The 72,089-nt window shown below is 34.9% G+C and overlaps 4 protein-coding genes and 1 long non-coding RNA gene across 7 annotated transcripts; 4 read left to right on the top strand and 1 right to left on the bottom strand.

Moving 5' to 3' along the window:
- The first annotated feature begins 7,557 nt into the window (after positions 1 to 7,557).
- LOC104903842 (expansin-like A2) lies at positions 7,558 to 10,448 on the top strand. The gene is made up of 5 exons (XM_010691968.4): positions 7,558 to 7,762; positions 7,932 to 8,041; positions 8,147 to 8,328; positions 9,824 to 9,956; positions 10,047 to 10,448. Exons 1-5 carry the CDS (start codon positions 7,654 to 7,656, stop codon positions 10,293 to 10,295), a joined length of 783 nt encoding a protein of 260 aa, XP_010690270.2. The 5' UTR covers positions 7,558 to 7,653; the 3' UTR covers positions 10,296 to 10,448.
- A 12,690-nt stretch (positions 10,449 to 23,138) lies between these two features.
- Positions 23,139 to 32,753, top strand: LOC104903841 (expansin-like A2). Its single transcript, XM_010691967.4, has 5 exons — positions 23,139 to 23,455; positions 23,898 to 24,007; positions 24,245 to 24,423; positions 31,531 to 31,663; positions 32,318 to 32,753. The coding sequence occupies exons 1-5, from the start codon at positions 23,338 to 23,340 to the stop codon at positions 32,561 to 32,563; spliced, it is 786 nt and encodes a 261-aa protein (XP_010690269.2). The 5' UTR covers positions 23,139 to 23,337; the 3' UTR covers positions 32,564 to 32,753.
- A 4,111-nt stretch (positions 32,754 to 36,864) lies between these two features.
- On the top strand, positions 36,865 to 39,380 carry LOC104904175 (amino acid transporter AVT1I). Its single transcript, XM_019251689.3, has 2 exons — positions 36,865 to 37,410; positions 38,095 to 39,380. Exons 1-2 carry the CDS (start codon positions 37,317 to 37,319, stop codon positions 39,240 to 39,242), a joined length of 1,242 nt encoding a protein of 413 aa, XP_019107234.2. The 5' UTR covers positions 36,865 to 37,316; the 3' UTR covers positions 39,243 to 39,380.
- Positions 39,381 to 43,756: 4,376 nt separating this feature from the next.
- On the top strand, positions 43,757 to 44,816 carry LOC104885748 (uncharacterized). Of its 3 annotated transcripts, none has more exons than XR_008967560.1 (4): positions 43,757 to 44,078; positions 44,151 to 44,338; positions 44,425 to 44,499; positions 44,611 to 44,816. It is a non-coding gene; the product is annotated as an uncharacterized LOC104885748 (long non-coding RNA). The 3 variants fall into 3 exon arrangements; XR_007269997.2 differs by having other exon boundaries at positions 43,758 to 44,078; positions 44,418 to 44,499; XR_008967561.1 differs by lacking the exon at positions 44,425 to 44,499 and having other exon boundaries at positions 43,759 to 44,078; positions 44,565 to 44,816.
- Positions 44,817 to 49,455: 4,639 nt separating this feature from the next.
- On the bottom strand, positions 49,456 to 53,302 carry LOC125493477 (uncharacterized). Its single transcript, XM_048636869.2, has 2 exons — positions 52,340 to 53,302; positions 49,456 to 49,852 (listed from the first exon to the last, which is right to left on the bottom strand). The coding sequence occupies exons 1-2, from the start codon at positions 53,022 to 53,024 to the stop codon at positions 49,821 to 49,823; spliced, it is 717 nt and encodes a 238-aa protein (XP_048492826.1). The 5' UTR covers positions 53,025 to 53,302; the 3' UTR covers positions 49,456 to 49,820.
- Between the last annotated feature and the right edge of the window lie 18,787 nt (positions 53,303 to 72,089).

Genomic DNA, 72,089 nt, shown 5'->3' with positions numbered 1-72,089 from the left:
GGATTGTGAGCAATATGTAGAGCATACTGACTGTCACAAAAAAGAGGGATGTCCTTATGATGGTGCACCCCACTAGTAGAATAATTGCTTATTGTTGCGGTTTTACCCATACGCAACAATATATAATGTAAAAAAAAAGAAAAAAATGTAAAACAACCATATTGCTACGCTTTCGGCCGAGAACCGCATAAATATGATTTCAACGAATTTTTTTTGAAATTTTTTGACTATTTGACCAAAAATATTGCTGCGATTTCTGGCAAAAATCGCAGCAATATATTAAAATAATATAAAAAAAATTATTTGAACCTATTGCTGCGGTTCCTTCAAAATTCCGCAGCAATAGGCTTTTAAAATTAATAATAAAAGGGTCCATATCAAGGGTTTCACTTTCTCACCCTCTCTCCTCCTCTCATCAGTTGCACGCCTCTCCTGCCCCTTAAAATATTATAGTGACATTACAAGGTATGAGGTCACATGTTTGAGACCTTTTATGCAGATTTTTTCTACATTTTCGCAGGGAATGCCACGTTAGCGTATGCATGATGTGTTGGAGACAAATTGGTCCCATGTCATCGTATGAATACCATGTTGGAGAAAAAGTGGCAACACATCATTGTATAAGGTAAGGTGGCACTTGGCGACATGCAATCTTTAATAATATACTAGTTATTATGTCCAAGCTATACCCTGAGTAAGAAAAAATTTTATTTATTAATATAATACTTTATGATAATAACACTAAATACAACTTAGCCTAATGATTAGAACTTTAGTATATGTACTTGAGGTCTCGGGATCAAACCCTATACTATGCAATTTCTTAATTTTTTTAGTGTACATGGATTACATGAACTAAACTCCCTAGGGAGAGAGACACGTGGCACAATTTCTTGTTTTCGCACGCCTTTTAATATATTTGTATAGATATGGAATTTATCTCTTTCGTTTAAAAACTCTTTATATGGGCTTGATCTTAGCTTATTAAAAAAAAAAAAACTCTTTATATGAATTTATGGCTCTAGTTAATTTATTTGAGTTTATTTTAACGTACCCACTTATTAGTGAATTTGGACTTATCATGTGACAAGACTAATGGCTGCTTAATTTAAAATATTTTCTCTTCACCCACCTACAATAGATGGGTTACCTACTCAAACCCAAATTTAAATCACGATCGTAAAACATTTTCTCTTCCTTTGAGAATACATGAATGAGCATTTGTTGATCTATTGCAAATGCTACAACAAAGAATAAAGTTTGTTTCTTATACATCAATTATTTTTGCAACAAACAAAGAATAAAAGTTTGTTTCTCATACATCAATTTTTTTTTTGCACCAAACAAAGAATAAAAGTTTGTTTCTCATACATCAACTTTTTTTTGCACCAAACCAAAGAATAGTTAGATCACTCCATAGTTTCATGTAGGTCCTGATGAGCGATGATGCTTGCAAAGTTGCAACCTATCTCTTTAGTAGGCAATGCTGAAAACTCTTAAGCAGAAAGCCAAAGAACAAGGAAGTTAGTTGAAGATATATAGTACTACTAGTCACTACTAGACTTTGGCTTTATATGCTTTAGCTTCAAGGAGTACGTATTACACTAGACTTTTGTCCACTCTCTCTCCTATAATTTGCTGCGTCACCAAACTTATCAACTTTAAGAAAAGATAATATTGAGTTAACCTTCTATCACAACCACAAGTCCACAACCACAACCAAGTAAACCAACCGTGCATACAATTGGTATATTATGAAGGCCCAAAAGGTTATCACCTAATTATTCTTCGTAACTTTGCTTAATTGGCACCACTTATGATATTGGTTTTAAACGAAAATAAGGTGACCAACTCCTATTAAAGATTAAAGTTCTCTAATTCTTCAAATGAGTTGGTAGTATGACATTTATGTTGCCACAAATTTGTTGCGCCTAAATCATTCTCCTAATAATAAGTGATGGATAAAAACATCATTTTTAATTATATAATAAATGAACTAAAACAAAATATAAGGCTATGATTGCATAAGATAGGCATAAGAAATATGAGAATTTCACAATAGTTGAATTAATTTGTAGTTAGATCCTAGTAATAGCTTTAGATATCAAATTTATCCATCTTGAAATATGTATGGTTTATCTACAAGGTAATTAGATGCTTGCCTGTTGTTTCAGTTTGGGTATTGAATTTTAAAAAGTTTCAGTTTGGGTACTCAAAACCAACGGACTTTAATTTTGTAGTGAACTTTGATAACTTACCGTTATCAGCAGAAAAAAGAAAGAAAATATGTGACATGGTAAACTTTTTTCTCTGTCCTCTAGTTCCTCGACCATCTATTCTCTCTCTTCCCTTGCTTCAACTCCTCTGCTCATTCCCCTACCTTCCCGCCAACCGCCACAAAGCACGCGAAACATTTCACCGGACGATGAGAATGTAATGTCTGGTTCCGATTCTCTCTCCTCCACTTCCAACTTATATCTATCTCCATCTTCATCATGTTTCATCAATTTCAGTTTCTCTCTCCTCTCCTCTTTGGAAATTCGATTTTTCTTTCTCTTTTGGGTTTAATTTGTTCCTCTTCATCATATGGGTTTGAGATTGTTGGATGATGAAATTTTGTGGGTTCTCCTTAAACCTGTGCTTCAGTCGCGCGTCCTCAGTCCCCTCCTTCACGGCGGTTCACACGGTTTCCTAGCGTTGTGGTTGGTTGTGTTGTTCGAGTGCCATCATTTTTAACAACATGTGCCAACGTCTTTTGCATCAAACTCTTTTGTTTTTAATACGTAGTTTCAGTAGCATAATAAACAAGGATAATAGACGAAGTAATTTTAAATCATATGAAAGATTGAGTTTGATGTTCGATCAAGCAATGTTTGGTACAATATACAAATACAATAGCGAGAATTGAAGAAAGAACATGCTTAACAAATTGAGAGGAAAGGGAAATAGACAGTATGCTTGTTTAATAGAAAACTGCCATTGTGCTTCTACAATTATAGAGTAAGGTGTGGCTTTCTTTCTTTGTTTTTCGTGGTTCTCTCTCAATAATCTGAAACTCAATCCCTGGTGTTAGCCGCAAATACTGTAAATGATGCTCTTATTTTAATGACAAAAAGCTTATCCCGGCCCCCTCCATTATCAATGTTTTCTTATCTGTGCTTTGATTCAACTAGTGTGACAGTTTTTTTTTTTTTTGACATCGAGAAAATTTGCATTAGCTAAAAGTGAAAGTACAACCTAATACTAGTACAACTAAAAAGAAGACAAAGCCAAGGAAACTAGAAGAGCTTCATTGGTTCTTACAGACTCGATGAAATACAAACAAACTATTACATATTCAGACCAACTTAGACTAATCTCGAGCAATGGTAAGAGGATGTGGGACAAAGGTCTTGATGCAACGGACCTCGAATGAGAGGAAACCTGTTGAAGGACAACACCAAAACGATCTTCAAAAGTAGATTGCCGCAACTCAACTAGTAGCTCCCACTATGGGAAAAAAAAGGAAGGGCTGCGCAGGAAGGGCTGCGTTTTCTCTAAAAGCGCAGCCCTACATAGCAGAAGGGCTGCACTTTTGAAAAAGTGCAGCCCTTCACTTAGTAGGGCTGCGCTTTTGGAAAAAGCGCATACCTTCTGTATGTAAGAAGGGCTCCACTTTTTCCAAAAGCGCAACCCTTCTGTTATGAAAAGCGCAGCCCTTCTTTAAAAAATTTGAAATAAAAAACTCGCGGGCTTCAAATATTAAGCAGGCTTCGTCAAATATATTATCCCTCATTCTCTCTCCTCTCTCACGTCCCTCCTCCATTTTCCTACTTCTCTCACGTCCCTCCTCCCTTTCCTCCTCCTTTCTTCTCTCTCAAAAACTCCTAGAAAAGTTGCGACAAAAGCATGAAATAATTTGCACGAATCATGCCGACGGAGTCCGATATCGTCAACCATTGCAAATATGTTAGTGATCTTCGAAATGTATGTAACTTTTAGGTTTCCAATTGTTGTTTGTTGCATTTCGGGAACGAAAATGTCATTTCCGGCCTATTTTGGCCTTTTCGCTCCCAAAATCTAGTTATGAAGTGATTTAACCCCAAATTCTCTGTGAACATGATTATATGAGGCATAATATAAGTAGTATGTAGATTCTTAGGCTTGCATATGTTGTTTGTTGCATTTCGGGAACGAAAAGGCCATTTTCGGCCTATTTTGCCCTTTTCGCTCCCAAAATGTACTTATCAAGTGATTTAACCCCAAATTTTTTTTGAACATGATTATATGAGGCATAATATAACTAGTATGTAGATTCTTAGGCTTGCATATGTTGTAGGTTGCATTTCGGGAACGAAAAGGCCATTTCCGGCCTATTTTGGCCTATTTTGGCCTTTTCGCTCCCAAAATATACTTATGAAGTGATTTAACCCCAATCTCTTTGAACATGATTATATGAGGCATAATATAACTAGTATGTAGATTCTTAGGCTTGCATTTGTTGTTGGTTGCATTTCGGGAACGAAAAGGCCATTTCCGGCCTATTTTGGCCTTTTCGCTCCCAAAATGTACTTATCAAGTCATTTAACCCCAAATTTTTCTTGAACATGATTATATGAGATATATTATAACTAGTGTGTAGACTTTTAGGCTTGCATTTGATTTTGATTGAATTTCGAGAAGGTATATGTCATTTTTAGAAGTACTAACTACGGTAAAATGATTGAATTCTTATATATGTGTTTATTCCTTGGTTGTTTTGCAAAGTTTATGCGAATTCCACACCACGTTTGAGGAACTTCACCAAAGAAGAAATAGATGAAGTTCGGGATAAGTTGGCGTCCCACATTACCGATGATTGCATAAGATGACATTTTAGCTCTAATGTACTAGTTTCTATCAATTCTATGTACACTTTTTACATTATTAAAATATATTTGAAGTTAATTATTACCTTTCTCCACTTGTCATATATTATCGTATTGCAATTTGCAATTTATTTTTTTGTCCAAGGGAGGTTTTGGGTGGGGGAGGGGGTGGGGTGGTGGGGGCTGCTGGGTGGGCTGGGGATTTGGGGTGCAGGGCTGGTGTGCAGCAGGGGGTGGTGTGGCTGGGGTGTGGCAGAGGTGTGGGCAGGGGCTGTAAGGGTGGGTGCAGTGGGGCAGTGGGGGTGGGTGCTGGGGGGGAGTGGGGGGTAGGAGGGTGGGCAGTGGCAGAGGGTGGGCTGCTGTGTACAGGAGCAGGGGCAAGAAAAGCTGTATTAATTTTACAAAAAAAAAAAAAAAAATTTAGTAAAGGGCTGCGCTAATTTTCAAAAAGTGCATCCTTTCTTCTTAGCAGGGTTGTGCTTTTTGAACTAGCGCAACCCTTCTAAGAAGAAGGGTTGCGCTAGTTGCTGCGCTAGTTTCAACTAGCACAACCCTTCATAGTAGCAGGGCTCCTGGAGCCAGCAGCCCTTCAAGCTTAGAAGGGTTGCACTTTGCTAGTAAAGAAGGCGCAGCCCTTCTAAGCTTGAAGGGCTGCGCTTTTTACTAAAAAGCGCAAAAGCGCAACCCTACTTGAAAAATGAAGGGCTGCTATTGAAAGGGTTGCTGTCAAAAAGCGCAGCCCTATAGGCCATTTTCAGCGCATCCCTTCTTCATTTTTCCACTAGTGCAAAGTCTACTAGCCACAAAATCCCAAGGTTCTTGAACATAAACACCTTCCTCGGATTCGACTGATGAAAGTAACCAAGAAATCACCTCCTTTGGTGACTTATGACCCTTGTACAAGGGTAACCAGAGTTTAGTCTCGCAAGACTGAAACTCGAAATGCGTGGAGGACATAACTTGCTCCAAATTAAATTGGAGGGCCTCCCACAAGATGCATTTTTGAGGTGTGATGACTCCAAAGGTCATCACAGGAAATTTGGGTGACTTATGTTGAAGAAAATCACCCAATCAACGGATCCGAAGATCCGTCCTCGCAATCTCAACCCTAGAAGATCTAACCACAACAGGAATTAAAGGATCATCACCTCTCATCTTACCCAATACTACAACCCCTATAGATGCATAACTAAACCTGTATAACCCTAAATTAAAATAGAAAGAAAGAACATAAACAAGATACAAATAGAACAACAACCAATACATTATGCCACACCAAAACCAGCATCATGCATAGAAACGGCAGAAACTGCATGATATCTTCACGGGCCACCGATGGAGTCCTGAACGAACCAACAAACTGACAACTAACACTAGAGGGTAACGGGGAAGGGAACACTAATACTAATGCTCAAAACAGAGCAGGGGAACGGAGAGGGGAACCTAGAACTAACAACTTTTGAAAAACGAACAGGGGATCGGGGAAGGGGAAACCTAATCCTAACTTCAATCACTGAGAACTAGGGGAATGGGGAGGGGGAGCTGACCCTAAACCTATGACAACGCAGGGAGGACTCACGGCCTATAGGATACCTTGGTGGGCAACTCGACGCAGAGAAGGGAAAATCTATTCGACGCAGTGACGGGGAAACTTGACGACAAAGCGGGAGAGGGAGGGGGCGGCGACGGGGAATAGGGGTAGGGGAGGGCCACAATTGACTCGAAAAAAAGGGAGGGGACGTGAAGGGGGGACGATGGCGGAGGGGAACACGGTGAAGGGGAGACGGCTGGACGCGAACTGACGACGGGGCAGGGAAAGGAAACCAGCGAATGGACAAGACAACAAACCGAAAAACCTTTAAACTGAAAAACTAAAGACTAGCCGTCGGAAAGTGGTGGAAGCAGGCTCGCCGGCGGCTAAGAGAGCGGCGCGCGCTTAGCCAGCCACCAGCGAGGCGGCGGGGAGAGGTAGGGTTTTTGTTGTTTTAGGTTTCGGGGTATTCTAGAGAGAGAGAGAAAATTTTTTCTCCACATAAACTGTTTGACAGTTTGAAATTGCGGAAATAGTAAGGAAAAACTCTTTCCTAAAATTAATTTAGTGAAGATCGAACCTCCAACTTTAAAATTGAAAATTTTCCCCTTCTATTACTAAGCCAAACTTAACTTGCTACTTCATCCGTTTTATAATACTCGCTACATTTTTCATTGTGGGAAGTTTCACATAACAACATTTCTTTTTTGGGCAATGAATTCTCTTTATCTCTCTCGTCTCACATGGATCCCTTCTCTTTTTACTCTTTACCTCTTTTTTGCCAAAAATTAATCTGTGATATAAGAAGTGTAGTGTGTAAAATGAAACGGATACAAGTGTGGAAAGGAAATCATCCTTTTTCTCGAATTAAAATACTCTTTGCTGTCAGAATTCATATTCTGATAGATTTGCACATCCACATGTCAAAGAGTCAAATGCCATACTGTATGTGTAAATTTCTTAGTCATTAGTCATTACCACTTTGGTTTCTCCAAACCGCCAAATTAAACCGCAGAGGTCGGTGACTCCAATTTCACCCTCTCCTTTTTCTTTCCCCTTTTTTAAATACTTTTTCCGCGTTTACTGAATTACCTGTCTGTTCTTCGATCCTTCCTATTTGCTGTACTGCAATAAAATAAGTTAAATCAAAATACAATAAATAATTTTCTCCCTCTATAAATACCAGAGCACATCACTTTCTCCTACTCCATCACTTTCTCACTTCAAGTAATAATCAAATAGAACTAGAAAAATTAAAACTCTGCCCAGAAAAAAATGGCAATTTTCATTTACTCAATGTTCTTCCTTTTCTCATATGCAACTGCTTGTGATCAGTGTGTTCTATCAAAGGCAGCTGTTTTCTCTAGTGCTTCTACTCTTTCATGTAAGTTATCCTAACTTTTAATTTAACCTTGTTTTTTTCATTCATTTTCATGGAGGTTTTTTAAGACCCATATGATTTATGATTAATATTAGCTCAAATTAACAGTAACCCAGATAATATTTTAGCATAAAATCAAGTGGGTAATTTTTAATTTTTTGATATGATGCAGCTGGATCATGTGGGTATGGCTCCTTTGCTCTGAAATTCAATGGTGGAAATGTGGCAGCTGGTGTTCCTTCACTTTACAAAGATGGGGCTGGTTGTGGTGCTTGCTTTCAGGTAACTTACTCTTCACAATATTTTTATGGTTAATTGATTGATGAACAAAAGTTATGAATTGATTAATGGAGGATTAATAATATATTTTTACTGTATAATGAGCAGATAAGATGCAAGAACAGTGCAATTTGTAGTAAAGCAGGGACTAAAGTGATAATGACTGATGTTAATAAGAGTAACAACCGCACTGACTTTGTGCTAAGTAGCCGTGCTTTTAAGGCGATGGCCTTACCTGGCAAGGACCTACAAGTTCTTAAGCTTGGACTTGTTGATGTTGAGTATAAGAGGTAACATTATATTATAACACTAAACTATCTTATGTTAATTTGTTATTCCTTCTTAGTACCAAGATACTTGTCATCTTTGCCAAAACTATAAAAACTAAAAAGTTTGGTTAAGTTACAAAAAGTTCTTAAGCTTGAGTATAAGAGGTAACTTTATATTATAACACTAAAATATCTTATGTTAATTTTTTATTCCTTCTTAGTCCTAAAATACTTGTCATCTTTGCAATCCACTACTCAGTGTTTTGAAACCGGGCTAATTATTAGGCCCGAGTTATGCTTCAGGTGAGAAAAAAAATTTATTTTTTAATATAGTATTTTATGATAATAACACTAAATACAATTTAGCCGGGTGATTAAGACTTTAGTATATATACTTGAAGTCTCGGATCAAACTTTATAATACGCAATTTCTAAATTTTTTTATTGACATGGATTAAATAAACTAAAACCTCCTAAAAAAAGCGTCACATAACACAATTTCTTATTTTTGCATACTTTTTAATATATTTGTATAAATTCCATTTATATCAATAGTCTAGTATCTTTGTGTATGCCCTTTCTTTATGGGGAACCAAATGGTTTAACTCGATTGGCAATCATTTGCAACCGATGACTTTGGCCTAATAATTTGCTAGATATTCAAATTTTTCCTGCGGATATTTGGAGACTTTTGTCATGGTATGGACCAATAAGCTTTATGCTTATTTATTTGACAGCCAATGTATAAAATATTATGGGTTGTAGCCAACCAAATATGTCCTTGTCCCTCTTCTATGGTCCAACTGTGAAAAATCCGAGTTACAACTAGCACATTCAATGCTAAACCTGACTGTCTTGTCTTCCATTTTAATGCACATGTTGCATGATGCTCAAATGTCTGTGGAGCAAAAGTTAACGTTAGAGCAACTTCAATGGTAAGCAAAATAGAGTTTGGCTTAAAGTGCCACCTAGATTTATCTAGCTAAACTATACTTTAAGCCAAAACATCTCCAATGGTTTAGCCAAACTCCATTTAGCTTGAGTAGGTCCCACTTGTCATTTATCTTTTATATTTTATTTTTGACACAATACTCACTCTCCACAATATCAACATGGCCCCACATTTTTTGCTTGGGCAAATTAGCTAACTTCAGCCAAGTTGCTAAGCAAAAAAAATTTCAGCAACCTACTCCAATGGTTAAGCTAGTTGCTCCATATTTTTTTTTATTGCTAGCAAGTCCTTCATCCCAACCATTGGAGTTGCTCTTACTCCGTGCTTTATTGCTTTAGTTATTGTAGGGTTAGTGTTTTATAAAACAATTTTGAAAAAAAGTCAAATGTTGTAACACCATCTAAAATATTGTTAAATTTGTGTCAATAAGTGTAATATTAATGAAAAAGGATATGAGTCAAAGATCGTAAAAAAGGCAAATATTGCAATTAATATGAAACACATGAATTATACAAGTAATATCGTACTTGATCTATATCTTACTTGTAATGTAACATGGATCAGGGTCGCTTGCGATTATAAGAATAAAAACTTGTCAATCCGTGTCGAGGAAAGGAGCAAAAATCCTGGCTATTTGGCAATCAAAATTCTCTACCAAGGTGGTCAAACAGAGATTGTTGCAGTTGATATAGCTAAGGTAAATAAGTCATTAACATTACTCTTCATACTAACCGAAAAATATCTCTTGCTTTCTCTAATCGTTGTTGCTTCTCAAACTCATTTCTAGGTTGGGTCATCAAATTGGACTTTCATGAGCCGGAAGTATGGGGCAGTATGGGAAACAAACAAGTACCCAGGCCCTGGCCCATTACAGTTCAGATTCGTCGTGACGTCGGGCTTTGATGGCAAAACAATTTGGGCTGAAAATGTTCTACCTGGAAACTGGAAGCCCGGAGTCATATATGATTCTAAGGTTCAAATTGATGACATTGCATTACAGGGTTGCACCCCTTGTACTGATAGCCACTGGAATTAATTTCTCCTTAGTTAACTCTACCCTCTGTATAGGACATAAAAGTTAAAAAAAAAAAAAAAAAGATATTTTTGGCCCAATAGCAGAGTAGGAATTATACTTTCCTGTATTAGTTTCTTACCAAGTAATAAAATTAATTATTATTTGCTTCAATAATTTCCTTAGTCACACTTCAAAAAAAGTTCCTTGATCAAATTCTCTCTTGTTGGTGCATCAAACATATAATATCTGTGGGAATTGGGATAATTATAGAAGGCTACGATTGACCAATTACATATCATGATAGATCAAAGATATGATCAGGAGATATTGTCTGATTATTGTCTTTTATATTGTCATGATGGAACAAAATTATTACGACTTAATTACCTGGATAGATAAAGAAAAGGCTAAAAAAATTTTGTCATCTAGAGAAAATATTTATATGAATATTTTTTTTGACACTGATTAAATAACAAATACAAGTACAAGATTCTTTTCTATAATATACGTATTACGTATACAAGAAATCGACTCCTACCCTTCCTATATTTTATTGCTACATTATGTATATCTTTTGCATAGTTTTTCTGTCTTTTTAGTTTCTACATATGAACATAGTGATGACGAAAATTTTTATATCCTCAACTAAACCCTTGGCTACTAGAGAAACGGCTCCTTGTAGCGCTTGAATAACAGCGCACTATAAATTGCGTTGGGAGCAACAACTGGATTAAGGGAATTGAAGCGCTTAATAAAAGTGTTGCATAATTGCGTCGTATAAGATACAGACACGGGATAAAAAATGAATTTTCTGAAATAAGCGCTGGATCTCTCTAAAAAATTGTATACCTAAAGTCACCACTATCAAGCCGCACGTCTCTCTCTAACTTCCAACTCTTAAACCCACATTTTCTCTCCCCAATGTTCTTTATCTCTCTCCTCAACCTTCAAGCTTCAGCCATGGCGATAGAGAAAAAAACCAGCAAACCAGTCCTCACTCACGTTCCATGGAGACGACGGCTCCACGTCATTTGACAACGTCCGAGGATGGTTCCAGAAAGATGATTGGAGACAGATATCCTTAATTTGGCTGATTTGATTCATTAATTTCCATGGCTAATTATTACTCCATCCGTCCCAATTTATTTGCTACATTTTTTGTCATTTAGGTGTGTTCCAATATATTTGCTACATTTGCAAACATTTCCATATATAGTACATAGGTGCCACACTTTATTTACAAATTTACCATTACTCCCTCGGTTTTTGTAAATATTTTCATATATAGTACATAGGTCCCACAATTTACGCTTTTTCGTTAATTCCTATTATGGCAGTGGTCCCCACTCCTTCCTTGGTCTTTGTGATAAAGCAAATGTAGCAAATAATTTGGAACAGAGGGAGTACTTATATAGATTTTAATTGATTTCTTTTTTCCACTTTGTTTCAATTTGAATTTCCCTGCCTATACATCTTTTGTGAATTATATCTAATTGTTTTAAGATTTCAGTTTATAATTTCTATGTCAATCTTATGGTATATATGAATTTCGTTATTCTATATGTATTCAGACACGAATTGATATGTGGACGACAACAATTAGATTTATGCGATGCAAATGCAAAAGGGGATAAGAGAGGAATGACACAAAGAGCTGTTGACACAGTAAAACCCCAATGAAGGTGGGTAAAAAACTGCGGGTGGATATGAGTCTACCAATCCACTATATGCAACTGATGTACCTAGAATGATGGAACCAGAGGACCTCCTCAAAGCAACGATGGATTCTCGTCTGTAGATGTTGTCGCCTTTGACGAAAGTTGGCAGGATGATTTCTCTTACAACCTACTGTGCATCGCCGCTGAAGCCGACTAGAACTGTAGATTTCTTCATACTGTCCCTGTCACAAAGACTCATACCTTCGAGAGCATTCTTGAAGAGAATGTTGGTTGAGCTTTCGCCATCGACCAACACTCGTCGCATGGTAGGCAGTTGCTAACGGTCAAGGATATGACCAGTCCATGATCCTCGTCGCACACGTCGTCGTAGTCGAAGCTAAGGTAATGGACATCGCCTCCATTTTCGTCCGCAAAACATAGGAACTTTGGACAGGGGGGGTCCATCTCTTTCTAGACGCTTGGCTACTGAATATGTTAGTCCGCAAACGTCTGGTCCACCAGAAATAACATTTATTACCTTAACATGAGCGAGGGACGCGGGCGAATTTGTCTTGGGATGATTTATATTGAAGGACGCCTTCCCTTTGTTGATGAAAAGATCTTGGAGATGCCCTTTGTTTAGCATGAACATGACCTTGCTTCGAAGCATAATGCATCCTTCTGTTTGTGGCCATGATCGTGGTGGAATTGACACCACTTGGTATAATCCTTTTGAGCGTCTGGGCGGTCGCTTTTCCTCGGCCAACGGACAGGCGCTCCAATCTTGGTTGGAGCGTAGACAACGTCTTCGACGTCGACGAAGAAGCCATATGACTCGATCTCAGGGTAAGCAGCAAATCAATTTTGTCTTTTGTACCTGCATATTCCGACACATCGTTAACGTTATGTACCTGGTTGGGCCTACCATATGGATGAGGCCTCCAGTTGTGCTTCTTGGGCGTGAATGCCTTGTGGTCGCTAGAGCCTTCCGACATGTGACACGTAGATATAGTATTGACGATGGCATCGTCTTCTTGTAAACGAATCTGAGCCAACACCTTGTACTTCACCTTTTCGAATGTGGTGCACAGATACTTTGTCAGACGATTGAACAACTTCGATCAAAAGATAAGACCTCTCCCGAAACATTTAAAAGTTGTTTTAGTGTCTAGGTCTTTCAATACTAATCATCTTTTTATTGAAGCGATTATAATAATCGCGAACAGATTCTCCTGGTCCTTGAACAACACCATAGAGGTCGCTTATCTATTTCTCCAGACTATGGCTGCCTTCGAATTTATCATAGAACTTAGTGACCAAGGTCGAGAAATTGCTGATGCTTTTGGGCTTGAGGGAATCGAGCCATTTGAGAGTTGGACCGGTCAAGGTAGCCCCAAAGGATTTGCACATGCATGCTTCGACGAGATGCCACGGGATGAACGCTTGTCACATTCTTTGCTTATACTGAGCGACGTGTTGGGTAGGGTTGGTTGATTCGTCATATACGGCAGTTAGGATAGAGAGGTTGAGCTTCTTCGGCAGTGACACTTTGGAAACCTTCTCGACGAACGATGATGCTATGTACCCACCTCGATGCTCGATAACAGTGGGCGAAGGTGCCCTAGGGGGCTGAGACAAGAGTTTCATCATGCGCTGATTCTGCTTTTCGATTTTGGTCATCCGTTTCCCCATGGGATCTTCCTCATTCACAGGGATATTTTCAAGATTTCCTCCGTCTTGATCGTTCGAGGGGTCTCCGTCTAGGAAACCTTCATCATCGTCTGACTCGGTGCTCTCGGAGTCAGTGAGGGTGTGCATGTCAGGGATGTCGTTTGCACAGAAACGAGGCCGGTTCTTGGATACCTTCGTCGAGGCCCATTCTTTTAATAACTTTTGGATCTTTTCTTGTGAAGAAGAGAAATCAGAGGACAATTGCTCGTCAGCCTTTTTCATTTTGGCCATATCTGCTTTCATTTAATCATAGAGCTTCTGCATTTCGTCAGTGTTCATTGGTTCGGCTATTTCGATGGAGTTCGGAGAAAGTAACTGATCTAGCTATGGCCCCATGGTAGGCACCAAACTGTTTATGCTGATTTTCGCCTAAACGACACGAATTGATATGGGGACGACATCAACCATATTTATACGATGCAAACAAAAGAGAATAAGGGGGGAATGACACAAAGAACTATTGACGCAGAAAAACCCCAATGAAGATGGGTAAAAAAAACTGCGGGTGGATATGAGTACACCAATCCACTATATGCAACTAACGTTCATAGTGAATGATAACATATCGGCCACACTTCCTTATTCATCGGATAGTTATTAGGTCCTTGACTTGGCCATAACGTCGGTGTAGTATCTAATCATATCAACGCCTTTATTTCACTGCGTCCATGCAACGTGAAAATTTAGCTATAACTGTTCTCTAAAATGTTAATTCGTATTGCTGTTGACATTCTATTCAATTTTGTTTCTCTTTTTTTTTTCAGTTTGAAATTTGAATCGCTACTTACACATGTACATGATTTGCTTTGTGAATTTTATATGATATGTTATGATATTAGTTGGTAATCTGTCTTACTCGTAAAGTTCAATTTTCTTTATCTACATCAACATCTACATGTTATTTGTGTTGGAGTACAAGGTGACTCTCAAGAAGGGGGAGTTGAATTGAGTGACAAAATCTATTCATTTTACGCAAAAACTTTGTTATAGCACTTGTATAATCTAATTGAGTGACAACATGATCACGCAAAAAGTGATATATTATTTCTATATGTTTAGTGCATGAATGTTGAACAAGATTCTTTGAGATGTTTATAGCACTTGTATTATCACACATAATTGGCACATTATCAATCATAACTCCGAAATCTTAAAGTTGTTGTCTTACCCACAATACTTATGCACAACATGAAACAACTGCAATGTATTCAGCCTCGGCAGTTGAGAGAGCCACATAATTTTGTTTCTTCGAAGCCCATGAGATTAAGCAAGGGCCAAAGAAAGTAGTTGTACCAAAAGTGCTCTTTCTATCTACCAGAAATCCTGCATAATCTGCATCAGAAAAACCAATCAAGTCAAAAGTTCCTCCTTTAGGATACCATAGATACAAGTTATTAGTGTCTCTTAAATATCTAAGTATGCGTTTCCTCAATTTTTACAAATAGTTGTTCTCGTGCAAGCCTCAGAAGCAGTAGGGACTCTCTACGCTCCTAGACAGGGGGGAAGAAGTTGACTGAGCATCATTTGAATATTTTGCAAGATCCTTACACTAGAGAAGATGTGAAGAGGGTGATTTTTAGCATCCCGGATGATAAAGCAACAGGTGCTAATGGCTTCAACAACAAGTTCTACAAACATTGCTGGGAAGTGGTTGGAGAAGAGGTAACTAATGTTGTATTGAATTTTTTTCAAATTGACAGATTGTGTAAGGTGGTGAATGTGACTACTCTTACTTTAATCCCCAAAGTTATCTGCCCTAAATATGCTTCTAACTTTAGGCTTATTGCTTGTGGTAATATTTTATATAAATGTCTCACTTAACTCATTAGTGAACGTTTAAATAGAATTTTTGTTGATGCGATTTCTGAAAGCCAAGGTGCTTTCATAGCTGGCAGGAGCATCCTCCATAATGTGTTAATTTTCCAAGACCTTGTGAATATGTATAAAAGGAAAGCTACTAGATCTAGTTGCATGATGAAACTAGATTTAAGGAAAGTGTATGATACTGTTCTGGAGTTTTGTGAGACAAATGTTGGAGGGGTTAGGGTTTCTCCAATTTTTCATTGAAATGATAATAACTAGTATTCTACACCTAAGTTCTCCCTAATGATAAATGGGTCACTTAGTGGTTGTTTTAGGACCCAAAGAGGGCTTATGCATGGAGACTCGATGTCTCCACTGCTTTCTTTGCTCTTTGTATGGACTATCTGGGAAGAACCTTATCCTATGTAAGTGAGTAGGAGGGGTTTAAATATCATGTGAAATGCAAAGACCTGAAGCTTACACACTTTTGCTTTGTGGATGATCTGCTCCTATTTTGTAATGAGGACTTCAGAGCCACATACATAATGCTTCAAGGTATGCAAATGTTCTCAAATGTCTCTAGCTTGGAGATGAATAAGCATAAGTCTAAGGTTTACTTTGCTGGTATGAGTGAGGAAGTGACTCAGAGAGTAACTGATGTGAGTGGCTTCAGTATGGGGCCCCTGCCTTTCAAGTATATTGGGTAGTTATTTCAACAATGAAACTAAAGAAGAGTGATTGCCAGATTCTCATTAACAAGATGATTAAAAGAATTAACACCTGGAGTTCAAGGAACCTTTTGTTTGCTGTTAGAAGTCAGTTGGTCAATAGTGTCTTGATCAGTATGCATATTTACTGGAGGAAGATTTTTCTTCTCCCTAAAAGTGTTTTGAAGGAGGTGAACGGTATATGCAGATGCTTCTTATGGACTAATACTTTCAATGACAATAAGCCAGAGGCCATTGCTTGGGATCATCTTTGCAAGTCTGAGAGCATAGGAGGACTGGGTTTTAGGGATGCTCTCGCTTGGAATATTATTACAATATATAAGCTAGTCTTGAGTATAGCTTAGCAGAAGGATAACTTATGAGTGAAGTGGGTTAACTGCATCTATATCAAAGATGCAAGTTGGAGCACTTATGAAGCTCCAAATCAAGCTGGTTGGGCGTTGAAATATGTTTGTAATGCAAAAAATGAAATGATCAGAGGAACTCAAGAAACTCAATGGATGACATGTAATACCTTTAGTATTAAAAGGTATTATCAACAGCTTGTTGAAGGATCTCAGCAGATGCAATGGAGTAATAGGGTGTGGAATAGGTACATCATGCCTAAACACATGTTTATATTATGGCTTGCTGTCCAGGACAGATTGAAGACAAGAAGTAGGTTGATGCAATTAAATCTGAGTGACTCTGATGCTTGCTTGATATGCCAACAGAACACTGAAAATGCTACTCATCTATTCATTGAGTTTATGTAGAACAACAGGTGTACGCAAGCTACCATGGAATGGCTGAGAGTGAAGTGGAGTGGCAGATCTTTGGTGCAAATCTGTAGATGGATAAGAAGCAGATCCACTAGTTCCATATTTAAGAAAAATGTAGCTTTTGCTACGTTGGCTGTTGTGGTGTACATGGTTTGGAAGAATAGAAATAGTGCTTTTTGGGATAGTGTTATACATACGATCGAGTATATAGTAAAGGAAGTCAAGTATATAGTTAAACAGGATTAGGCAGATTAGTTGTCCTAATGTTAAAGATGTTGACAGAAGATGGTTTGGAGAGTTGTGAATTGTAATTCACTGGGCATGTCCAATATTATATTGTGGTGGGTTTAATTACTTGCCTGACTTATAGGTGTATTGTCTGTTTTGGTTTATGCTATTCACTTAATCACCAAAAAAAATTATTAAGTTTTGGTTAGGCTATATTGGGCCATAACAATATGATGTGAGGTTCGTATTAGGTTGGGTTAGCATTGGGTCGATTCATATATAGGTTTGTTTAACCAAGGTTTGGGTCTCTAATAGGTCGAGTCAATCATAGGTTAGGTCGTCATAGAATTTAGTAGGTTATGGGTTAGGTCTAATTCAGGTCAGGTTTATATGGAGTCCTGTTATAACATGTCGGATCTAGATGGGCTAATGTCAATCCTTGGTGGGTTCGAGTGTGTACAGACCGCGTCTAGGTCACATATTATTTGGCCTAATAACTGAGCTCAGGTTGTTATAGATCGAGTCTGATTCTAATTTTGTCATCTAACTTGATTTGGGTTGACTTTAGGCTTGAAGGAATCGAATTTTAGAACTTAGATTTTTGGATCAGATCATGTTGGGTGAGGATTCATCCGTAGGTCATATATTTTATTGATCGCTCTAAATCCATGTAAAAAAAAAATCCGTCTGAAACTAAGCAAACCTAAAACGGCTAATTTATTCAAACAAAAGCTCAACTTGACTCATGATCACCTGAGCAGATCATCAAGAAGTTCTTAGGAGACAAATAAAGCTAAAAAAATGACTTCACTATCGCTTAGCTTGCAAGTTAAAGCAGCAAATTCTTTAAATATTTATGATTTACCATCATGACATCATGTACTCTAGGAGTATAATGAAGGGCAAAAATTGACAGCGAAAAATGACAGCGATGAATGAGTAATAACACAAAAAAAAGATGCTCACTTTTTTTCCTATATGGATTGTAAAAAGAACTTGACACTAGTGTTATCCAACAAACATTCGCGTTCCACTTAAGATCAAAATCGATCATGTTTTTGAGATCTTACAAGATTTGGATTGGGATTCTAACAACCATGAAAATCTATAATTTTGTACTAGATGAAAATAATTAAATATTCGCCCTTAACTTATACTTCCTCCGTTTCTAAATAAGTGCAACATTTCTTGTTTTCACGTTTGCCAATGCATTATTTTAATCATTAATATCTTCAATTATCAATAAGTAAAAATTATAAAAAGTTGATATTAAAAAAATTCACATTCAGACGAATCTAACAAGATCCCACATGACTATGTTTTTCCTAAAATGTAAATCACCAAAGCTAATTAAAGTTTAAACTGTGAATAGTAAACACTATGCAAATGTTGCACTTATTTAGAAACGGATGAAGTATATTATTAGAATTTTTTGCACGCGATGCGTGCTTGAATTATTACGAAACAAAAACTCGATTTTCTTTGGCATAAAAGTAAAAATTTGAACATTAGACATATGAAGTATAATTGTTTTTAGTTGCAAAATTTGATTGGTTTAGTTTCTGTCACTTAAGTCTTTCACCATTATTTTTGTCTTTTTTTTTTTTTTACTTTTCAAAGTTAAATTCTACGAACAAAATAGAAATTTTATTGAATTTATTTATAATTTCTAATATTATAATTTTTTAGCTGATTTTTGAATTAAGTACAGTACTAACTTCTAAATTCTAAACACTATAAAAAAGTAAATAATTTTTTTCCTTGTCTAACTTCTAAATTCTGATTTCACTACAAATACACCTCTATTTTTTATCATGACCCATCATTAATTGTGAATGGTTCTTGAGAATAGTGATTTGTAAGTAATTTTTTTGTAAATGTTTTTGTATGTATTGACATTCTAGGTTATTAGTTTTAGTTTGTATGTTAATTTTAAGTTTTAATAAAGTTTTCCGATTATTTGAGTGATTTGCGTGATTTTTTATAACGTGATTTTCTCAATTGTATGAGTGATTTGTAAAGTTTCTTCTTTTAAGTGATTTGTGAGTGAGTGTTGTAAATTAATTTTCGATAGTTTTCTTTGAGTGCCGATATTGATTTTGACATTTCTTTTGTAATTTAGAAAGAAAAGGGGGGCAAAATAGGCATTTCAAAAGAGGATACCATTGCTCCCCCCTTCCCTTATATAATAGAGATAATCTTGTTATAACTTATTTAAACTTATAGTTGTGCAATAAACGTGAAAGACAAGAATACAACACACATCAGGAAGCATTGATCTCTTCTCTTCAAATAAGGCGAGTTTCAGAAGATGTCTCTTAAAAGATAGAACTCTCCAAATTATCATAAAAAAAAGATAGAACTCTCCTTACTAAGTTATTTCAATCCGTAGATTATACACCAAGGTGTAGGATGAGCATCCTACACCTTGTCCAAAACTACGTAGTTTTGATGGTTTTAGGGGAGCCAAAAGTTGGCAGACTTTTGGTAGTATTTATGAAAGTGGGCCAGCTCTTTTCTCTCATCACTCACTCATTCCCTCCCTTTCTCTCTCATTTATTTTTCAAGAACCATTTCAATTCTCTCTCTTCATTTATTTTGTTCTTCATTTATTTCTCCCTTATTTTCATTCATTTGTATTATAAATTTCCAAATGTTGATATTTGATTTTATTTTATGTTTTGCATTTTTAAAACTTTTTTTGATGTACAAATGCATATGGTTTGATGTACAATAATATACGAGTGTACATTTGGGGATTTTCAGTGATCAAAGTAATGACCATCAGTGTACATTGTGATTTATCCTTATTTACGTTGGTTGCGGTACCTTTTTTATTATTATTAGCTCCACCTACAGTTGCATGTACATGCACGTACCTAGCATGTACACTTTGTTGACATTCATGTACATTAACTGGGTTAACGTTACAATCATGTTGTTATGTGTTGACCTTTTGTTTTAATACTCGTATTGAGTTTTTTTTTGTTTTGGATGTCTATTATTGTTCATTGTGTGTTATTGACGATTTTATGGGGGGATGTCATTGTACATTTTGATTTTGTTAATGAACAACCACGAAGCCAAGAATGTACAAAGAAACATAATAGAATAAAAGTAACCCAATTCCTAAAGCTGATGTCAAGTGAGTAATTTGCAATCTTTGTACACTGGTGTGTTGATGTTTGTTCGCTAATGAAATTCAATATGTACAATTACAGTCCTATACCTCATAGTGCTCCAGGTGCCACAAAAAAAACTCAATATGGGTATTAAAACAAAAGGTCAATACATAACAACATGATTGTAACCCAGTTAATGTACATGAATGTCAACAAAGTGTACATGCAAGGTACGTGCATGTACATGCAACTGTATGTGGAGCTATAATAAAAAAAAGGTACCGCAACCAACGTAAATAAGGATAAATCACAATGTACACTGATGGTCATTACTTTGATCACTGAAAATAAGGATACATTATTGTTTGATTGAATGTTCACTGGATATGACTCAATGTACAATTATTCTAGCAAGATTGTTCAATTATTAAGCCTGAATGTACAATGTTGTTATGACTGAATGTTCAAGTTATTTTATAGAGCTGACTTTGTTCTGTGTACATTAAATTGCGTTAATGATCATTGTGTATGACTAAATATACATTAGCTTCACTAACATGCATGCATAACATATTCTATAGACACAAACAAAACAAAAAAAAACTCAATATGGGTACTAGATTAAAAGGTCAACACATAACAACATGATTGTAACCCACTTAATGTACATGAATGTCAACAAAGTGTACATGCAATGTACGTGCATGTACATGCAACTGTAGGTGGAGCTAATAATAAAAAAAGGTTCCGCAACCAACGTAAATAAGGATAAATCACAATGTACACTGATGGTCAATACTTTGATCACTGAAAATCCCCAAATGTACACTCGTATATTATTGTACATCAAACCATATGCATTTGTACATTAAAAAAAGTTTTAAAAATGCAAAACAGAATATAAAATCAAATATATCAACATTTGGAAATTTAAAATAGAAATGAATGAAAATAAGGGAGAAATAAATGAAGAACAAAATAAATGAGAGAGATAATTGAAATGGTTCTTGAAAAATAAATGAGAGAGAAAAAGAGGGAATAGTGAGTGATGAGAGAGAAAGAGCTGGCCCACCTAAAAATTCTGCCAAAAGCCTGCCAAATTTTGGCCCTCCTAAAAGCATCAAAACTACGTAGTTTTGGCCAAGGTGTAGGTTCCTCATCCTACACCCTGGTGCAGGATCTAAATTGCCAAGTTATTTAACAACTCAAAAGAAAGTTTATTTGTACTAAAAGTTACGATGTATCCCTCGTTATACTCTTATCTTAACTTATTTTTCCTAAAATAAAAAAAAAACCCTATGAACTGTACAAGTGTGGGAATAATTGTGTGTTAACCTGTTGTAGGTTAACCTGACATTCAATATATATAGTGTTTACATTACAGACCTATGACTATGAAAGTACCATTCTACCATTTACATATAATATTATCCCTTTACATATAATATTATCCAATACACCCCCTCAATCTTTACGAGGTGAAACAACGGATAGATTGGTACGATGCTTATTAAATAAGTCAGTAGATAGGCCTTTAGTAAAAATGTTTGCAACCTGAGACTGAGTAGGAACATGTCGAACAATAAGACCTCCATTGGCAACCATTTCTCTAACAAAGTGATAGTCAACATCGATATGTTTACTACGATCATAATGAACTGGATTAGCAGTGAGATAAGTAGCAGAGACATTATCGCAATAGACAATCACAGGACGACGGAGAAAATGGCCAATGTCAGCAAGAAGTTTTCCACAATACCAAGGAAAAATAGAAACAGTTCCTTCAACCATACCAAGTAACTGATGAGACATAAGCAAGCAAGTAATCTGAGTTTTCCATAATAAATAATCCTCAGGAGAGGAGAGAGTTATGGTTACCAAAGTAGTGAGATTGGGCATCGATAATTGTGGAAGGTTGAAGGAATAAACCAGATTGAAAGAAGCTGCCTGGGACGTGGAGGAGATATGAGGCGACGAGGAAGGCAGCGAGACAGGAAGGCTGGAGAACCGGGCCGGTTGTGCGCCAGGGTGGGAGGCGACCAGAGAGGTGGCTGCGAAACCGGGCGGGAAACGCGGGTAGCCGCGCGTCACAGAGGCGGGAGAGGAGACGCCTGGGTTCACGGTGGAGAAACCCACTGACCATGGCTGGGCGAAGAAACTGCCAGCAGAGTGGTCGGTATACGCAGCAGCGGCAGAGGGAACGTGCGGCGTGTGCGTCGAAAACGCTGCGGTCAGCGCCGGCGAGGAGAAAGGGACGCCGGAGGTGAGCGGGGCAGCGGTGGATGCCTGGATGATGCGGCGGAAGCAAGCACATAATCCATGATAAAAGAAAACGAACGTGAGGTGGAGGAAAAAAAAATTTAGGGTTTTTTTTTCTGTTCTTTTAGAAAAACCTAGGCTGTGATACCATGTACAAGTGTGGGAATAATTGTGTGTTAACCTGTTGTAGGTTAACATGACATTCAATATATATAGTGTTTACATTACAGACCTATGACTATGAAAGTACCATTCTACCCTTACATATAATATTATCCCTTTACATATAATATTATCCAATATGAACATATTCGGTCTATAAATTTATATCTCATCAAATGTGATTATATATACATCACGAATCCTTTATTAATCACTAAACTTAAATGATATCCATTTACCCTTCAAATAAAGCAATGAGTAATTGTGAAGCTAGACAACACAATAGTGATTAGTTAGTGAATACCAGCAAAAGCCAGAAGTGGCTTGAGTAAGATAGTCACTTGATCACTTCATCCTTCCTATATTTTTCCTTTTTCCGCCGCTATTACTCCGCGTTTGCGCAATTTTGGACTGTCTTTATCTTTCATCCCCACAAGAAACTTATACTACAAAATTCATAATGGAGATGCCTACCAAAATTTACACTCATTCTGCTTACCTGTATACCATTTTCTGTTTTCAATTCTGATCTTCTACTTCTTACATTTTCTATATATATACCAAAATTATATCCTTTTCTTGTATAGTACAAAATACAGTTAAATTCAAATATGGCTCTTTTTGTCAACTTCATTTCCATCATTCTTCTTTTCTCATTTGCTACAGCTTGTGATCGCTGTGTTCATCAATCAAAGGCTGCTTACTTCTACAATGATTCCCCACTTTCATGTAAATTTTAATTTATAGCGTGTTTGGTTTGGAGGAAAATGTTTCCCTAGAAGTCTGTCTTTTTTTTTTTCCATTTTCCTCTGTTTGGTCTTTAACGTGTGAAAAGTAATTTTTTTTTCTAAATAATTTAGAATTGCGTTTTACAATTGAAATCTTTTGACATATATCAAAAAAGCCTAAAAAATGTCCCCTGTTTCATTGCTACTATATCTTTATGTAATTGTACCAAGGATATCTTGGCCTAGTGGTTAAGATTGAGGTGCTGTGAACGATAGGTCACAAGTTCGAATCCTCCCTGTCCTTTTTTGTACTTTGTACCGCCTTCGTGGCTCATATGGATAAAAAAAAAATATCTTTATGTAATTGTACATTGAATAATTTAAGAATGACCCGTATAAGGGGCAGTCATTAATTAATATGTTGATGTGATGTTTTAATGCAGCTGGAGCTTGTGGGTATGGTTCTTTGGCTTTAAACTTTAGTGGAGGATTTATTGCAGCGGGTGTTTCTTCGTTGTACAAAAATGGTGCTGGTTGTGGTGCTTGTTTTCAGGTATTCTTAATTTCTTAGACCCCCTAAATTCCTACATCTCAATTTAGTTGTCACGTTAATAGTGTAATATATGGATTATAATATGACAACTAAATTTAGTTGGACGTAACATACTAATACGTGTTTTTAGTTTTTGCTATAGTTGTTTCAGTTTAATTGTTACGTTTCCAACTTAAAACTTTAATTATTAATGTTAAAGTTGGTACTAATGTCGATATAATTTTCTAATTATGGCAGATAAGATGCAAAAACAATGGTGTTTGTAGTAAATCGGGGACTAAAGTGATATTGACTGATCTGAATACAAATAACAAGAATGATTTCGTGTTAAGCTACAGAGCTTTTAAAGCCATGGCCAAAGCTGGAAAGGATCAAGATGTTCTAAAGCTAGGTATCGCTGACGTGGAATATAAAAGGTATACATTATCCAACAACTTATTACTTAATTAGTATAAGATTGTTTATAGGTTCATGAATGTGACATGATACACTCATACACTGAAGACATTTATATAACATAACCTGAAAATGATTAGTATTTTAGAGCCAAAATTTTTTAGTTTATTGATATTTTTACCTTGATGCTTATACACCATTTTGTTAGGGTTGTAAGTGCGTAGCGGAAGCAAATTAAGGTGTAGAAATTGAGAAAGATAAATGGAGTTGGAATATGTGTCAAGATAAGTAGTAAAAAAGATGGACACACAATATTTAACGTGGAAAATTTCCTCAAATAGATGCAAAAAATCAAAACTCATGAACGACGAGTATCCAGAATCCACTATATGAAAATAAGAGAGTACAAGAACCCTAAATATTATTAGGGCGAGTAATACGATAACACTCTCACTATACAATAAACTTACTAAAGAGTATTACAAATAAGAATAGTGGATTAATTATACAAGGTGGGTTATAAACAAAGGAGGGATTAATTTGGAAGCCTTATATATGACTTCTTGTATTTGTGGAGGTTGGTTGATGATTTTTGGTTGACCTCCTCCAATGTTTGCCCAAGCCCCCTTTTTTAGTATAGAGCATGGCGGTGAATAATGTCCAGTGACAGAGTCAGGATTCTTAATCAGGAGTAGCATAAAAAAGGTACCAAATAGCAGTGATAATACTGCAACATAATTCACGTTAAATATTTATAACCCTTTTTTTAAATACGATATGATATTAGTATAAGAAATTATTTTCATTGACCATTTATTTTTTTCAATTGTACTTGGAAGTTTGGGCTACTCAAAAGGGGTTATGTGGTGCTATTTTTCTCTATTCATAGCAATTATATAATTTTATATATTAATTCAGTTGTATTCAGTTGTATTCAATTGGTATAGAAAGTGGTGCAATCTATACTACTGATGGTAAGAAAATGGTGATATTATGTTACTAACTTCTAAAAAATATCAACTTTTAAAAAATACTTACTAGTTTATTTTTAGATATATTGATAGGTAAAATTTTGTATTAACAAATGTGAAAAGTTTTTTTAATAAAGTCGAATTTTCCTTAAATAATTTCCTCCATAAATTCCCTTATTTTTATAGTAGTAAAGGGATTTTTCCTTAAAATAAAATTTTGATAAGGGATAAAAAAGGAGAAAAGGAAAAAAAAAGAGAGGAGAAAAGCGGTAAGAATTATGTGGTGCTATTTTTCTCTATTCATAATAATTATATAATTTTTTATATTAATTCAGTTGTATTCAATTGGTATAGAAAGTGGTGCAATCTATACTACTGATGGTAAGAAAATGAGATATTATGTTACTAACTTTTAAAAAATATCAACTTTTAAAAAATACTTACTAGTTTATTTTTAGATGTATTGATAGGTAAAATTGTGTATTGACAAATGTGAACATTATTTTAATAAGTGGAATTTCCCTTAAACAATTTCCTCCATAAATTCCCTTATTTTTATAGTAGTAAAGGGATTTTTCCTTGAACTAAAATTTGGATAAGGGAGAAAAAAGGAGAAAAGGAAAAAGAAGGAGAAAAGCGGTAAGAATTTTGCGACGGGGGAGTCGAACCTGGGATGTTGCGAGCCTTTGAGATCATAAATGCATGCTGGAACCAACCACTGCGACACGCCTATTATAATAGCATATAATGCTGGTTTATTTTATATTTACTGTTCTCAATTCTTAGCTTTTTCTCAGCTAAATTTTTTAAATTGTTTTTTAGAGGTAGCATATGCTACCCCTTGTTACTTAATAGATCCGCCCCTGATAATGTAGGCAAAATGAAGATTTTTCTAGTTCCATTGTCTAGATTGATGTATCCCTTAGCCAATGCTCTAGAAAAATCATGATCACCGTCATTCTTAGAGATTTCTAGAAAAATCTTTCTTGATTTCTTCCTAATCACCAACATATACTGGTGAGATATTTACCAACTTGGGCCATAATAGAATTCGGGCCACAACCCAACAATCTCCACCTTGGACCAAACTCTATACGTACTCGTCGTATGAACCCCGAACGGTATTAGGTAGATATGTCACCCTGTCCCAATCGTATATTGGGTTTAGATAAATCTGACATTCTAGAACCCGATTTATGATGATATTGATGTCGAATCGAAGTTGTGTAGGAAGAAGCCATGATTGAAGACCCTTGTAATACATAGAGATTATTATGTCTGATGACTTTCAGAAGTTCATGAGCACATTTGGAGACTTTAAGTACTCCACCTTGAGCTGAAATCTTGCACCCTTTAGAATCAAGAGTGCCCAAAGAAATGATGTTCTACTTCAGATCAGGAAGATATTGAACATTGGACAGAGTCCCGGTCTTACCATCATTTGTCTTGATCCGAATAGAGCCGATACCACGAAATTTGCAATGGGAACCGTTGCCCATAGAGACAGATATATTCTTCACCGATTTATAATCGATAAGATTATCCTTTTGAGAACAAATATGGATGATGCAACCGGAATCAAGCACCCAATTAGAAGTTCTACTTCTTTCAGGAGAAGTAGCCAAAAGAATATCATAGAATTCTATTTGACCAAAATTGGCTTGTGTAGTTTCCGTTGCGTTTTTTTCTCATTTTCTTCTTTTTCGAGTTTTTTCTTTAATTTTGTGAAATCGGAAACATCGTGCCTATCTTACAATATTTGTACAAATTCTTAGATTTAAGCCCATTAGATATGGCCCCATTTTTAGTACTTATTTTTCTGTGTGATTTCCCTCCTATATTTTATCCTTTGGCATTATCATTGGAATGCACTTCAAGGTCAATTTTTTTCTTTTGAAAATAAATGTGATTTAACATCCTCAAAAGATAAAGTATCATTGTTAACATATAACATGATTTCCTTGAAGTGCTTGTACGAAGGAGATAGGGAGACAATTAATAACACGACTTTAAACTCATCTTCAATCTTGACATCCAAATTTTCAAGATTAATAATAATAGAATTAAATTCATTAAGATGAGATTGGATAGAAGTAGCTTCGGTCATTCGAAAGCCTTTCCTTGAGACGGAGCTTGTTAGCAAGACTTTTAGTCATGTAAAGGGACGCCTCGTGAATGACCTCGCGTAGTAACTCCTTAGTTAGATATAGTTGGATCGTAGATAATGCTTTTTCATCCAACACTTGACATTGCTCGTCGGTCATAGTAGATGGCTTTTTCTGCTTGCCGTCAAGTGTCCTTTTGAATTTGCTCTGAGTTAGAACGGCATTCATCTGGACTTTCCAGATGTTGAAACTAATCTTGCCATCAAAGTTCTCAATCTCGAACTTCTTTATCGAAGACATCTGTGATATAGTAACTCTCTAAACAACCTTTGACTCTGATACCACTTGTTATGGTTGTGAGTGCGTAGCGGAAGCAAATTAAAGATGTGGAGATTGAGAAAAATAAATGGAGTTGGAATATGTGTCAAGAAAAGTAGTAAAAGAGATGGATACACAATATTTAACGTGGGAAAAATCGTCAAATAAAGGCAAAAAAACCCACGAACGACGAGTATCCAAAATCAACTATATGAAAATAGGAGAGTAACCCTAAATATTGTTAGGGTGAGTACTAAAATAACACTCTCACTATACACTAAACTCACTAAAGAGTATTACAAATAAGAATAGTGGATAAATTATACAAGGTGGGTTATAAACATGAAGGGAGTCATTTGTAAAGCTTATATATGACTTCTTGTATTTGTGGAGGTTGGTTGATGATTTTTGATTCACCTCTCATGTTTGCCCAAGCTCCCTTTTATAGTATAGTATAGAGCATGGCGGTGAATAATGTTTCAAAATGAAGATTTTTCTAGCTCCACTGTCTAGAATGATGCATCCCTTAATTAATACTCTAGAAAACTTGTGATCACCGTCATTCTTGGAGATTTCTAGAGAAATCATTCTTGATTTCTTTCTAATCATAATACATTTTTTTTTGAAACAAAGGAGCAATACTATTAAATTACGTTAACGTTTAGTACATCCGATGAAGTAGCTAAAGCATTTAGTCTATCATGTTCATAAAATTTAATACAATATGGGGGAGGAGTGCTCAAAATACACAAAGTGTTAAAGCCATCTGATTTCCCTTTTGCATCTTTTGCAATACTATCTGTAAGCTTGTTGGCTCCTCGTCCATTGTAGGTGAGTCTAAAGCCTTCTTGCCCGTGGAGCAACTCCCTGCACAAACATAATACATTGAATTCGTGACTGTTAATGGTATTTTCGTTTAAGATAGCCATCTTGGCTCGAAGACAGTCCGTCTCCACTATTACTTCAACCCAATTTCTTTCTTTTGCCCACTTTAAAGCTATGTAGATGGCTTTTATTTCAACCTCAAATGCATTATGTGTGTAAGTAGATAATTGGAAACCTTCAATCCAAAGCCCATTGTTATCACGACATGTAACCCCAAGAAAAGCTTGTTTAGTAGATAAAAGAAACGCAGCATCAATGTTAATTTTAAGATAGGGGTGCAGAGGGGGGTCCAAAGAGTGGTGGTTGGGAGCTTTACCCACTTTAGGTTGGTTCTGCGTAAAGAACCACTCAGTGGCGGCCCAATATGATGTTTTTAGAAGGACACTAGATGGAGTATTTTCTTTTCTAAAAAGTCAAGCATTACGACGTAACCAAATTTGCCAACAAAGAAAGACAACAAGCACATTACGAGGTATGGCATAGTTTTGGTGGGAAATAACGGTAGTGATAAGATCTTTGAACCAGGATTTAAATTGGGTACCAATGCTAATATCAATTCCAACCAAATTCCAGACCTCTTGGGCATGAGGACAGATTCGCAGGACATGGTCCCTAGTTTCTAAGGTCATCGGGCAAAAAATACAATTAAGAGAGTGCTCTTGAATCCTATAATTAATGTTAGAATTAGTAGGCATACGATCCCACCAAATTTGCCAAATAAAGAATTGATGTTTTGGATGCCCTGGACTCGCCCAAACCCACTCCCAGTCCCCCACCTCAAGGTGATTACTAGTCATAATTTCAGCAGTAGCAAGCTTTGAGTCGAACTTATTGTTTTTTGTCCACAAAGAGTAAGTTTTATCTTTCTTATTATTTAGTTGTATGGAACTTACTCTATCATTAATATAGGGAGGGAAGTTAAAAGAGAAGGTTTGAGTAAGGTCTTTGTTTTGGAGCTCATTTAGTGTGATTTTTGATTCCAATTACGTTGGTGGGCCAATTACCAAGGAGTTAAGATTATCTCTATTTAGCCACCTATCATACCAAATATTAATGTACTCACCATTTCCTATTTTCCAAGCTAAGCCTTTGCAATATTCATACCATCCTACCCCCACACCTCTCCAAAGATAAGAGCCTTTATTAAAGCTTGCAGGATGATTTTTATTGTTGACATACTTTTCATGCAGAAAGTTAGCAGCCCAAGTAGTATGGTTTTGTGAGATATTTTCCAACTTGGGCCATAATAGAATTTGGGCCACAACCCAACATGATGCAATATATCTTCAGTTATTTTATGTCCTATTCTCAAAAATAATACAATTTACTATACAACACAACGATGAAATTTTACCTATTAGAATGTTTGGACTTAGGAATATACAACAACATACTCCCTCCGTCCCAAAATATAGTTCTCATTTTCCTTTTTTCATGGTAATTTATGCAAATAGAATTTAAGAGGGATAGTAAAGATTTTTTGTTTATTTAAATAAATGTTGTGTGAAAAAAGATGATTTTAGGAGAGAGAATGGAAAATAATTGGTGAAAGAACATTAATTGTAACTTTTTGGTTGAATAAATAAAGGAAAAAACAAAATTCAAGAAGCAAATAAATGATGGGACACGGTTTTTCTAGACAAATTACGGAAAAATATGAAATTAAATATGAAAATGAAAACTATATTTTAGAACACTCAAAAAAGAAATGGAAACTATATTTTAGAACACTCAAAAAAGAAATGGAAACTATATTTTGTGACGGAGGGAGTAATAAATATCTCCCATTTCACTTTCATGTGTCTCGGGCCCTCGGCTTGTGGCCTACCGTCTCTTATTCTGCCACAATGATTTACATATATGAGCATTTATTACTGTTCAAGATTAAAGCACACAACACCAATTGAAACTTTTAGTGTTGCTTCTCTTTTATGGTTTAAAAAAAGACTATGGTATCTAATAATGAAAAGTACAAAATTTACTATTGCGATTGGATCCTCTATTATGCATGAGTTTCACAAATTGTCTATTAAGGTATATAGAGTATCAGAAGGTAAAGAAGTTGCTTGATTTGTAATTTTCCACCCCTATTTTGTGGGTTTGCTTGATTTATAGAGCTAGAAAATGGGTTGTATTATGCTAAATTTGTGCTCATGCGAATGCTAAATATATCGCGAAAGAGTTTGACACTAACCTAACTCATTTATAAATAAACGATTCAAAAGGCTTATCATTAACCTGACTAGATTTATTAGTTGATGATTAAAAAATGAAATTTTTTTATAGTGATTTTGTTCCTCGTGGAATCGAATGTATCACTTCATAATGTTGCTCCATTAGTGTTCCCCTCTAATAATTGTTTATTGGAGGTAGCAATAATATGATACTAATCGCTATTCTCCCAAACTTCCCAACTTAACTGAATCTACGTGGCCCATATAGCTTAGTGGTAATGTCTTATTTGTTCCACAAAGCGATGCCTATTACCTTAAGGATGAATGAATTAGTTGACTTAAGTACCACCGATAGTATTTTAAAACGTTACACTTACACCAGATTATTGTATGATTAAATACATCGCACTATAGATGTTTCTAGACACTCTCCAAAAAGGAAATGAACTTTTCTATAAAACTTGACTACTAAATTGAGTTCCATTAATCAATACTATAACAATTTAATCCAACTCTTGTTAAAATATACTTCATATAAGACTTAGATAGCTACATAGCCTACATTGATGAATGGTGACAATTGACAAGTACCAAAAAAACATGCATTATTTAACTGTAGTCCATTTTCATATCTGAGTTAGATGTTGGTGCTAATCATAAATCATTTGTAACAGAATACCATGTGATTTTAAAGGTCAAAATTTGGCTGTTCGAGTTGAAGAGTCGAGCAACAATTCTGGTTACTTGGCAATCAAAGTTCTCTACCAAGGTGGTCAAACAGAAATTGTTGCAATGGATGTTGCTCAGGTAAAGAAATCATATGGTTGATTACTCAAAACTACTCCTACTAAGAATTACGTATTATGTTAGATTTGGAAATTCTAAAAATAAGTCGGAAATTACCACTGACAAATTAAATAATCCAATTGAATACGCTTTTTGAAGACGTGAAAAATGGATAAAAGGATCACCACTTTCAAAAAACTCATAGTAAGATTGTTGGGTTTGATATCTTAACTTAAAGATCGTTATAAATATATCTTATCATTTAGACTACATAAACTCCATAGATATCAAACAAGACATACGCACCTTGAATATGTTAGAGCTAATCATGGACCGAGTTGTGCTAGCTAGCCCAACTCTGTTTAGGGCATTGGAGTGGCCGGGCCACTGGGTCGAAAAAGCAGCACAAACTCAAAGAAATTGCGTCCAGCGGATCGGGCTTAAGACCAAATCATATAAGATTAAATTGATGTTTAATTAGATGTGTTCAGCCAAAACACCTTAAATGAACCATGGAGAAGAAATTTCTGAAAAGTTGTTGATCAATCGAAAAATAGAAAAAATATGAAAAACATTGGTCCTTAGTTCCCCACATACTTCTATAGAAGAATATTTGTTTGATAATGGATGATACGTATTTCCATTCATAAATGTTATTTTTCTGTAATATTATAGGTTGGTGCACCAAATTGGAATTTCATGAGTCGGAATTACGGGGCAGTGTGGGACACAAGCAGGGTACCAAGTGGGCCATTGCAGTTCAGATTTGTTGTGACATCGGGCTACGATGGCAAGTACATTTGGGCCAAAAATGTCTTACCAGCAGACTGGAAGCCCGGTTTCATTTATGACACTATAGTTCAAATCACTGATATTGCTCAAGAGGCATGCTCTCCTTGTGATGATACTCAATGGAAATAGATATATTGTGCATCTATATCTCAGCTTTAAACTGCTGTGTTTTCTTGTTTAAATTATCATACGTGGTTTACGCATACATACGTATATTATATACAGATAAATACGTATATAGGTGTAATAAATTGGTATTAAACTAAACAATGCTTTCTACTTTTTGAGAAGGAAGAATAGTTAACTATTGCCTTTTTAATAGTACGATTTATTACTTTGTTAATCTTATAAGGAGAAGTGTCATTTCAGCTTAGATATTTGCAAGAGTTAATCCGACCCAAGTACCTAGTTATACAGATTGATTATCTAGGAGTAGATGGAAGCTTTTTAGGAACTTTTTTTTTCGTGAAAAAACGGCTTAAATAGATTAAGAGTTTGTGGCTAAATGCCTACTATGTAATCATTCCACATGTTTAAAAAAACAGTAGGAAAGGATGCAATAAATTCTAGTTCTATTTGCTACTACATCGTCTAGTCTTCCCTTCTTAGCAAGCTTTTCAGGACATTGACTTGTCACACAAGTTTGAATGTCATATTTTCGTATCCGAAAAGAAATATAGATATTTACATACAGAAGATGCTCACTAATGAATAGGGATCAAAGTTTGGTGTACGATTTAGATTTAGGTCTATTTTAATCCAATCCGAACAAAATTTGGGTTTTAATTTTTCGATCTAAATCCAACAAATTAGAGTTCGAGTTCAAACAATCCAATCGGAATTTCCAGACACTAGATTGCATCCGAACCAAATTATCCAACTTTTTTAAACTCTAGTTTTTCGAAGAGATAAATTTGACACGAGCATCAAAACAAAGTGTTCGATAATAGAAGTAATTCATACGGTTCCATAAAAGTTCATTAATAAACTAACAACAACTAATAATTCATTATAAACTCATAATTCATTAATACAAAAGGTTCAACAATAGCATAACATATTCAACTACACAGCTAGGGGTCGGGTGTACACCAATTTAGGAACAGGCGAGATCGGAACCAGCTGGACCAGTGGATCGAAATCTGGGATTTTTTGGACTGCGACTGGACAAAAATTTTCCGGTTTGGTCCCATTTTGGACATGTTGGACCGAAATCTATATTGTTCCAAAAATAAAATCTATTTTTATGTGATTTTAACATTTTTCTAAATTGGATACATTAAAATTTAATAATTTTTTTTTTTGGAAATTAAGTAAGGTTTATAGCTCAATCCACAAAAGCAACCTAAAGCTAGCTAGATAAGCCAGCAAACACAACTAAAGTTGGACATGCCCAACATTACAACTCATTAATCCAACTCCTATCATTATCTTTAACCTTAGCACTGATAATCTGAATGATTCTCTGCTTTACATTCATTTTGATATCCTGCACAGCCTTGCTAACTGTCATTACAACCTGATCCCAGTGGGTAGAATTCCTATTTCTCCATATTACATAAACAGTAGCTGCAATTGCAGCTAGCAGGACCATTTTCCTTGTCCTATTACCTTTATACCTATTCATAGTCCACCTGCAAAGCTGGATTAGGTTCCTTTGTCTCCATGGGATACCTAGTCATTGCAGCACTTCAGACAGGCACAGTTCACTGAACTTACAATCAAACAACAGGTGATTGATAGTTTCAGGGTGCTGATGGCAAAGCAAACATTGGTCATTCACACACACATTCATTAGCTTTAGCCTTTGTCTTGTTTTCAGTCTATCCTGAATAGCCAGCCACATAATCAGTCGATGTTTAGGTATAGTATACTTGTTCCAGACATATCTAGCCCACACCACTTGCCTGTTGCCCCTCATCAAGAGCTGGTAGTATTATTTAATGCTAAACTGGCCATTCATAAGCCATTGAACCCCATTTGTCTTCTCATTCATCAGGTTTTTAGCTTGACACACATACTTCCATGCCCAGCTGGCATGACTAGGGGTTGTATAACTAGCCCAGTTTGACTCTTTAATGTAAACACCATGCACCCACTTCACCCATAGGTTATCTTGTTTTTGTGCCACACCCCATGCAAGTTTGCTAAGAGCTACCATATTCCAAATTCCTGTGTCTCTAAAGCCCAGACCACCATCTTTTTTATATCTGCACAGCTTTCCCCATGCTACTGCACCTGGCTTTGTATCATTATGGGTACCAGACCATATAAAACATCTACAAATTGAGTTGATCTCTTTCAGGATACCTGTTGACTAGTTGACACCTAGCTGCAAATGATAAGTGTCTAGTTCCCCAAATCCTAATTCTTATCACCATCTTCTCAACTAAGGCTTGACAGTCCTTAGCCTTCAATTTTGATGTAGATATTGGCACTCCAAGGTATGTAAAAGGAAGTTGCCCAACTTTAAACCCACTAACCTCTGTCACTCTTTGAATGTCCCCCTGAGTCATGCCAGTAAAGTAGACCTCAGATTTGTGCTTGTTAACCTCCAGCCCTGATGTGTGAGAGAATAGTTGGAATCCTTGTAATAATATGTATGTGGATTTGAATGGAATTTGAAACCTTCCAAATCCTCTACATACGATAGTATTCTGTCTAGGTAATTCATACATAGAGCAAAAAGCAAGGGAGACATTGGGTCCCCTTGCCTGATACCCCTTTGAGCTTCGAAGAAACCAGTTGGCACACCATTCAGCATAATGGAAAACCTAGGTGTTCTAACACATACCATAACCAATTCAATGAATTTCCTAGGGAAGCCCACTCCCTCTAGCATTTGCTATATGAACTCCCAATTGACTGAGTCATAAGCTTTCTTCAGATCTATCTTCATCATGCATCCAGCTCTATTATTGCTTCTATTGTAGTGTTTAACCAAGTCTTGACAAATCAAGACATTATGGAGTATACTCCTGCCAGTAATTAAAGCTCCCTGATTGCTAAAATTTAATAATTGTAATAGCAATAATCTTACAGGTAATCAATAGTTTGTCTTTTACTTTCTAACTTTCTACCTTTTAAACTTTTTTTTTAACATATACTACCTCCGTTTCTTAATAAGTGCAACATTTCCCTTATTTGGAATAGTCACAATAAGTGCAACCAAGCTCAAAATGGTAAAAAAAGTTCAATATTATTACAAATATGCCACCAAAAAGCAAGAGGGGACCACAACTTTTTTGTTTCCTCACTTGAGTTACTCTACTTTATTGTGGTCCCAACTTTCTCTCTCTACATTCCTTGGTATTCCCCCACTTTCTCTATGTTGCACTTATTAAGAAACGGAGGAAGTATCTTTTTTTACTAAAATAACAGAAATTCCGGTCAAACTGGTAAGGAATGGAATTTCCCGGGTATGGACCGGACAAGACTATAACCCCGAAATCAAGATTTTTTGTGGACCACGGACCGGACCGGAATCTTTGTTCCGATCTGATCGTGTCCATATCCCGGTCCGACTCTAGTCTTTGCATCCATATACACAGCAGATTCAGCTTTACTACAACAAGGTAAGGTTTTAACTTATACGGGAAGGGTTGCAGACCATTTAAGCTTTTTTTTAAGAAAAATCAATTAAGCCAAACCATAAATAAATAAACATATAGGCACCGTTTATTATTCGGTTATCAGGGATTTTTGGATCCAATACCCTCAATCTAATCCAATTCAATCCAAATCCAATCCGAACATATTTCATTCGAGTCTAATTCGAATTCCTAATTCGATCAGGATTTCCTTGTATTTCGATTTTTATCTGAATAACTTTCACCCCTACTAATGCGTACCACATTTTAAAAATTGTAACTTTCCCACGACATATAAGCTACTAATACGTTTTTTTCTTAAACTAGTTTACCACCAATAATCGTAGCAACACTGTATGCTAAAATTTGTCCCTTTTTAATGCATTTCTCCCGTGAAATCTGGGTTTTTTTAATGCATATGAGTAATTTTGTTAGAACGTTGATACATACCAACATAACTAGTGGAATGCTTAGAGTATTCCATTGCTGATAAAACAATCTTTTTAGTATTGGTATAAATGATATTTCCCTCATGTTCAGCTATAACGAGAACCCCCAAATTTAAGGCAACTTGTTGTTCTAATCCAGTTCCAACAATGCGCTTCTCGCATTGGAGAAAGCGGAACTGCTTGATGTTGCACATTAGAAATACTCATTAAAACTCGATTTGCATCATTGTGCTCGATAAAAGGAATGAGGGAAGGTGCCATAGAAAAATATTAAAATATTCTTTGAAATAGGGGAATCGTTACTCTAAAAATGTATTTAGTAAAATCTAAAACGTGAGATATAAACTTTTACCACTTAAACAATTTTTTTAGTTAGAGAGTACTGGTGTGACTATGAATTTATTATTGATAATTAAATTTATTTTATGAAAGTGGTAGACTAAAAAGTATATAAAAATCAATAGAATAAAATAACTGGGCATATAAAATTCGGCGTACGTACAAGATTTGCTTTCATTAAGCTTATGCATGTATGCTTTAAGATCAGACTTTCCAAGTTTTTTTTTTACTCTGGCATACTTGATTAGAGAGATTAGTTCACATTTAATCGTAATTTAGCCTAAAACATAGGCTATACATCTCAATGAATATAACACATACCCCTCATAAGCCCCTCATAAGCAATATCCGGTCCAAATGGGAATTCTGTTAGCATGTAAGACCAACCGATCTCCATCTTCGCCCATGTACCAAATATTTCGCCACAACCCTGACTGCTTCTTGGCATCGTGACTAATGAAGACTCTAAGCAAAGTTTCTTGAAATTTAAAAGTTTGGAAATAAATGGAGTTGCAGGCGAACAACAATCAGTTGTCCCTTATAGAAGGCAACACTTCTTTATTCAAGACTGTCTTCAATGGTGCCAACACCATTCTAGGTTTGTTGTTTTCTTTCCCTCCTTCAAAGTATTTAATTTATAGTTAATTACTCTGTTGTTGTCAATTATCTTTGAGGGATTGTTATTGTCATTTTTGGAGATGTTTAATTTGGTACGGAGAATGCAAAAAATCTCAAAAAAGTGAAACTTGTGATTTCAACTAGAATACTTCATCCGTTTCAAAATAGTTACACCTTTTGATATTTGGTTATTATTTATCAACCAACTTTAACAAACTTTCTCTCACTATTATAAAGAGAAAACATACTGAATTGGGATCTTGTTAAATCCGTCTCAACACGAAGATTTCAAATATCAATTTTTTTTATAATTTTTACTTATACGAAGTTAGAGATATTAACGTTTAAAAAAACGTATTTGCAAACCTAAAAAAAAGCAAATGGTGCAACTATTTTGAAACAGAGGAAGTATATTATGAGCTTCATCAGGTCGAAAGTCGAAACGACTTAGGTTTCAAGAACAAAACTTTTCGATTCTGAGAAAATATTAGGTGTCACAGGTTTCCGTGCGTCATAGCTACGTACGGCGGCATATGGCCAAATGCCCATATGCACGAGTACATGACTTCTTGTATCAATTGTTCCTAATTTATGTCTTGATTCGACAATTGAATAAAGTCATTTAACAAAAAGATAACTATATATTTTTGTCATTGTTTTTCAGGAAATGGAGTTTTATTAGTTCCATATGCATTAGCTTCGGGAGGTTGGTTGAGCTTAGCTTTGCTTTTCACCATATCGATTCTTGTTACCTACACAGGCCTTCTAATAAAAAGGTGCATGGAAGTCGATCCTAGAATCAAATCTTATCCTGACATAGGAGAACATGCATTTGGAAAAACTGGTAAAACAATTGCATCAATAATTCTATATGTAGAACTTTATATGGGTACAACAGGTTTTCTAATATTAGAAGGAGACAATCTACACAAATTATTTCCAAAAGTGGCAATAAATATACTTGGGATATCACTTAATGGAAAATCAAGTTTCATTATAATCATCGCGCTGATTCTTCTCCCTACTGTGTTGTTGGATAACTTAAGCATTTTTGCGTACATCTCTGCTACCGGTTGTTTAGCTGCTCTTTTGGTACTTGGATCAATTTTATGGGTGGCTGCATTCAATGGTGTTGGATTCCACCAAGCTCAAAATGCGTCATTCCTGATTAACTGGAAAGGGTTGCCTACTGCTATCAGTTTATATATGTTATGCTATACTTCACATCCAGTTTTTCCAACCTTATACACTTCGATGCAAAAGAAACATCATTTCTTTAAGGCAATGTTGTTTTCGTTTGTCTTTGCTACCTTTGTATATGCTTCAATGGCGATTTTAGGGTACTTAATGTTTGGTTCACAAGTTGAGTCACAAATAACTTTGAACCTTACAACAGAAAGGGTAGCCTCGAAAATTGCGATATATACTACGGTGATAACTCCTCTAGTAAAATACGCACTATTGTTGAAACCTGTGGTTATTACTACAGAAAGTTGGCTTTCAAGCAAGTACATGGAGAATATGTTTATCAAGGTTGTCATCAAATTGTTTTTGGTTGTTACACAAGTTTTTGTAGCGTTGGCGTTTCCGTTCTTTGGATATCTAATGGCACTTGTTGGAGCATTGTTAGGTGCTCCAAGTTCACTTACAATTCCATGCTTGTGCTACTTGAAAACTTCAAACAACCAACCTAACCAAGGGGTACTTGAGCGTGTCTTCATTTGGGGAATTGTCTGCTCAAGTATATTGATTCTGGTATCTGGTACATACACCTCTGTGGTAAATATAGTAGAGGAATTCACGGATAAATAGTTGAACTTTTCCTCCAAAGTTTGTATGGTATTCCTTGTCATGTGTGTTTGTTACAGATCACTTGACAGCTTTTAAGGAATTATTTCAGATTAATAATGTAGTATTTTCTTTATAGAATGTTATATGGTTATTTCGTAAGTAATTTTCATATTATAGTAGCTTAAACTTTAAAGTAATTCAAGGGGAAGGTGCCCTGTTTGCCCCCATGCACTATCCAAATGCATGTATTAAGATAGGGTAGGAATTGGATCTTCTACCCTACCATACACGATATTTTTGAAACCTAACATCAAGATCGTATATAGCAATAAGCACGCATAGATGTTGAAAGATTTATGTCCTAGATTTAAGTGCAATTACTAATTCTATTATAGAGATGATAAATTTGTTCTATTGGGTCGTCTATACGTCTTGCTAGAGAATGCTATAGAATTTCAGGTTAGGAAATCATAAACCCGAAACCCAATATAATGGATCATATAAGATCACACATAAAACCTTGGATCAACAAGAGAAACCTAGAGCCCGTAAGGGGCCCTAGGGTGGTCGGCCAAGAGGAGGGGAGAGGGGAAAAGATTCTAACCTAAATATGCTTATGTATATTTAGTTAGGGAATAAAAAGAATATACAAGATATCTCTTATTATTCTTCTCTCTCAGCATATTCTTTCCCAAAGTCACAAAAACTCCATTAAAATAGAAAAAATAATTTCTTCCTTCCAACTAGCATTGGTGGAGTGATTGATCCGGGTTGGTGGACCAAGTAGAGGAATCATAGTCGTTGCGGTTCTTTCTCCGGGTTATAACAAGCTTTGTGGAATTCACGCTACAAATGTTAATTCTAAACTTTTATGTGATCCTTGATTATATATGCATGTGATCTTGTTTTAAGTGCTTATGAATTAGATTCATGAAATTCCGCTTATAGTACTTAGAATCATACAGTAGTATCAGTTTTAGTCTCTTGCATATAGAAATTTGGTCCTAAAGCTTAGTTTTGTATGACTAACTTTAATTTGATTAAGAGGAGAAATTGAATTACGGATTGAATAATTAATTGAAATTGATCAAACGGAGATTTAATTACTTACTTTTTCAAATACTAGTGGCCTTAAATTTCACCCATTAAACCCTAATTTTTCGAAATTTAAAATCTGAAGATCTCTAAATTTCGAATAGTAAATTCATATTATTAATCCGGTTTTCATGTTTAAAATTATTTATTTATGAAAATCAATTCATGTGAAAAGTGTTTATTATGAATTAGAGATTAATTTATATGAATAATCCAAATATTAATTAAAATAGATATTTTAATTTAATTTTCTAAATTAGGCATAATAGAGTTTATGTTTAATTTAATTAAGATCACTAAATTAATTTTACAAAAGGTTGTAATTTTAATTTCCATCAAACAAAACAAAAACACAATTGAAGGAGGGAGGAAGAGGAGCAGCCACGTGTCGTGGATGCTCCGGTGGTCTATCGGCGAGAAATTAAAGTCAGCGTGGACGACACAGACTGCCGACGAGCAGTCGAGTCGAAAAGGGAAGGTGGCGGCAGCCTCCACGACGCACGTTTGACATGTGGAGCAGCGCGCTGCTCGCTGTCGTTGGAGAAAAGGCTAGTATCGGCTCGCGATGGGTTGCCGGCGAATCCGGTAAAGGCGGCCTGACATGGTCGGAGGGTCATCGAAATTTTTTGGCCGAAAAGCCTTCTGGGAGAGGCTTGCGTGGAAGGCAGCCTTGTGCTGCTGCTTGGTTCCACGAGTTTTTTAAATAAAATAAAAAAAAATTGTTTGATAAAAGGAAACCTTAAAAATTTGCCGTGATTTTTGGGGCAGATGCAGTTTTTTATTTTGGAGATCTTAAAACAGTTTTTTGAGAACATTAAGTGAATTTCAATTATGTTAATTTTGACTGTGTCATAAATTAAAATTCATAATTTGATTCTTTAATCTAATTAAAATTAGTAGGCTAGATTTTATAGGATATAATCTTTAGGTGATTAGAAATTACTTAAATTATTTATCCTCTTGCTTAAAGTAAGAATATTTGATATTTTAATTGTTGGAAAGTATAATATGTGATATTATTATGTGGCTTTTATATTTTGATATAATTGCTATGTATGACTAGTATGACCCAAATTAAGTTAGAAAATACGATCTGCGTATCGCGATGTATTCTTGTAATTTTAAATACGATCGGCGTCTCGTTAAGTATTTTTGTAATTTATTTAATTTAGTTATTACTTAAATTATTTTGATGCTTATGTAATCCAAAGACGAGCCCATCAAGAGAAATATGTTTGGAAAAACAAAGCTCAATATTTATGGGACCTAAGTTTGTTATTATGTTGTTATCAATTAGTGAACTCTAACGCATTAATAAACAACATACAATAAACTTATAAGCATTTTAAAGGATAATAAAATGCAAAATTTTAAATGATCTAGTATGGCCCCTAATCTTAAGAACTAAGCATCATTGACACCTTCTTGGACTCTTCATGGATCTCCATCCACCTTAGCCATGGGAAGTGTAGCAGGTTCCAAGCAAATCCAGGAGAAGCACACTGGACTGCAGCTAAGAGCATCCTAAAGTACTTAAGGAGGACTAAAGGCATGTTCTTAGTCTATGGGGGACAAAGTGAATTGATTGTTGAAGGTTATATTGGTGCAAGCTTCCAATCCGACAAAGCAAAGCACTGTAGCAGACACTACGACAGAATCGGAATATTTAGCAGGAAGCATTTAAGGAAGCAGTTTGGATAAAGAAGTTCTTGATAGAGTTGGATATTGTACCTAGTGATGCTCTTGAAGGAATTGAATTGTTCAGTGACAACAATGGTGCTATTGCACAAGCAAAAGAACCAAGGTCACATAACAAGTACAAACATGTGATGAGGAAATTTCACCTCATTCGAGAGATAGTTGACACGAAGGATGTCAGCATCTGCAAAGTTCATACGGATGAGAACGTGGCTGATCTGCTAACTAATTAAACCACTTCCTCAACCCAAGCATGAGTGTCACGCGCTAGGGCTTTAGGTTTGAAGCAAATGTCATAGTGGCTTCAGATTGTACTATGTTTAGAGAATCATATTACAATGTAAAGACATGATTTTGCTATTTACGTTTATGACAATAAATTTTATCTTATTTAGTTATTGGTTTGGTATTAAATAAAATGTCCAAAATATATCTTGAATCCTATGATTTTGTCAAATATATGATTTCATGAATGAAACACCATAAGTGAACAGAATTCATGTAATATTAAAGTTCCTAATCTAAGTCATTAAACTGGACATAAATGACTTGTTAAAAGGATTAGCATATAAGATTGATTGATAGCGCCATTTCATGGGCTATGAATATGGAGATGTTTAATCAATTATATGGATATGTATAGTTGATACATAGTCGAACTAGACCTACTTGAAGTTTTATAACTTCGAAATTATATTAGCAGATTCCTAAGACATGAGTGGGACACTACTTAACCCAATTGGTATAACTTTGATACTGTCAAATGTCATGCCGTAAAAGGGGACTATAAAGGCAGCATTCGAGTTGTGCTAAAAGTTGAGTGGGAGTATTTGTTGCCACAAGATTGAAAAGGTCCTCCTATAAGAGATAGAATGGGTGTCTTGGTCCCTTGAAGAGCGAAAATTGAAAAATGCATGGTCGTGCTCAAATGGATCATTTGATGATCATTTGTTTGTCAATTCGAACTCGGATTTCAAGGATTCATTTGAAAACTAGTATGGATGATATAGAAATATGATCATACTATCGAATTAAGACATTAAGATACTTGAGGAATTAAAACATTGCACACTCGTCTCAGACAAGTAGGAGATTGAAGGATTTATGTCCTCGACTTAAATGCAAATACTAATTATATTATGGATCGTATTATGGAGATAATAAATTTGTTCTATTGGGTCGTCTATACGTCCTCTTAGAGAATGTTACAGAACTTCGGGTTAGGGAATTATAAATCTAAATCCCAATATAATGGATCCTATAAAGTCACACGTAAAACCTTGTATCAACAAAAGAAACCTAGTGCCCATAAGGGGCCCTAGGGTGGCCGGCCAAGAGGAGGGGAGAGGGGAAAAGATTTTAACCTAAATATGCTTATATAATTAGCTGGGGAATAAAAAAACAAGATATCTCTTATTATTCACTAGTAGAAAAACGACGATTTGCGTCCCCTGATTTGCGTCGCATTGAAACGGAAATGACGCAAAAGGGTCATTTGCGTCGCACGCGAAGAAGAGTGCGACGCACATCATATGTAAGTGAGCACCAGTATGAGCTATATGCGTCGCATATACCATATGTGCGTTGCAAGAAACCAATGTGCGTCGGACCTGCAGGCACATACGACGCAAATCAAGAACCCATTTTGCGTCGGACATCATGACCCGTCCGACGCAGATCCGCGGCCCATTAACCCGCCACACTCACTCACTACCTATTAAACCTAAAAACCTATACTCTCAGCCGCTTCTTTCATTTATTCTAACCCTAAATCCCGCGGCGCTCTCTCTCTCTCCCCCCCACCCCCTCACTCACTCCATTAACGCGCGGCTCTTGATCTTCTCTCTCTTCTCTCCCTCCCTCCCTCACTCCATTTCAGGGTTCCATTTCCTCCTTCGTTAAATTTCGTTCATTCAGCATTCCTTTTTTATTTCGTTAAATTTCGTTCGTGAATTACAATTGTTCGTTCTCCATTTCAGTTCATTTCGTTCATTCGCACTCCATTTCAGTTGTTCGTTCGTGAATTTCAATTACGGATTTCGTTCTTCGCACTTCAACATGAAGGTAAGTTGTTTATTTTTCGTTTTTCTTCTTTTTTGCATGTTTTAATTTTTAGTTATTTGACATTTTTTTCAGATCTGTTTGAAGACCGTCTTTTTTTCGACATTCGCACTCCATTTCGCTTTTCCAGTTCGAATTTCCAGAAATTTCGCAAAGAACAATTGAGGAAGAGCCATAAATTCCAGAAATTTTGTTGTTGTATTATGAGCACCAAGAAGCCAGAAATTTCGCAACGAATCTTCAGCAAACGGACGAATCTTCAGGTAACTTATTTTTTTCCTTTTTCTTTTTCTTGTTTTTATTCGCCTGTTTTTATTTTTTGTAATTTGTCATTTTTTTCAGAATTCAGATCTTGTTTGAAGACCTCGTGTTTCATTTCCGTTAATTTTTCGAAGAACTTGTTTTTTCATCCTAAAATCTCCAGGTAACTTTTTTTTTTGTTCTTGTTATTCGCCTGTTTTATTTTTTCGATATTTGTCATTTTTTCAGATCTTGTTTGAAGATCTTCGTTTTTTTAATTCTTCGTGAATTCCAGATGTGTTCGAAGTATAACAACGAGATGGAAGGTCAAGATGTGAAGGAAGCTCCAACATTTTTTTACTATTATTGATAGATTTGTTTTTATGAATTATTGTAATATATATGTTCTAAAATTCGAAGCATTTTCGTTTTTATTTTTCCAGATCTGGTCGAATTTTTGTACAGTATTGTTATTAGTTTTATTTGATTTTCAATCCTCTATCTCTACACATTCATTGTCCAAATCTTGAGGCTGTTGATTTTCAATCCTCTATCTCTTACATCTCCATAGTTCATTGCCTTTGTAGTTAGTATTATTATTAGTTTTTTTGTACAGTATTCATTTCCTTTTCAATTACTGCATTCGTTATTGCTGATTTATGATGGAATTTGTGTAGAATTTCCTCATTTGTTAGTTTTTTTTAATAAAAAAAAAATTTTTTTTTTTTTTAAAAACTGCAATTTGCGTCGCACGTGGCCCAATGTGCGACGCAAATTACTCATCTGCGTCGCACCCTAGGCCATGTGCGACGCAAATTACCCTTTGAGCTTGGTGATTTGGGCTGGCAAGATCCACTTGCGTCGTACCGTATACAGGTGTGACGCAAATAGGTGAACTATTTGCGTCGTTTCCGCATACGACGCAGATCGTTCTGAGTCATTTGCGTCGAGGGCTTTGGCGTCGCACCGAAGTCCGACGCAAATAGGCGCCTCACATCCGACGCAAATTGCCTTTTCTGTACTAGTGATTCTTCTCTCTCATATTCTTTCGTAAAGACACAGAAACTTCATTAAAGTAGAAGAAAAATTTCTTCCTTCCAACTAGCATTGGTAGAGTGATTGATCTGGGTTGGTGAACCAAGTAGAGGAATCACAGTTGCAGTTCTTTATCCGGATTATAACAAGCTTTGTGGAATTCACGCTACAAAGGTTAATTCTAAACTTTTATATGATCCTTGATTGTATATGCATGTGATCCTATTTTTAAGTGCTTATGAATTAAATTCATGAAATTTCGTACTTTAAATCCTATAGATATGGCATTGGATTGTGTCTCTTAGTAGTAGTTATTACTTTAAATAATCCGTTAAAGAAATCATTAAAAAGGATATAATAAGTGATACGAGTAATAAGGTCGTCTTTTTTCTTTAGGGGTAATGACCAACTAAATAACATCTTAAAAATGGAGGGATGCATAAAAGTAAAAACAAATAGAGATAAAGTTAGTCTGTGGCCCATTAATTAGAAAGGTACTCAACACCCATTTCCATATCATTTTGTTTACTTTGAGGGACACTTGTTGATGGGAATGAAGGGGAATCATTACTTTCATTCGATACATTTTCTTTGGGAGGTGCGGGTGAAGAGCAAGAATTACCTTCCGATATATGATCTCTTTCTTTTGAAAACGAATCGAAGATCGGGTTGCTTAACTTGCTTTCCCTTGCATTTACTTGACTTGAGTATATCGTTTGTCATTTCCTAATTGAATTCATAAAATTAATTGACAATTTCAATTTCGAATTTCCAAATTCAAAATTTACAAATTCAACTAATTAATCAACAATGTCCTAATTCAACACATCTAAATATTCAATTAATTTAAGAATCTAGCATATATAAACTTAGAAAATTTTGAAAATAGGAAATTAAAACACAAATATATAGACTTAACAACTTACAAGGTTCAAATTAATGAGGGTTTGCATACTGGGTGTCTGGGTCGCGAAGCCGAAGACGTGAAGTAGAATTAGAGGCAGCGAACGGCGGTCAGCACCCCTCACTAGTTCAGTGGTTCCGTCGGAAATCTTCACTGCTGGTGCTCAGTAGTTGGTGGTTTTCGGCCATTCAGTTGTGAGAGATACTCCCTCTTTATTTTTTTATCTTTCTCACTTAGAATCTTGACACTATTCACAATAAAAGAGAATCTTTTAGATTTTTCTCAATATATAAGAAAAAATAGTCATGCGTGGTCTTGTTTGATTCGTCTCAATGAGTACTTTATTAATAATCAATTATTATAATTTTTACTAATATGTAATGAAAGATATTTAATGTATAATAAGTGCATTGGCAAACATGCAAAGTCAAAATAGGAAAGATAAAAAAAATATAGGGGGGATAGGAGAGAGAAAAATTACAGAGGGAATATTAGATTTTTCTCAATACATACCTCTTTAAGTCCGCCACTGCGTAAATCGAATGAAACCCACCATCAAAATAACAGTTATTAATCTCCTTCATAACACAAGTTATTAAAAGAGACGGTCTAATTTTATGTTAAAATTAGACTAACTTAAGTTTATCACTTTATTCAAAAAGCCCATCACTTTATTCAAAAAGCCCATTACTTATCTTCTTTCTATTGAGCTTAATATGTTGCCTAATTTTAAATTAAAATTAGACGGTCTCTTATAAGACCAACTCCCTTCATAACCTTAAATTTCAACAAAATGGTAAATCAAGTGGCCGGAATAGAAGGTCCAACGAACAACCATTTTTTGACAGGGATGTATGGAAAAACATTTACTTATATCATCAAAGAAAATGAAAGAAGCGTGAAAACCAAGACTGAGAGGTTGGTTAGCATATCATTTATCCAAGAATCGGCAATTTTTGAGGTCTCTGTCAGACAGTTGGAGTGGGAGGGGGCGGTCGATTATTGGCCCTCATAACGACGTTGAAGCTATGAAATGAACAACGACGAAGAGAAGAACATGTTGACTACTGTAATTAATAAGCAAGACAATACATTTACATCATATTGCTGGTTTTCCTTGTTTTTATCTAATTAATTATTGTACCATATTTGCCGTCTCAAGTGTCGTATATCATTCACAGAGTATCAAATATCAAGTGTGTTCCGAAGAATTTTTGGCTTCGCATACTGTATATTATCAAATCAATTGTTGGCTAGGACGATACTCTAAATTAATTATCAATGTTTATTTGAACTTGAGAGAGGTGGGAAAAAAATTATATGCATTCGATTGTATTTTGGAAATGATCTTCCGACCATTCTGTTTAAATTCTCTATATAACAAATTATAACACTCCCTCTGCTTTTTAATAGTTTATTCAAAATTGGACCACATTGGCCAAGCTAGTAATTATTTGAACCTTAATATCTCTAATTATCATTAAGAGAAATTACTATAAAAGGTTGATATTTGGATTCTATCCAGTGAGACGAATATAACAAGATCTCACATGACTATATTTTTTTATGTACAAATCACAAGAGATACTTAGAGAGTTAAGTCATGTATGTGTTGTCAAAAGTCAAAACGGATAAACTAATAAAACTCGAAGAGTGTATATTATTAAACGATATAACCCTCGAGTTCAAGAGAGTATATATATATAGCAAAAAAGTTTATTGATTACTCCATATATCGCACAAGTAGGGAACAGTTTCCCTCTCCTGATCTCTTCTATTAGTTATGAACTAGGATTTGGGTCCTGGTGTTGCCCCAGGTTGGTATTGTTTTTCGAATTTGATACGTATTTTTTTCATTTCCGTTTAAATATATCAAGGAAAACTCAACGTTTAAAAAGTATAAATATAATAATGTGCACACTTAAAGCATGATTAAAAGTTGGTTGAGATGGTAATTGTGTCATCTATAATAGCAAGAGGTTCCAAGTTCAAATATTGTTGCAAGCTAATTTTACTTTTGTTAATTAACATGACTTATGTACATTGGACAATTCTAGTAGAGTAACAGAGGTGCCACGTGACGTGTATACATTGTCACGCACCCTTTTAATATATTTGTATAAATATTAAACGTGTCATTTTGCAACCGGCCATAATCTATTATTAAACCTTTGTCTGGATTGAAAGGTCGGTCTGCAACTAACTACTACCTCTGCTTTTTTTTTTATTTGCAACGATTAGACATTTTCTACTCACACTTTGTGTCTAATCGTTGCAACTAAAAAAAACAGAGGTAGTATATACCAACTTTGATTCTTGAACATTCCACATATAGAGATGCTTATTGCACGAGCCGAGCCCCAACTGTACTGGGCTCGACTCGGCTCGTTTATCGTTTAGCAAGACTCGGCTTGTGAGCTCGATAAGTGAAGCTCGGGTCGAGCTCAACTCGGTAGCTCGTCTTAGCTCGACTCGAGAGTTCGGCTCGGCTCCAGCTCCAACTCGATTTGATACAAATTTAAAATAAACCAACACAACATTAAACTAAACAAAAAATTCATTAAATATTTTGATAGATCTTGTTGAATAATATACTAAATTCAAAAAATAACTTGAATAGACATATTTTGTTTCATCTTTTACATGCTAATCAAAGGAATTATTTACAAATATACATAAAATATCGATAAACTAGATCTAGAAGGATACAAATAGAAAGACATGAATTGTTCAATGTAAAATTTTGTATAAAAGGATATGTGTTGTATAATATCTTTTTTAAGTGTTTTAGTCTATAATAACTATTTAAAGTGCTTTAAATTATATTAGATTTCTTATATAAAAATAATGATCGAGCCTGTTCACGAGCTTCTCGAGCCGAGCTTGGCCTAGTTCGGCTTTGCTCGTTAAGTTTTTGAGCCGAGTATGAATCCAAGCCAAGCTACTACCAGTCGAGTTTTGACCGAGTCGATCCCAAACTCTTCGCAAACAGGCTGAGCTCATTATCACCTCTAGCCACATAAATGTGTTGTGAGTGTGTCATGTTATGAACTGAATAGAAGAGCGATGTTACTATTGTTAAGAAATTATTATATCTTTGATTCAAGTAGATTTTCATAAGGAAAGTATTGTAGAATCTGATATCAAAGATGAATTAATCATAACTAGAAAAATATGTCATATAATATTAACAATACAAATTCTTATGGTAGGTGTAATGAAAATATTTGAGAGATTCAATATGAGATAAAAGAAACACTGAGAAAATAAACTGAGCCTTCAAAATATAATCAAATTTCATAAACTGAGAAAAGGTTCAGCTACGCTACTTATAGTAGCAAACCAAAAGTTAGTTACCTCGGCAATTAGCTTATTATTACAGCATAATTCTGTCTGTGTTTTATTTAAACTGGAAACTAAGACTGAGATATATATTTCATATGCCCCTTCAAGCTGGATATGTGAAGATTCCACAAGGCCAAGCTTGGACGCAAGAAACTGATGTTGAGGACCAGAGACAAGCTCTGTCAGAAAGTTTGCAAGCTGATGTTGACTTTGTACATGAGCTATTTTGAGAAACCCATATTCAAATTGCTCTCTGACATAATGACAATCAAGCTTTAGGTGCTTTGTTCTTTCGTGAAAAATTGGATTCTAAGCAATATGTTCAGCAGCAATATTGTCACAATATAAATAAATAGGTAGAGTAACATGAATTAACTTTATTATCTTGAAGAAGACCTTCGAACCAAACCACCTCAGAAGTTGTACTAGACATACTTGTACTCTGCTTTTACTGAAGACTTACTAACAATTTTCTGCTTTTTAGTTTTCCAAGAAACTAAATTAGAACCTTAAAAACATACAGCTTGCACTCAAGGTTCTACTACTAAACAAGCATGTGCTCCAATAAGCATCATTGTATGTGTCAACTGCAAATCACTATTGTAGGAATAAAATAAATTAAGACCAATTGTGCTCTTAAGATATCTAACTACATACATTGCAGCTTGTAAATGAGGCTTCCCTGGACAACTTAAGAAATTGACTGAGATGTTAAGTAGCATAGGACAAATCAGGCATGGTTATATTAAGATGTAACAATCTGCCAATTATATATCTTCCTATAGTTCAGGTTCCACTAAAATTTCACCAAGTTCTGTGGATAAACCAAGGCCTTTAGGAAGAGGAGAACTAACAGGTCTTGCAGTATCTAACTTCAAATCTTAGATGATGTCAGTGATATACTTTTCAAGCTTAAAAATGTTCCAGATTCTATTATGAGACCTCTATGTCAAGGAAATACTTCAAATCTCCTAAAATTTTTATTCTGAAAGCTTCATCAAGTGCTTGTCTAATTGAATTAATTTGCATTTTACTAGTACCAGTTAGCACCACATCACCCACATACACTAATATAATAATGAACTCCCCATCAAGCTCTCTGGTAAACAAGTAATAGTCTTACTTTGATTGCAAAAAACCCAAGCCAGAGAGAATTACTTAATTTTCTATTCCATTGTCTAAAAGCTTGTCTTAGACCATAAAGCGAACATTTTAGCTTGCATAACTTGACCAGATCCAGCCTTTTCATATCCTACAGGAGCCTTTTCAATGTGATGAGAGACATGTACAAGAGAATGATTGTTATGTGTAAAAAAATTATCATGAGATTAAGCAGAAGAATGAGAATAAAGAATATTGTTAGATGAAATGGAAGAACTAGTTGTTGTTATTGAAGAACTATATGACTCAGTATTAATAGGATAATTAGAAAACGTGTCAAAGGATATAATATGCAAGAATTTATTTGACTTATCAAAAGATGGAATGACGTAAGCTGGTTTAAAAGGAGATTCAAGATTGAAGACAAAGTCTCTAGTAACAAAATACTTACGTGTTTCAAGATCATATACTCTATCACCTTTCTGACCAAATGGATAACCAACAAAGCACAATCTCTTAGCTCTAGAGCTGAAAGTATCCTAGCTAAGATCTATCCATGTTATATGTAAAACACAAACTTACATAGGCTCTCAATGAACGATAATCAAGAATAACTCTAAACAGAATTTCAGAAGGGCTTTTCCAATCTAATATAGGAGTAGGCCTTTGATTGATAAGATAAGTGGCAGTCAACAGACAATCTCTCCAAAATTGAGTAGGCATATTAGCATTAAATTTTAAGGCTCTAGCAACCTCTAAAAGATGCCTATATTTTCTCTCAACTCTCCTATTTTGTTAAGGTCTACCTACTATGCTTGTTTGATGAATGATACCTTTGCCTGAAAAGAAAGAAAGACATTCTTTAATTGTTGTATGATTTAATAACAATGTTTGTTCTAATAGTTTTGATGATGGAATTGAATCAATTTTCTACTTGATTAAAGAAAGAAATTATGATTTTCTGAAACTGCGTATTGTATGCATAAGGAAAGTCCAGGTACATCTACTATGGTCATCTAAAGTGGTCAAGAAAAAGGAAGCTTCTAAAAGAGTATTCGATTTATATGGTCCTTATAGGTCAATGTGTATATTGTTTGGCACTTAATTTTGGACAAAGATAAGTGACCAAGTCTTGCATGTAACAAGTAAATATCAATGGAAGATGAGATTGTAATAACAGAAGTTAAAATTGGTAAGCATGTAAAGGTTGTATTTGTGGGTTTGTGGAAGAATTTGGTTTGAAGATTGGATATAGCAGATACATTAGCAGAAGAATTTAACATATACAAGCCATTAATTTTTCTACTAGCAACAAACACCTTATTATAAAAAGGATGTCTAACCACATTTAGATGAGTTAAACACCACCTCTAATCCAGTATCAACCAATATTTTACCACACTCAATAAATTATGTATAAATCTAGGCGCAAACAAAACATGTTTCAAAATAATACCATCAGATAAGGCAATATCACCCATTTCAGTCACATAGTTACAAGAACCATCAAGCAAGCCAATTTTAACTGATTTATCCAATTTTCTCTTGTGAAGCAATAGATCAGCTTCGCAAGTCATGTGATTTGTTGCTCTAGAGTCCATGATCCACATACTACTAAGAAATTGATTGAGTTCTATACCTGCACAATGAGCATAGACGTAACCAGTCTTATTGGAAGATTTTCCAATAACATGTTTTCCCTTTATGGCTTTGAGAACTTCTTGCATAATAAACCGCATCATGTCAAAGCTAACTCTTCCAGCTCCATGAACATTACCATTATTAACTCCAGTACTCCCATAGTTTGAAGGACCAACAACAGCAATATGATAGTCTAAAGGATTGTCTTCAAAACATGCATCAGTAGAAACATGTGCTGCAATTCTTGTTGAGGAAGAAACATAAGAATTACTCCCTCCATTGTTGAACTTCTTTTTATTGTCTGTAAACCACTCAGAATCGCCAATGAATTTGAAATCTTGGTCTTTTGTGTGACTAATTTTCTTGCAGAAATCACACTTTCTATCAAGTTTGTCTTTCTTCCAATCCGTCCTAAAATTATCTCTGGTTTGATCAATTTGAGCCACAAGAGCACTCACCTCATTAAAATTAGAAAAATGATTAAAATCACTCACCTCTTTCTGTTTTTGAACTTGTTGAACAAGATAAAACGCTTTATTCATGGATGGCAAAGGTTCCATTGATAAAATGTTATTTATAGCATTTTCAAAATCGTTGTTCAAACCTAGGAGAAATTGCATCAACCTTTCTTCAGATTTAAATTCAGATAATCTTTTGAGAAATTCACAACTACATTTATCCATTACTCCACGGTTGCCAGAAGGTAAACTGCGTAAATTTTGCAACTCATCCCAAAACCTCTTATCTTGCCATAGTAAGACGTAATAGACATATTTTCTTGCCTTAAGTTGTCTAATTCTCTTTTTAACTGATAGATTTACGGTCCATTTGATTGACCAAATCTTTCACAAACTTCATTCCATAATTGTTCAGACTCTAAAAAAGTGAAATTCTCTCCATTGTCTTCATTCATAGAATCTCACTAACCAACATATTATCATATAATCATCCAATGATTATAATCTTTGGGCCTGTTCTCTTCGGCATAAAACAGCTGAACTGAACTGAACTGAACTTATCAAAGCTGAACTGAACTGAACTGAACTTATCGGAGCTGAACTGAACTGAACTGAACTTATCAGAGCTGAACTGAACTGAACTGAACTGAACTGAACTGAATTGAATTGAATTGAATTGAATTGAATTATATTACATTGAAATAAATTGAATGTAATAAATATATAAATAATATTTTAAACAATAATAATATGAATATTAAATAATAATTATAATGATAAGTAATAATAATGAATAATAATAATAGTAGTATTTTGAATATTTTTAAATGATAGTTATAAATAAATAATATTAATAATCATAAATTAATAATAATAATAATATTAATGATAGTAATGATAATTAATAATAATTATTTTATATTATTTGTATTAATATATTAATACTTGACGATGATATATAATAAAATAATATCTAAGAAGTAAATTAATATTATTTTTAATAATTATATTAATAATTAAAAATATTTAGTAATAAAAATAATGATTGGGTTGGACCGCGAAAATTTACAATAAAACCGTCTTGACGCGATTTGATTGGTTTATGGGCTAAAAAAAGTGGGTTTATTTGTGCTTTGACCTAAACCATGTTCCTCCTAATAATAATAGTAATAATAATTAGTAAAGCTACATAAAAAAAAATATATAGAAACAACAATAATAATAATAATAATAATAATACTTAATAGTAATGATATATATTTAAATAATAATAATTAATAGTAATTAGTAAAATAAATTATACCAACATAATAATAATAATATTTAACAAAATGGTTATAAAAGAATAGAGCTGAACTGAACTGAACTGAACTGAACTGATCTAACTGAACTGAACTGAACTTATTGGAGCTGAACTGAACTGAACTGAACTTATTGGAGCTGAACTGAACTGAACTGAACTTATTAGAGCTGAACTGAACTGAACTGAACTGAACTGAAAATAAGCTGGGGAGAACAGACCCTTTATCAGATTCATCAGGTTTCTGGATTATTCCTTATATAAAACCTAACTTGTTTTTTGTAATAAATGCACGTTTCACATTACGTTTCCAGGTAAGAAAATTGTTAATATTCAAATTCACCGCTATAAGTTTTTCTATAGTTTGATTTGAACTAGATACAAAAAATGGATCATTACAAGCTAAACTCACATTGTGAAGATTAACAATATTTGAATTTGCATTTGAATCTTCAACATTTGGAATTTCTGTGGCCATTTCCAGAATATCAATCGCCAAAGAAGAATCGAACAATCAATCAATTTGTAATCAGATGAATTCAAAGAATTCAATCTCAAATCTAACTCAAATATTGACTAATTTTGAAAATCTAGGTATAAAGGAGTGAAAATTGCTCTGACACCATGGATATATTTGAGCGATTCAATATGAGATAAAATAAAGATGGAGAGAATAAACTGAGCATTCAAAATGTTATCAAATTTCATAAACTGAGAAAAGGTTTAGCTAGAAACAAAAACTTAGTTACAACAACAACTAGCTTATTATTACAACATAATTTTGTTTGTGTTTTATTGAAAATAGAAACTAAAACTAAGATATAATTCATATATAACAACCACAAACCACCGCTTCTTTTGTATAATAAAAAAAGTAAATGACATAAGTTTCATGTTATTATTTCTATAGTCCATGTTATTCTTGTTGGAGTCTACTTTATTATGCATCTTATACAATAAATTATGATGTAACACGTTACACCCAAGATGCACTTTATTAACAACAAATTGTGTAATGCTCAACCTAGTCTAATATCATCTTAAGTTGCATACTTGTGTCTTGTTTAACTTATCTTGACTTAAATTAATCTATACAAATATATATTAAAAAGCGTTCCTATCAAAGGAATGGTGTCACATGTTACTCTTCTCAAACTTCTAATACACATATTAATGATCTCATTTAAAAATTTGTAGTTACTAGGATTTAGACACATGACCGTTAAAATGAAATGTGAGAGTTTAAAAATATGTTTAATGTTTCAAAGTAAAACATAATAAATTCTTATAATTATATGTTATTATACAAACATAGACAAGCTTTTTGACATCTAATAGTTTTATTAAGTGATAATAGACTCATACCCTAATCCCATTGAAAATGTTATTTTTATCTGCAATTCCTTATGAATTTTTTTTAAACATATCATGCCATAACGTCCATTTTTCAATTTCGTACTAGACAAAATATTATGAAAAGCTAATAAAATCAAGTATATGAGATTTATGAATAATAAAAATTTGATAATTGTAACTAATTGGGGCCATCGTCAACACAAAATACTAATTTTAAATTATTGAACTTGTTTAACACTTATGTGAACTAATTTAGACTTATTCTTTTATAGGTAAACAACTCAACATACATTATAGACTAGCTACGTACTAGTTACTACCTTGTTGCACACAGTACATGATACATGCATGCCTATTGACTACTCAAAGAATTTATGCACCTATGCCACTAGTTCGTATCGTGAACAAAATTGGATATAGGTTGTTCGTGTTGGATGTTCGTTGTACGTGTACCACTGCCACACCCATAAATTAAGCTACTAACTTCAACAATGGTCGTAAAAACCAATAATAGTCTGTTATAGTGAGATGTATGTGCTAATATACTGTAACATGGAAGAATAGATACCTTATCCATGAATGAAGACATGAAGTAGGCAATATATTAGCTAGCTAGATGGTGTAGTGGCACAAGAAGTGAACAAACTACAAAGACTTACAGATGACTTAAATAACCTCCCCACCCCCACAGGCCACAACCCAAAGGTCAAAGGAGAACACCTATTAATTATAAACATGCCAAAATTAGGTACCACAAATAAGAGTACGAAGAATATAATTGCAGTAGATAAACTACAAACGGAACTCTATAGAAAATAGTGTGGCCGTACTCAAGAGTCCAAATACTCTTGAGATAAATTTAGAACTATTGTCCTACAATTTTTGTATCATTATTTTAAGTATTGTGTATCATTTTTTTAACATATTCTTTTATACGGAAATATTTTCTTTACCTTAATGTTTTTGAGCACTTTTTAAAATTTTCTTGTTTTTTACTAAATTCTTCTAAATTATTCTTATATTGTCTTAACATTATCACCTTTTCTTTTTATTTTTTGAACTTTTCTTAACAATAATTTTCTTATTCTAATTTTCAGAACTTCTCTTATTTATTCTAAACTTTTCTTATCTTTTTTTAAATAGGTTTAAAAGAGGGTGAAGAGAACAATCCTGAATTTATACTAGTTGGCTACAACAAATTTTTTTTACTAGAATTCAAAAGAATGGTCAATTAAAATAATGATAAAAAAATTCAAAAAAGTACAGCTTATGAATAGTACATAAGTTATGAGATTAAAAATCGAATATCTTGATTATTGAGCAACTTATAATTTCTCGTATTGATAAAGTAGACTATGCCTTTGTTGGTGCAATATCAGTCCGTTGACCTTGCAAACAAGTCAATGGATACCCAATAGTTTGATATTGAATGCATTGGGAGACTTACTCCCTGGGGGTTACCGGTTTTAATTAGATAAAACCTTGCTAACGTACATTGTTGCAATTTAATTAAAGATCAAACAACATACATTAATTTCAGGCGAAAAGCAATAAAAAGAGTAAACATTTTCTTGTGAATGATAAAGGGACATTGCCACTTAGGTGAACATTTCCCTAATTGTTGATCTTTGTAAGATGGTTCTGGTAGAAACATTATCCAAACTTTATCATTCTCCTGGAATTCTTTAGGCACTACATTTTTGTTGTAGGCCCTAGCAACCCTTTCTTTTTGGATTCTCATTTTGGCTAGAGCTTCTTCCTTAGCCTCTAAAGCATCCATAATTTCAATGTTCATCGCATGTGAATAATCATCTCCTCGTAGTCCCATTTGTTGGGCTATCCTTGATGATCTTGCATTCACTTCAACTAGGATGACTTGAGTGTGCCCTTAAACTAAGTTAAAGAGGGTAACTCTTGTTGCTTCCCTTTTAGAGGTTCTGTAGGCCCATAGGGCATGTAGCAACAACTCATCCTATTTTCTTGGATTGTTATCTATTGGTTTTGAGGTACCTTTTACTATGATTTTATTGGTAGCTTCAGCTTGACCATTGGCTTGAGCATAATAAGGTGTTGAATGCAACTTCATGATCCCAAACTTATTAAGGTAATCTAGCAGGTTAGGATTTCTAAATATTGTGGCCTGATCAAAGGTGATAGTTTATGGAATTCGAAATCTTGTAAAGATTTTTTCTTCCAAGAAGTTTATTGGAACCTGGGTATTTATATTGTTGAAAGCCTGAGCCTCTACCCATTTAATGAAGTAATCAGTTACCACTAGAATATGAGAATGCTTCTTAGAAGATGCATTGTTAATTTCCCGTATGGCATCTATTGTCCATCCTCCGAAGGGCCAAGGTTTAAGAATACTTAAGTGTCGAGGCTTTGGGCCCTACTGATAGGTCCAAATCTTTGGCATATTTTGTAACCTTTAACATAGTCTATACAATATTTTCTCCTGATGGGCCAATAAAAGTCGTACTCCTGTAACCACCATCTCATTTTTAGGCTGTTTGGATGAGCTACACAAAACCCCTGGTGAATCTCTCCCACGAGGGTTAGAGATTCTCCAGCATCCACACATCTTAAAAGTAATTCTTCTGGATCCTTTCTGTTTAGTTCACCAAATTGTATATAGAACTTAGTTGCTGCCATTTTGACTCTATTTGACACTTTTATCCTAGTTGGGTTTTTGGAGATACTGGATAATTTCATCTCTCCAGTCCTTTTCCTCTCTTAATATTGAAATTCTATAGACTTCCAATATATATTTTATGATCCTTCCTTACCAGTTTTCCTAAGAGACTCTGAGACTTTCTCTTGGAGAATGATATCTTCAATTTTTGAAGGTATCTCCTCCCTAGCAGAGGCTTTTGAGACAGATCTGCTACTTTATTTTCTTTTCTAGGAATGTGTATGAAAGTAATTTTCTTAAATTAATTATTTAGACAACTTTTGTGCTTTCTTTCCACACTCCTGTGATACTGAAGATATACTTTTGAATTCTTCATTCATTTTGGTATATGACGAACTGGAAATCCCCATATATCTTTGCTCTCTTGGCTCCCGATTCTAACAGCATCTCCAATCCAATCATTAAAGCTTCATAATCAGCCTTATTATTGGTACATGGACCTTTGTGGGTTACTGCTAGTTTCGTTGTTGTTTTTCTAGTGTTGACCCATCAAAGAATAAGATCCATGGAAGGACATTTTACATTATTAAAATTGGTTGTAAAGATTCAATAAGTGAAAAATTGAAACATTTTGTATTGTCTCACGGTTCTAGTGATGTGACGTTGAATCGTGTGAAGCGCTCTTGCCTATTAACGGAGTAAGGACGCGAGCCTTGCGCGGAAAAGGGTCTTCGAAACTCGTAGAATTAAGCATGAGCAACTTTGTATCTCGAAGGGAAGCTCATGCCTATTGGCAACAAGAGTGCATGGCACTAGCATGTTTGAGAAGAAGAATTGAAACTTTGTAAGTTTTTAGGGCAGGGGTTTAAAGTAAATTGCAAAACCAAACTTAAGTAAGGAAATTTACGGTAATTCAGTTAAAATTTGATAGAAAGTTCAATTTCATATATTGAAAAGTGCTCACTAAAGCGGCTTTATTGTGAGAAACTAATTTTCCCACAGAAAGCATTACATGCATTAACTTTACAATGGAAAATTTTTTTAAACAAAGAGCTAAAATATAAAGTAAAGTATTGTAACACATTAAATGAGCAAAATACAAGTAAAGGAGGGTCAAATTCTTACATAGTGATTGGTAAAAAAATATAAACGACAACAATTTTGCTTCAATAACATACAATAGGAGTTAAATTGACTTATTTTTTACAATAAGTTGTAAATTATATATGGATCATTAAACTTTGTCAATAAAACAACTCATAAGTTGTCGAACATTTCAAGTATTTCACAAAATTGGAGTGAAATTGAGCTACTTTCCTACTAAAGTCCTGTGAAAATTAATCAGTACATGTGATTGTTCAAATTTTCACCCAATTAATAAAAAAAGGATGAAGTTTTAGTTTTATTAACAAATATATTAAATTTAAAAACCCAAAAAAAAGACTAAAAAGGTGAGAGGCAAGAAGGATGTGTTTGTTGTAAACAATACTGATGAATAGCGGTCATTGGTATAGACACTAGACGGACATTCCCCTAATGTCCAGTAAAAGTATGACAGGTTGCGAAGATTTGGAAAGGATATTAGGTAGGATGATCTTTTCTAATCAATTGTCACGGCCACATTAATTGTCCCTGTTTCACTGCCGACTGCCCTCCCTTACACCTCTCAAATCAATTCACCACCCATCATCGTCTATCTTCTTTCATCTCCCTTTTTCCCCCATATCTCCCTCGAGTTTAGATAGACGTATGATCATAAGAGGTTAATAGTATTTTTGACATTTTGCACAAAAAGACAAAAAAAATAATCCTAAACTTTGATATCAACTTATACCAAAGTTTAGTAAAATGAGTACAAATATCAAAATAATTCTTACTTTGGTATTCAAGTGTAAGTAAATTTTTGGTATTAATATTGAATTTTGGTACCAATTATACTTACTTTGAGATCAAAAATACTTACTTTGATATGAACTTTGAGATTTTGGATCAGTAATACCAAAGTAACTTTTATTTTGATACCTCTAAATAACAAAAAAAATTCCCTCTAGAGTTTTGGTACCAAGCTTTTTACTTGAGTACCTCTAACTCTTACTTTAGTACGTCATATGATACGTCAGTTTTTAGTTACATATAAGTAGATCTTAAGTCTCATTTTCATGGATTTTTAGTACATCTTAGGTCTAATTGTATAATTTGAGCATTCTTTTGAAATATTGTGTTATTTTGAGATACTTTTGGCTCTTCTTTGTGATTTTCAGGTTCTTGTGTCCGATTATGAGTTGCGACTATGGGTGTTAATGAGCCTGGATGGCTCGCAAACTATTCGAGTTCGATTCGGTCAAAGCTCGGCTCGAGTGTGCTCGATTCGAGTTCGAAATCGGCTCGATACCTTAACGAGCCGAGCCTGAGCTACCTTAAGTTCGGCTCGAAAGCTCGCAAACAAGTTAGATAGTTTTTTAGTTACTAAAACTTTTCATTTATATTTAATATAAGAGAAAAAAATTAATGAATAACTATGGTTAATAACAACCATGTTAATAATTATAATATTTTCAAATATTGAGTTATTTTAAATTTGAAAGATAAGTGTTGTTACTAACAAAACATAATCAAAATCCATGTAGAGTGTAGTATGTTAGTGTTTTAAATCATATGAAACTTCCGCTAATGTTAAGAAAAACCTTCAAAAGGAGCAAAGCAAAACTACATATGTATAGTACCCTTGACTCATCTTTGGTCGCAGCTCGTCGGCGCAATCGAGTTAAGAAGAAGGGAGTGCAGCGAGGACTGAGAGGAGAGGAAGTGAGTTACATCTTACGCATCCCACATCGCTGGAATAGCATGAGGGTGGGAGTTCAAAACTTTATAAAAGAAACCTTTGACATATCAATACTCCACAGCTCGCTTGCTTATTGCTTGGCTATGCAAATTAACAAGTTTGGACATTGGGCCTTTAACTCTTAAACGTTGGGCCTCCATCCATCCGTGGACTTGTTTATGTTGAAGTTAGATTTCGAGCCTGACGAGCTCGAACCGAGCCATAATCTTGGGATTCGAGCTCGAACCGAGCCGAGCCCTGATATTTTAAGCTCGACGAGCTTCGAGCTCGAGCCGAGCTCAATTAAAAATGTTTTTGAGCCGAGCCGAGCTTAGTTAAGTTCGGTCATGGTTCGGCTCATTAACACCCCTAGTTGTGACTAAGAGAAGCAAATATGGTTTTTAGATGGTGTATTTGGTGGTTCCCGGAGGACAGAAGATGAGTTTGGATGCTTTGCGGTTGAGGGAATGGTGATATTGAAAAATGTTCTCTTTGCAGGACCACACAAGATTCCGCTTGCCCATGCACCAAGGCGCACGCCCAAGCGAATGGCCGCTTGTCCGTGCAAATTTGTGAACAAATAAGCAAAACATTCTGTCTCGCGTGCACGCCCAAGCAAGATTCTGCTTTCCCATGCACCATGGTGTACGCCCGTGCCATTTTCTGCTTACCCGTGCAAGCTGTTGGCAAGCAGAATTCCGCGATTATTATGTTTCCATTTTTAGGTTTTTGTAAACAATAATTAGGTTTTCAAAACATGCTTTTAGTGAATTTTTAGTAGGAGAGAATAGAATATTACTTTTTAGAGAGCTTTTTGAGAGTAAACTACATTATTAAACCTTGATTTCTACAAATTAGCTACTTTTGGATTGATTCATTGAAGTAAAGACTAAGTTTTCTAATTTTCTCTCTTCCTTTATTGTTATGTCTTTTAATCTATTTCTCAATTGCTTTGTTATTTCAATTATGAGTGAATACTTCTATAATATAGGGTTAATTTGAACCCTAGTAATGATTAATGCATGAATTCCCCTATAACCCCAATTTAATGTGATTAATTGTATTTGCTTGATTGAATTGTGCTTATTTTCATTATTATACTTGGGATATGTGATTTTGAATTGATTCTTTATGTCTTGTTTTCAATGGGAATTAAATTTATATGGATTTGTTGATTCAATCAAGAGTTTGAATATCTCTATGGAAATAAGTTGATAAGATTACCAGAAAATTTGTTTGTGATGCCATGTTTAATGTCTCTTTCTTGCAAGATTCTATGGAAATAGGTATGATTGCTTGTTTGGAGTAGCCATAGGTACTCGAGAGATGTCTTTGGTATTTATAGGTGCATTACTGTTGAAACTCATTGAAAGTCCACTTGTGAGTGTCCCACATTGGAGAAAGAGGAGAGAATAAACCACTTTATAGATGAGGAGTTACTCCTCCTATCACCAATTGGTTTTAGGATGTAACCTCCTAACTTGTAAGTGGGCTAAACTCTCCTCCTCCTTATTGGGTTACCAGACCCATTTTCATATAAATCTAATAAAATTAACATGATATCAGAGCCCGGGTTGCAGGTCTCGTCTAAACTGGGTATTTGATCGCTACTGGATAAGGATTTACCTCGACAGGATGTCCAGCCCCTAAGAGGATTATTGCTCTGACCTTTCCAGTTAGCTCTGAATTTCTAAGGACACTCACAAGTGAGGGGGTGTGTTGAAACCCATTGAAAGTCCACTTGTGAGTGTCCCACATTGGAGAAAGAGGAGAGAATAAACCATTTTATAAGACGAGGAGTTACTCCTCCTATCACCAATTGGTTTTAGGATGGAACCTCCTAACTTGTAAGTGGGCTAAACTCTCCTCCTCCTTATTGGGTTACCCAGGCCCATTTTCACATAATCTAAAAATTTAACCTCTTTTTGGACCATTGATTATATATGTTTATTAGGATGAGAATTATTCATGTATTATTCGTGCTAGCTAGCTAGTGGGTATACTTAATTCTAGGTGCTTCTATATATTGATTGATTTTACCTCGTGTGTTGTCGCTAATTGCTATATTTTAGCGTTAGTATTAGTTTAACATCTCTTCCACCATCATTTGTCACTTATTTAGTTAAATCGAGCCAAGATATCTAATGTTTGATAATGTTTGTCTCTGTGGATTCGACCTTGACTTGCCCTACTAGATAGTTAGGAGGTTAGTTAGGAATTATCTATGTTAGGTGCGCCAAACACCTATAATCCTGTGAGAGGCCATTTTAACCTCTCACGGTGAGACACCAATACTTCCTCAACTCTCCCCTCAAATTGTCTTACGGTACCAAATTAATGCAAATAGCTCCAAATTAGCCAATTTACCACGTATGATTATCTTAGAATATGTTTGTAAATAATCTCTTTTTACCCTATGATGGATCTTTTAAGGGCATGTAGTTGGACTCGAGAAGCTCTCAAATATGTACATGTATCATAAGCGTTAAAAGTGGTCAATACAAAACTTTTTCGATCCAGTGATAATTTTTTATTCAGAACCTTTTCATTTTTAAGATACTTCTGGATGATTTTTTTGGGATGGTTGGAGTCTTTACATTATCTTAAAATTTCAATTATAGCTCGTCTCATGTCTTCTCCAAACTTGCACTTGTCGTCCATTATTATGGCCAATTACCTATCGACACCACCTTATAGCCCTAGCATAGCTTCCTATGCTCTTAAACAGCCCTAGGATGACTCGTTTAGGTTTGTTCCCGAATACTAACAATAGCAAAAAGTTTAGTTATTTTGTGGCCATTTCTGAAAATGACTTTTAGTTGGTTACTATACTTGCATTGTCTTAAAATGCCTTCCACCAAAATCAGAATCAATGCGATGGTCACTATAATTCATCTTAATACAATTCTAAATGGTCTCGTATGGTGCCAAAATGCATTCCAATTCCCATTAAGGCTTTGTTCCTTTGACGGTTTGAAATTGAATCGAAACAATCTGACACGAATTGAACTGAATTTAACAAAAATGAACTGAACATAAGAGAGTAACTGAATTGAATTGAAATAAACTGACTTAAAATGAGCTCAAGATAAGAGAGTAATTAAACTGAACTGGTTTAAAATGAGCGCAGCATAAGAGAGTAACTGAACTCAACTAAAAAATAAGCAAAGAACAGGGCCTAAGTATGCTTCCTCAATCCTCGGCCATGGGAGTGTCATAAGAGCACTCCCAATGGTGATCAAACCCATCACCAAAATCAGAAAATTTGGGTTGAACAAAAAAAACATGCATCCCATTGGTGACATAAAACTCATCACCAAATGACAAAACATGTCATTGTTCACATGGTGAACAAACTCATCACCTCATGACTGCTGCCACGTGGCTTTGTTACACACAGCCAGCCAGTGGCAAGCTGCCACGTGGCTGCTGTTGTGTAATTTTGGGAAATTTCGTGGAAATTTTCACGGAATTTCCCAGAAAATCCCTATTTCAAAAAAAAAAAATTATACCAAAATTCATATTTTTTTTCCCCTCTATAAAATGATACCCATTTTGATATATTTCAGAACAAAAAAAAAAACACTTCTCCTCCTCACCTTTCTCGCTTTAAAAATATTTATACATCATTTTTCTCTATAATTTATACTAATAACCCAATAATGATAATTTTTTGATACTTAATTATTATAATTTTAAGTAATCATAAGATGATTCATTTTTATTGTTAATATGTAAATTATATTATTAATTGAAGTAGGAAAGAGAAATAGGAGAGAGAAAGACGAGGTGGGGTAGTGAAAATTAGGAGAGAGAAAGTTGAGTTTGATGGTTTTTTTGTTCATGAGTGGGATGGAGGTGATACATTTGTTCATGAAATGATCAAAATATGAGTAAGTAGGGAAATTTGGTGATCAAACCCATCACCATTGGGAATGCTCTAATGTGTGCATCATAACCATAAATTTTGCTTATATGGAGAATTTTTTCAAACTTTTCAGGACCCACAATATTACCTAATTGGAACCTTACCAAGATATATAATGGGGAATCCTTATTAAGCTCTCGAGTGGTTAAGACCTTATATATTGCGTTAATATGTCTTCAACACCATATTTTGTATTTTCATATTTCAACATTGAAATAGCTTTCAAGTCCCTCGGCCCCGGCCATATGCTCGTTCTTAGAATGAATGTGATTTTAAAGGGTGTCCTATGAAATCAAAATGCATCACATCGGGTCAATTGTCCGAGGCTTGAAGAATGTCAAAAAAATGTGTAGTATATCCTTCAAATTTTGCTATTTGGGGAAATATGTGAATAAGTTCGGGATTGATAATGTTTTTAGCAGAGACTTACCAGATGGATTGAAAGTTAAGATGCATCTTATAGGTCTGTTGACAATGTCATGGCAATGACCAATAACATAAAAAGATGAAAGTTTACTCGATTAATGGAAATATAGGATAAAAAGATGAAAGTTGAAACATCGAAAGGTGGCTTGAGTCTCTCACACCTTTAATATGCAGATAACACCCTAATCTTTTGCCCCCCATATATACAATACCTGCAAAACATCAAAAAGGCTTTAATCCTCTTTCACTTGGCTTCCGGATTGCAAATAAACTTCCATAAAAGTTCCTTAATAGGAATTAATGTCCCTCCGGATTGGATGAGCCGAACCACTAAAGCACTCTTATGCACCGGAGGCACCCTACCTTTCACCTACCTTGGCCTTCCCATTGGATGTGATATTTCTAGGGTCAAATCATGGAACTCGATTATTGATCGAATATCAAAGAAGCTTGATTCTTGGAAAGGGAGATTACTATCGATAGGCGGCAGGGTCACACTTATAAAATCATCAATATCCAGCCTTCCCCTCTACTACATGTCCATCTTCCCAATCCCAAAATCAGTTATTGAGAAAATCAACAAAATCCAAAGGCAATTCCTTTGGAGTGGTGAAAAAGGGAAAAAGTCCCTGTCGCTTGTTGCATGAAATACTGTGGAACTTCCCAAAACTTTGGGAGGACTCAACCTTCGCAATATTTATCATCGGAATTCGGCACTACTATACAAATGGATATGGAAATTTTTCAGTAACCCATCCCCTCTATGGAGACAGATTGTATGGGAAAAATATAAATACCCCCAAACTTTCACCATCCACGACCTAAAAACCCAAAAACAAGGCGGCCCATGGCGAAATATTTGTAATGCAGTTCTAAAAAACCCAAACATCAAAAACCTTGGCTTTTCAAGGTTGGAGAATGTTAATTGAAGATGGGGCTGATACTTTATTTTGGCATCACGTATGGATTGGGTCAAAGCCTCTGAAAATCCTTTTCCCCCGCCTCTTCCTCTTAGCGGTCCATAAATCCGCTTCTATAGCCTCCATGGGCTACTGGGATGGCCTTCAGTGGGCCTGGTCTTTCTCTTGGACCCGGAAACTTCGAACTCGTGATACAGAGGAAAAGAAAAACCTATTACAGCTCCTCCAGCAGGTTTTTCTTGCACCTGGACATAATGACTCACCCATATGGACCTTCCACAAATCTGGCAAATTCTCATCAAAATCTTTCTCGTTGGAAATGGCAAAAGCTACCCTTCCTCCTCACATAGATGCAATCAAAGGGATATGGGCTGGCCTAGTACCTTACCGCATTGAAATTTTCATTTGGGCCACTCTACTGGGCCGAACAAACACCAAAAGCAAATTAGCTTCCCTTGGAATCATTCCTCAATCAGAAGATATTTGTGGGCTATGTCACTCCTCCCCAGAACATCACAATCACCTATTTCTTCACTGCCCCTTCGCATCTCATATTTGGAACTGGTGGATGGGGATGTGGAATACCAAATGGTGTTTTCCAATATCCCTGCGATCTTTAATTTATTGGATCAATGGGCGTCTCCTTTAAAATCTCCCTTCTTCAAGAAAGTCTAGCAGGCGATTTTTTTTATCATTCCATGGTCAATATGTAAAGAACGAAACTCACGTATTTTTGATAAAATTGCTTCTCCTCCTTCGGATATCTATGATCTAATCCTGTTGAGGCTAGGATGGTGGATCTCTGGATGGGCTGATGCATTCCCATACACCCCCCGTGGACATTCAGCGAAACCCAAGATGTCTCTTATGGGGTGATGGGGCCCAAAAACTACCAAAGATGACTGACCCTGCAGCAGCAATATGGATGGCCCCTTGTGAGAATCAGCTAAAGTGGAATGTAGATGCATCCTATAATACTGCCATGAACAAAGCCGCAATTGGAGGTGTTCTCCGCAACCATATGGGCCATTTCAAATGTGTTTTCTCAATGTCAATACCGACAATGGAGATAAATAGCGCGGAAGTTCTCGCAATTCATCGTGCCCTTTCAATCACCTTGGCAAATGATACTTTCAGAAAATCATCCATCATGATAGAATCAGATTCCGCTAACGCTGTAGCTTGGTGTATCGGGGAAAAAGGAGGCCCATGGAATCTAGGATTTCATCTAAATTTCATCAGATCAGCTTGCAATGGAGAATTGGATATCACCATAATTCACAAAGGAAGATCCTCAAATCAAGTGGCCCACACCTTAGCAAAACAAGGCCTCACTCGCATGGATAACTTCGTGGCCTGGTTATGACTTCAGCCTTTAGACTTATAAGCCCAGAAATGTATGGGTGAATGTACCCTGCTGGCATCTTCCCTCAATCCCAAATAATGTAATCTGTTTTTAATCTTTCACTTTTCATGCTAATTGTAATGAGACTCGATTGTATCAGTTTTTTGAAGGGGGACTCCTCTCTATAGGGTGTGCTTTGGCACTATTAAAACTTCGCCCACCTAGTGGGGGAATACCCTATTTTGAGCTTAGAGGCTGCCTTCATATTATTATCAATGAAAGAGTCTCGCAAATTATCAAAAAAAAAAAATGGAAATATAGGATATTGCAATTTTTTAGAAACAAGTACAAAAGAAAAAATTTCCCACAATTAATATACGACTTTTTATGTTGAACTAAATACTTATTTATTATTATGTAGACTTATGGTATATTTTATTAATATTAAAAAATAAATTTTAGGTTTAATAAGTTATGATTAGATGTTAATTAGGTCTCATATAATACTTTAAAATAAGTTTTAATAAAGATCAATTACGTCTAATAAATTTAAATTCTTCCTCCGTTTCTTTTTACTCGCTACACTTCTCATTTCACGGACTCCTAGGCAATTTTTGGAGGAGAGAGAGGTAGAGAGTAAAAAGAAAAGGGACCCGTGTGGGAGGAGAGAGATAGAGAGAGTTTATTGCCCAAAAAAGAAGTGTAGTAAGTAATGTGAAACTTCCCATAATGGAAAGTGTAGCGAGTAAAAAGAAACGGAGGAAGTAAATAAGTTTATGTTCTTTTTGGTGAAGTAGTATAAAATTGTTACTCCAATTATTTTTTAATTCAACCAAATTGATTCAAGATAATGTTTACATAGGCCTGCAGCATGCTATGGTGAGAATGGTACGTAGCGGTTCCAAGCAAGTAACATCAAGATGCAGAAAATAATTAATGTGTAATGATAAATCTACTGCTACAAGCCTACAACACTGAGAGAATTGTCCATATCAAAGATGTCTTGGGAACCATCAGTGGATAAAAGCTGAGGACGATGATGCCGAGTTGCCGATAATTATCACAAATCATTTTAATAGCATGACGTAAAAAGTATTTACTAGCTCGCATATATGAACGCGCTGAAATGTTAAATCTATTTTAACTACTGCTACAGTGCTACTACTCCCTAGTTAGCTAGGTCGGCCGATATCCGCTAGATTAAGAGCATTGTCAAATTTCAGAATAATTTCGAAAAAGACTAAAAATGACAACTCTCGAAACGAAAAAACTAACAATTAATGACAACCCTCAACAAAAACAAAAGAGAGGACATTTAGATAAAGGATTAGAGGAGAGGGAGAGGACATTTAGATAAAGGATTAGAGGAGAGGTAGTAGTTCAGTGTATTACTATTTTAAATTTTAAGATATTATTTAAAGTTTGAATTTTCATTTTAATTATATATTGAGTCACTTATTTTTGGACTATTTAGGCTATGTTCAATTCATCTTATTTTTGCTTATTTCAGATTTAATTAGACCAGATCAGAAAAAATAAGTTCAGATCAGATCAGTTCAGATCATGCTTATATTTAAAAATCATTATATCTTTCATTACATATTAGTAAAAATTATAATAATTGAATATTGATGAAGTACTCATTGAGACGAATCAAACAAGACCCCTCTGTTTCTTTGAACATATCTGATTTAATTTGAATTTATTTTTTTTAATCTCATCTAAACTTATTTTTTCTGATCTGATCTGATTTACAAGATTTTATCTTTTATAAAATATATTATTACTATTATATTATTACTTTGTAATTCATTATTACGCAATACTCCCTCTGTTTTTTTTATCGTTCTCACTTAGAATCTTGACACTATTCATACTTAGAGAGAATCTTCTCAATTTTAATTTTTTCAATATATAAGAAAAAATATAATCATGTGGGGTCTTGTTTGATTCGTCTCAATTAGTACATTATTAATATTCAATTATTGTAATTTTTACTAATATATAATGAATGATATTTAAATTCAAAGATGTGCATTGCGAGATGTGCACAGGAAAGTGAAAAAGATAAAAAAAAAACAGAGGAAGTACATTATAAGATCTTATTTAAAGTATTATTATTATGATTTTATTTCTATCATAACTTTTACACAACTTTTATTAATAATAATAATAATTATTATTATTATTATAACAACAATAATAATTATAATCATGGATGAGGAGCTAGCTCATGTGGTAGAGCACTCCCCTCTGATCTCTGAGGTCAGGGGTTCGATCCTTACCCCCAGCATTATGTTGGGGTATTTCCTTAGCATGCTTTGCATGCATTACCAGCCAATGTGCTGGTAGTTCCTACAAGGCTAGTAGCCTTGGTAGGGGTTAGCCATTGGGCTAACTTAATTTCCCAATAAAAAAAAATTAAAAAATAATTATAATCATAATAATAATAATTACTAAAAATAATTCTATAACCCTAGTCATTAATTTATAAGAGTACTTCTAAAATGTTTCAAACTTTTCCTAAAAAAAGAAATATTTCACACTTGGGAAGTCGGCAGGCTCAACTCGTTTTTTTTTAATATAAAATAAAATATGATATACAAACAACTATGAAACTTTACTAAAGTACTATTACTAATAATTTCTCTTTTACTACTAATGTATAGCAATGACATTTACAATGATAACAACGAGCAGGGGCGGATTTACTATGGGTTCACTGGGTTCAGGTGAACCCAGTGATTTTTGGAAAAAAATTGCCTTGTTTTTTTTTTTAAAATTAAAAAATATTTTAGATATTAGATATATACTATATGCGTGCGAAATAAAACATGAAAGAAGCATGTGTCCCAGTGGTTTTGTGTCTCATGGGCCGCGTGATTTGGAGTTTGAGGTCTGAGGTTCGAAACCTCGTACAACCTTTTTTTTTTTAACCCTTCTCATTTCTTTTCCCCCACACCCCAGCCAACATTTTCCATTCTCCTCCCAAACCAAAACCCTAACTACTAACTCCCTAGCAGCGACCCAAAGTCACATCTGATCTGCCGTCTGCCGACTGACCAGCCGCCATCGACGTTGCGACGACGGCCCACGGCCAGTCCCCACCGCGACGCCGACCAGCAGCCAGCAGGTATTTCCCGAACCCAGTTTTATTGTTTTTCAATTTTAATTATGAATGTGGACTTTGGAGTTTGGATTGTGAAATTGTTACTTGTTAGTATTATTTATTTACTTAGCACTTAGCCACTTACTCAATATTCAATTACTCATAGAATGAATTTGTTGCTTTATGAATTTTAGATTTAAATGTTCAATGAATGAATGTGAATTGTGGACTTTGGAGTTTGGATTGTGATTTGTGAATGTTGAATAAATTTTCAATGAATGAATGTGGATTGTGGATTGTGGATTGTGGATTGTGGATTGTAGATTGTGGATGAATGAATGATTAATGTGAGTGAACTTTGTAGTGTCTAGACTCATGGAGTTGAAATTTCTTGCTTGTGTTATTGTGTAGATTGTATTGTGACTATGAAGGGTTCAAGTTAGTGATGATGATGTATTAAAATGTTTCCAAAGTATGAAAACTCGTATTTTTGTAATTTTTTTTTATTGATGTAATGTAATGAATTAACATTCTATTTAGCTATTGTAGTTTGATTTCGGTCCGTAGAACCTATAAAAAAGAGATGGTTGTATTTGAATTAATGTATTGAACTTTGATTGAATGAATGTATTTTTTTTTTACCGGCTCCGAACCCATAAGGTTGGAATCCTGGATACGCCACTGACAACGAAATTAATAATAATTACTAATATTAATAAATAATAAGTACAACAACAACAATAATAACATTTTTAAACAAATGTACTAGTAAATAATAGTATTCATAGTAATAATGAGTTTTTAAATATAAGCATGATTTAATCTGAACTTATTTTTTTCTAATCTGAACTTATTTTTTTCTAATCTGATCTGAGTAGATTTGAAATAAGCAAAAATAAGGTGAACCAAACATAACCTAAATTTGAGTACTAAAATTAATCATTCAAATTTCATGGTACATGTAACATGCGTCACAATGATACCAGGAGCAAGGAGGTATTTAATACAGATCAATACAGTAATAATAATATTCTTGTAGTACCAATAGTGTAATCACTAATCAGTGATTAGCATTTCTGTAGTTGTGAGTAGTGACTTGTGAAGATATATAATATAGGACAATAGGAGTAGGTTGGAGAAGTGAAAATAGAGCAAGATTGTGTTGGTTTGAAGCACTAAATTAAGAAGCCTGATATTGGAAATGCAGGCGAAAGAAGGGTCATAGGAATGGACAGAAAAGGAAGTGTGTTTACGTTTAGAAAACCCATTTGCAGCAACTTAACGAGAAAACATTGATGATCGTCTGCTGTTGCTGCTGGCTGCTGCTATATCTATGACTAAAGTGTGCCTAAAAAGCTTAAGAAAATAAAAGAGGTTACTTGCGAAAAAAGCCTTGCTTTTGTGTGTGGATAAAGACTCGTTTCGTTTGAAAAATAATTATTCATTATTGGTG

The sequence above is a fragment of the Beta vulgaris genome, chromosome 9 (assembly GCF_026745355.1).
Source record: "Beta vulgaris subsp. vulgaris cultivar EL10 chromosome 9, EL10.2, whole genome shotgun sequence".
In the NCBI taxonomy this organism is placed as follows: Eukaryota; Viridiplantae; Streptophyta; class Magnoliopsida; order Caryophyllales; family Amaranthaceae; genus Beta; species Beta vulgaris.
The sequence above is the reverse complement of the archived record's forward strand: the minus strand, read 5'-3'. Positions and strand labels throughout refer to the sequence as shown.

Coding starts and splice junctions, on each gene's coding strand:
- LOC104903842 (XM_010691968.4), top strand. CDS start 7,654: ATGGCAATTTTCATTTACTCAATGTTCTTCCTTTTCTCATATGCAACT. Junction 8,042..8,146: donor GTTGTGGTGCTTGCTTTCAG/GTAACTTACTCT, acceptor TATAATGAGCAG/ATAAGATGCAAGAACAGTGC. Junction 8,329..9,823: donor GTTGATGTTGAGTATAAGAG/GTAACATTATAT, acceptor AACATGGATCAG/GGTCGCTTGCGATTATAAGA.
- LOC104903841 (XM_010691967.4), top strand. CDS start 23,338: ATGGCTCTTTTTGTCAACTTCATTTCCATCATTCTTCTTTTCTCATTT. Junction 24,424..31,530: donor GCTGACGTGGAATATAAAAG/GTATACATTATC, acceptor CATTTGTAACAG/AATACCATGTGATTTTAAAG. Junction 31,664..32,317: donor TTGCAATGGATGTTGCTCAG/GTAAAGAAATCA, acceptor GTAATATTATAG/GTTGGTGCACCAAATTGGAA.
- LOC104904175 (XM_019251689.3), top strand. CDS start 37,317: ATGGAGTTGCAGGCGAACAACAATCAGTTGTCCCTTATAGAAGGCAAC. Junction 37,411..38,094: donor TGGTGCCAACACCATTCTAG/GTTTGTTGTTTT, acceptor ATTGTTTTTCAG/GAAATGGAGTTTTATTAGTT.
- LOC125493477 (XM_048636869.2), bottom strand. CDS start 53,024: ATGGATAAATGTAGTTGTGAATTTCTCAAAAGATTATCTGAATTTAAA. Junction 49,853..52,339: donor CGTCTATGCTCATTGTGCAG/GTATAGAACTCA, acceptor TCATTATGTCAG/AGAGCAATTTGAATATGGGT.